The following is a 72,089-nucleotide window of genomic DNA, read 5'->3' as shown; positions in this document are numbered from 1 at the left end:
AGTCTATTCAAAAAAATTTTTTTCAGAAAGTGCTGTGTCAACTCTGTGCCACAACACCAATGCTCATGCTGCCAAGGCAACTGCAAAGGGCTCCAAATATAAATGGACAGATATCAGCATCAGTGAGATGTACCGCTACATTGGGTTGCTGTTCTACATGGCCATGGTGAAGGTCAGCTCCATCAGGGACTACTGGCGGCAAAGCAGTGTTTTCTCCGTACCCTTTCCAGCTACAGTTATGTCCCGGGACAGATACCACACCATATGAGTCACCCATGCAAATATGTACATCCATTTTGCTCACATATTATTGTAGCAGAGTTTGTGCTGAATACAGCAAAATTACATGTTGGCCAATGGTGTGTTGTACGTAGCTGAAATAAGCACAAATGTCAGGGCATGTCAAAACATCTCAAGGGCCCCAAAAACACCTCAGACCCCAGAGGGTTAAATATGAATCACATTTCTATGTATGAATGAATGAATGCACAGATGCGCGCTGTTATGTAGCTACAGCTGGCAAAAATACTGTTTAAAAATGAATCGCGTTTCTGTGTGTGAATGAATGAACAGCTTTTACCAAACTCTATTGCTATACTGAGATGAGTAAAAATTGGATAGATTATAAAGTTTTTACTGTAAAATACTGCCACATCAAATAAGCTTATAATGTTGCCAATTTCTGCTCATATGAATTGAATTACGTATGATAAAATGTATACTTTAGTTTTTACAAAGAAAGATTACACTGGAAATATTGTTACAATTTTAATTGTTGTTGTAATTGTATAACCTTTTTAATAAAATAGCAAAAAAAAACAAAAAAACAGAAGTGTTAATTTAACTCCTATAGAGTTGAATTTGACTCTGTTTCAGATAACATTTGGTCCCACTCGAAATCAGTGTAAAATTTACTCTTTGGTAAGTGTCAAGTTTTTAGAGTTAATTCTACTCAATATTGTGTAAAAAATAACAATGAAATGTGTAAAAGTATTTAACACTGTAGTTTAATCACACTGTTAAGAGTAATATGATTACACTGTATAGAGTTAATTTAACTACAATTTTACTTTAAAAAAATGACACTTAAAGTGTAATATTTACTTTTCATTTCTCTACAGTGTTTTAAAAAAATATATAAATCATAAGATGCAGTTACTGAATTATAGAACTATCAACTACTATCAAATGAAAACAAGCACAATAACACTAGATCACAGCACTCACCATTTATTGTAAAAAAATAGAGCGTGTCAGTCAATTTACATTGCCAACCCATTGCCTTCTCTGACAGAAACATATATCATCATAAAAATGTTTACCAGAGAAAGCAATATGGCACGACAAGGAGAGTTGTGTCATTCCCTCCATATGACATTTGTACTACAGTGCCACGAACATAACCACTGTATAATGGAATCTCAATACCATCACTCTCTAACACTTTAATGTCTCGAACAATGGGAGCAAAAATTTCACTAAAACCATACCATTTAACATCTTGAGTATGAAATAAGGCGCACAGGTGTATGTTAGCCAAAAAAGAATTCGATTTTGGAGAGAAGTTTCTTAAAGTAAAATATACTCCACCCAATTTATGAATACCTCGCTTAGGACCCAGAGGGTTGGCGACCTCAAAGTCATCATAGAACATCTGGATCTGTATTGTCTGCTTCTCAGTTGAGAACAGGGGGTGACTTTTAAAAAAAGATCCATCACAAATATCTCTCAGTCTAGAGTCGCTGGTAGCTGAGCTTTGCAACATTTCTGCAACATACTGACTTTTAAATATTGACTGCAGTGTAGATAAAATTGGAATATACATGAATTTATCTTGAACTACTACCTGATCATATGTTCCAGTCTTTTTATTTCGTCTTGTGTCAAATCTTGAACCAATCACACATTCAACTGGTTCTACTATTTCCCACTTGTCAGTCATAAATTTTGATCGCTTGTATTCCGAATTTAGAATTGTGAAAGGATTCTCTAACCCCTCAAAACACGCCTCAACTTTCTTGCACATTTCCGTTTCTCTTTCATTACTAAATACATGCTTTATCACTGTCTCTTTAGCATGCTGATGGATATCTTGAACGATCTCTTCCATGGAAATCACTACAGAATTCAGTGTACTTTGACCAACACCTGCTGCCTTTAGATCAGAAATTACAGCTGAACAACTATTTACAATGTATGGCGAAGATAATTGTGACTCGGCCTCTAAATATTCAGTCAACTCTTCAACATGAGAAACATTACCTGTATTGATGGTACTTTGAGGATATGAACGATCATATTCTACAGAATCAACTAAACTGCTTCCATGGCACTTATTAAGATGCTTTCTTAAACCAGAAAAACTACCAAAAGAACGTGAGCATCCTTCTTGACCACACTTCAGAAAAAGAGTCCTGCCTGTACATAGCCCATGAATTACCTTAAAGTGTTTAACAAGGTTGTTTGGACTTCCATGGTCACTTTTGCAAAGAAAACACTTCATCGTTTTATCTCAACTAGCGCACCATTCTTGCTCGCAACTCTGCAACTCTAGGAGTCTCCTTTGTTTCCCCCATGTCGCTGTTATAGATGGTTGTTTGCACAAAAGTGAAAAAGCTGCTCAGGGAAAAACTGTATGACGTACCAAAGACGTAATGGGCTTTAAAGAGTTCGTCAAAAGCTCCAACTGAACCTGTTGCCTTGCATGGAAGTGCATGCTTGTCAACCACAATGAAGTAGGAGTGAATGGTGCTCTGTGTGGATCCCTGGGCGAGAAGGTAGGGCTGACTGCTTTGGGTGATGTTGTCTAGATGTTGCTGCACACTGGTTCCAACCTACATCAAAACACATTCAACAGAATTGTTTTGGTGACTAACTTCTGACAATAGATCAGATCACCTCAAACTGTGCACAAGATTAAGGTGATGGAATATATATTTTAAACAACTGTTAAAGGATTAGTTCACTTTGAAAATTTTTTTTGCTGATAATTTACTCACCCCCATGTCATCCAAGATGTTCATGTCTTTCTTTCTTCAGTCGAAAAGAAATTAAGGTTTTTGAGGAAAACATTCCAGGATTTGTCTCCATATAATGGACTTCCATGGTGACCAACGGTTTGAGGGTTCAAATGAGGGGTCAAATGTCCAAAAGTATATAATTTTTTTATTTATTTTGAAAACGACAGATTGTTGTGCTAGATAAGAACCTTATTTCTCTGATGGAATTGTGTCGAGTCTTTGAAGCAGTATTGAGACAGACTTTGAACCCTCATTTGAACCCTCAAACCGTTGGTCACCATGGAAGTCCATTATATGGAGACAAATCCTGGAATGTTTTCCGCAAAAACCTTAATTTCTTTTCGACTGAAGAAAGAAAGACATGGACCTCTTGGATGACATGGGGGTTAGTAAATAATCAGCAAAACAATTTTTATAAGTGAACTAATCCTTTAAGCATACCTTTTGAAATCTGATGAGCTGATCTACAGCTTGATATGCAGACAGCTTTCCCGGCCTCTTTCTACCTTGTGCAGATGGTGGTAGCAAATGTAGCAGCAGCAAGATGGCAGACATGTCACTGTCCCAGCCTACAAATAAGTAAATTAAAACCTGCCATAGCATAGCATTCAAATTGACAACTTGCACCATAACGAAAATTTACACTACACACCTACATTAAAAAGTAAAACGGTTCCATTCATACCATTCTCAACTTCAGCAGCTGACTCAGCATTGCGCATCAAATCCAAGAGTTCTGTGGTGGGTACAAGTCCATGGCTTTCCTTTATTACTTTTGCTTTGAAAGTTGGCCACTTCTCCAATAATTTTTTGTCCGTGGCCTCACCAAACAGAAGTCTGAAATCTTGTTCTATCTGCAATGTAACACACATAGACAGAAGTGATGAGTGATGCCTAATGCTACATTGGATATTTTGGTGATGCAGTGAATTAAGATGTCATACCAGTCCTGGTGTGTCCAGAAATCGTGGGAAGACCAAGAAGACATCTGATGATTTGGCTTCATCGTTGACCATTGCTTGCCGATATATGAAGGTCATTTCCATCTTCTCACGCACAGTCTTTTCATCAGCAGAGTGTCTCAAAACAGAAATAGCTGCTTCCACATCCTCATCAGATGGCTGAAGGGCTGACGGGCTGACGACCACGGCCTGGCCCACCAACTTAAGAAAAAATACAATGTTAAGAACTAATTTCTGTACAATTTACAGGTCACCACTATAATCACATGTCACTGATCAGTAAACATACCTTTAGGAGATTTGCTGACTGAGGCACCTCTCTCCTCTGCTGTTTTTCTTTGTATGGTCTTCAATCGCCATGCAAGGTATCCCGAACCACTCTCCGGATCGTAGTAATGTTCCTATGTGATTATAAATAAATTATAAAGGAGTACTATTAACATTTCAAAGAGTGAATATGTGCATAATGTTGCAATAACCCATTTACTTACATATCCATGCTGTGAGTATGGGTCTTCTAGATAGGGAAACAAAGCTACTATCCCCTGTGCATACATCACTCTGACACTTTGGGGGGGGGGGGGGGGGATGTCCTAGCATATGAATTCAGATTTAAGAGGTTTAAGATTGAGAAGAGTGTTTGATCAGAAAATGTCTCCTAAATCCTGATTAGAAGGCACACGGTATGCTTGCTTTTATCTTGGTTATCATTTGTTTATAATTTAAGATACTGTGTGTATCGATGTCAGTTTATTAAGCTATGGGCTTATGCAAAGAAACAAGCGTGGATGTCACTGACTAAAACAATCTTTTGAATTAAATTATTTTGTTTAATTTATTAAATGTTTGCAAGGCTAACTTATGATGCTTTTGAAACTTAAGTATTAAAACACAACTATTAAAATATAGCGGCAAGCAGCGTTGACCGGCCCAAGCTCCGGCGCCAACGCCACCCCAGTGTTTTAGGAAACCTGTGCATGGCATCATTCTAAACAAATTGTAAATCAGATGCTATATTTATATGAATCACATATTTGAGTTCTAAATAACTACATTCTTGCCGGAAAAAAAAAACTACATTTCGTGACACAACAACAGTAGTATTTGTAAAAAAATATGGTGAATTTGCTCGTCTGCATTTGAAGCAGGTAAATGTAACATAACTAAGTCAAAATAGTTTGAATATGCCACATTTACTGCAGCAGCTGGTGCCATTATGACCATGCACCACAACAGCCACATCCATGAGATCATTTAAATTTAGATGAATTTCATGTCATAGGATGTTATAGGAGGCAGATTTGTCTCAGATATTATTCACGCAAAAAACATGATTCATACATCATGCGTAGACAGTTTCACATGCATGAAACCTAATTCACGTACACACAAAAAAATTCACGTGCGTGAAAAAAAAATATATTCACAAAAAGCAATTCACATTCGCAAAATAAAATTATATATTCGTAAAATATATTTCACAAATGCAAAACACAATTCGTAGATATACAACTGTGCACAAAAACCTTTGAATGTTTAAAATGTACTAGTTTATCCTTGAATGTGAATGTGCAAATTGTCATTCATGTGTGTGAATCGCCTTGGATGTGTGTGTGTGTTTTTGAGACTTTCTTTTTTTTTTTTTTTATTGCTCAAACGTAAACATCAGTATACAGAGTATACAAAGCATACAACTTAATATTACCCTTGCCAGGGGGATAGACATCACATACATTCAAACAAATTGTAAGTTATACAAATATTTCTAGTTTTCATAGCCTTTTTGTTCAATGAACCACTAATTAATTTTATATATACGATAACATATCACAATAAAAATGTTTAAAGGCCGGTTTTTGTTTTATATATTTGCATTTGTGGATATAGAATTTAGCTTGCACAATTAATACATTTATAATAAAGAACATATCTTCTTTACTTTGTTTTCTAAAAAAACAAAACACAACATTTTCCCACTTCAAAGTAAAGTCCTTGTAAAGTTATTTCATAATAAAGCTGCAGAAGTCCTTCCAGAAGGTTGTGGAGTGTGTGCAGATCCAAAAAAGGTGCTGGGTGGTCTCAGGGTGATTTCCGCAAAAAGAACAGTTCACATCAATGTCCCTTTTGAATTTCGTCATATAGTGGTTAGCAGGGTAGTACTTATGAATAATTTTAAAGAAATTTCTTTGACCTTGTTTGTAACAAAAAACTTATTGGGAATTGTCCATACTTTTTTCCAATTAATATCATTTACAAAAGAATTCCAGTATGAAACAACATGTGGAACAGATATCACTTCTTTCTGAAACAAAGACCGTACAGCATTTATTGTTATTTCTAGAAGAGGTCAGACAAATTTTTACCTAAATCTGAATCAATTGGATTGTAGAAAGGAACAGAAGAGAAATTAAAATCAACACTTCTAAATAGTATTTTGACACCAGAAGGTATAGCATCATATACTATTGCATATTCTTTCGGTGTGGCTGGAAACTTATAGGTGTTTAAGAATTCTGTATAAGACATAAGTTGTCCATCACTATTGAACAGTTTTTGAGACTTTCCTGGCAGCACAATCCTACACAGATGAGTCATACTCTTTAGCCAGTCAGATTTAAGCTTATCAATCGACCAATCAATTTCACGTGAGGGCGGGCCTGCATGTTACATCATCAGCTTTCGACCTCATGGCTGAGTAGAGGTATGTGCAGTTTATCGTTTATTTCTGTGTTAACTGAAGTTAAAGAAGTTTGAGATCAGTAGTTTATGAACTACTGTTTAGTCCACATGTGAACATAAACATTTATTGTTAATATTGATGGTTCCCTTTCGTAAAGGGAACTCCCGCTGCATCGATACTCGATACTTTGGGGAATGCCCTCGGCATGACGCGTCTGAAGTCTACTATACAACTATTCCAATCTTGATTGGTGCAACGTCATTATGTCACGCGTGACGTCGCATGTGACGGTGATCCGGAAGCTATAAAACGGTCACAGGAACCAGGAAGTGTTAGCTTCTGGTCTTCAGCAAGCGCTCTATGTACAACTTGTCTGTCTTATTTGGTGTTGTTTGTCACGTTATATTGGAAAGAGTTTATTAAAAGTGGTATGAGTATGGCCGAGAAAAAACAGTTCAGACAATGTGCGTCCCCTTGCCCACGTTTTCTCGCCGAGGGTGACACACATTCGCTGTGTGTAGTTTGTTTGGGAGTGGAGCATGCACAGGCAGCGCTCGAGGGCGCTGTCTGTGCTAACTGTGAAATCATGCCCCTGAGAACGCTCCGCTCCCGGCGAGCTATGTTCAATGAGTCCGGCCAGCCCCGCGATCCTCGTGGATCAGGTCCCGCGTCTGTTGAGGCAGCGCGGCGTCTGCATTCATGGGGATCGCAGCGGGATCTAGTGGATAATGCTGAGACGGCTTCGGCCCTTTCTCAGCATTCTGAAGCTAGTTCCCGTAGTTCCGCTCAGGGTGCGGAAGCCCGCGCTGCGGCTTCTTCCGCCCCGGTAGCGGGACCGATGCTCGAACTCTCTGGTTCTGAGGAATTGGAGAGTATGAGCATCGACGCGGGGGAATGTGAAAATCAAACATCAATCCATTCCCCCGCATTTGAGGAGCTGCTAGAGGTTGTGACCAGAGCAGTTGATAAATTAAAAATTGACTGGCCACCTGAGGTGCAGGAAGCGACAGTAAAAAGTAAACTCGATGAGCGCTTCCTGCAGCCTCGGTCACAGCCTCTACGTCGGAGCCTGCCATTTTTTCCCGATCTCCACACTGAGGTGTCGAGATCGTGGAATAAGCCCTTCTCCTCACGTATATCTGGCCCCAATGTTCATTTATATTCTAATATATTGGGTGCTAGGGAGGAGGGCTATGGGATGATGCCCAGGGTTGAAGAGTCGTTTGCGTCGCACCTCTCCCCTGACGCTGCATCATCCCTGCGGGCTCCGACGCTTCCCACCAAGCCCTGCCGTACAACATCGGCCTTGGTGGGAAAGGCATATATGGCGGCAGGTCGGGCTGGTAGTTGTCTGCATACGATGGGGCTGTTGCAGGCATACCAGGCCGACCTCCTTAAAGAGGTGGACGACAGCGGGGAGGTCGCCTTCGACGACATCAGGGAGATGCGTCGAGTGGTTGACTTGTCTCTCCGTGCTACTAAGGAGACGGCCCGCGCCATCGGCCGCTCCATGGCAGCATTGGTAGCTACGGAGAGACACCTGTGGCTGAACCTGTCGGGCATCGGGGACAAGGACAGGGCTTGTCTCCTCGATGCCCCGGTTTCGCCTTCTGGCCTTTTCGGCGACGGAGTCAACCAGGTCGTCGAGAGGTTTCAGGAGGCGAAACGACAGTCAGCCGCATTCAAAGAGCTTATCCCCCGCCGTCGTTCCAGGTCTCGTGGGTCTGCTGCCAGGGGGCAGTCCCACGAGGCCACCGCCAGCTCCTCACACCTGCTGAGGCAGAAGGAGAGTGTTGCTTCTCGTGCTCCCCCCCAAGGGGCCTGGAGGCAGAAGCAACACCCTCAGTCGAGGTCTTCTAAGCCGAAAACAGATCTGAGGACTGTTATTCAGGCGAAGAAGGCCTCGGCTAAGAGGCCATGATGGGACACCCAGGCCTCTGAGGGCATCCCCCTCCGCGTGGGCTTTTTAAAACTTCGCTCCGCGGAGCCCTCAGGAAATCGATGTTGCTTCCCGCCGCCGAGTGCGCCTCGGGACGCATCGAGTTCCAGCAAATGTATCACACAGAATATTTTTATAACATCTAGTGGGCTAAAACATTCGCTACCTCTCACGAGGCCTGTAGAAAAAATGATTCGGTTAGCTCCTGCCAGAAAACTGCTTCAGGTCACCGATAATAAAAATAAATACAAAAATAAGGAAAGAAATACAGATGTGAATATAGCACCTGAGGTCAGTCCTGAGAGACTGATTCCCTTAGTAGATTATTTAGACACCTGGAAAGGTCTTCAAAATATATCTCAGTGGGTCCTGAATACAGTTGAGAAGGGATACAGAATCCAGTTCCAGTTTAGACCACCTAAGTTTAGTGGCGTCATTCACACATTGGTATCTCCTGATCAGGCTCAGGTGATGGAAGATGAAGTTCAGACTCTCTTAGCTAAGGAGGCTATAGAATATGTGCCCTTAGAGCAGAGGGATTCCGGGTTCTACAGCCGGTACTTCATAGTTCCAAAAAAGGATGGTGGGTTGCGTCCCATTATAGATCTTAGGGTATTGAATAAATCTTTGAGGAGATTTAAATTCAAAATGTTAACTATACCTATGATCGTTCAACAAATCAGATCTGAGGACTGGTTTGTTACGATAGATCTTAAGGATGCGTATTTTCATGTTTCCATCATCCCACATCATAGGAAGTTTCTTAGATTTGCTTTTGGGGGTAAAGCTTATCAATACAGAGTTCTTCCGTTCGGCCTAGCCTTATCCCCTCGCACCTTCACTAAATGTATGGATGCTTCCCTTGCTCCTTTGAGACTTCAGGGGATTCGTATCCTGAATTATATAGATGACTGGCTTATTTTAGCTCAGTCGGAAGAACTGGCAATTCAACATCGAGATGTTGTTTTGAACCATTTGAGGTGCTTGGGGCTGAGACTCAATGTAAAGAAGAGTTCATTGACTCCTCTTCAGAGGACTACGTTCCTGGGAGTAGAGTGGGACTCAGTGACGATGCGGGCACAGTTGTCTCCCGCTCGTATTGAAACCATTTTAAACACAATGAAGAGTATCAGGTTAGGCCAGGCTATCACTGTAAAACATTTTCAGAGAATTTTGGGTCTTATGGCTGCAGCTTCCACGGTAATTCCCTTTGGTCTGCTTCATATGAGGGCCCTGCAGTGGTGGCTCAGGAACAAGGGGTTTTCTCCTCTGGGAAACCCTTTTTGCACGATCAGAGTTACGCACAGATGTCTTCGTTCTCTGGTCATGTGGAAGAAACCTGGGTTCCTGTCTCAAGGTCCGGTTTTGGGAGCACCATGTGAGAGAAGGACTCTTACCACGGATGCGTCCCTCACGGGCTGGGGTGCGGTTATGGAGGGCCGTTACACCCGAGGTGCTTGGAAGGACCATCATCTCTCTTTGCATATTAATTGTTTGGAGATGTTGGCTGTATTCTTTGCCTTGAGGCACTTCCTTGTATACCTCAGAGGCCATCATGTTCTCGTTAGGACAGACAATATGTCGGTGGTCTCGTATATCAACCGCCAAGGAGGTTTGAGATCTCGCCCTCTTTGTAGACTGGCGCATCAAATCCTTCTTTGGTCCCAGGGCAAATTTCTCTCTGTGAGATCCATTTATATTCCTGGGGTTGAAAATATGGGAGCAGACATCCTGTCGAGGCAGGGGCTGAGGCCCGGGGAATGGCGGCTCCACCCTGAAGTGGTTGAGCTTATATGGAGAAAGTTTGGCCGGGCGGAGGTTGACCTGTTCGCTTCTCATGAAAACTCTCATTGCCCACTCTGGTACTCTCTCTCACATCCAGCTCCTTTGGGTTTGGATGCCATGGTACAGAGGTGGCCGAGGTCACTTCTGTATGCTTTTCCCCCGATCGCTCTGCTCCCTGGGGTTCTAGAAAGGGTCAGGAGGTACGGAGTGAGACTACTCCTTGTAGCTCCGTACTGGCCGGACCGAATTTGGTTTTCGGACCTTAATAGTCTCCTTGAGAGTCCTCCATGGAAAATTCCTGTTAGGAGAGATCTTCTGTCCCAGGCTGATGGTACAATATTTCATCCCAGACCAGAGTTATGGAGACTATGGGTCTGGCCCCTGAGGGGGTCCCATCCATAATCAGGTTGCCTTTCCACTGAGGTGGTTAGGACAACCATTCTAGAACCTCATTCTACTAGGAACTAAACATTTAGGTTAGGGAGGGCATCGAACCCAGTGTTATTACTGCCCACTGGCTTCAGTTCTGGTGTTCCATCCTACTCTCTAACGGGATCTCCCGTTCATGCTTAGGGCCTCTGTGGCGGCCTTAGTGCCCTCCGCAAGCCTCTAAGGGTGTATATGTAGGGACATTCCCACCCAAACTCCATGTTCCTGTAGATTGGAGGATAAATCCTTTCGTCCAGCTTATTGGCATCAGGCTGATGGGGTATCCCTGGCACCCATCATGTCCTGTGGATGCATATATTATATATATGAGTATATATGAATATATATAGAAGAATCTAATGAGTCGGTTTCCTGTTTATCTTACTCCCTGTAAGAGTGGTGATGCTGCCCCCTCTCACTTATTACTGGAGGAGCCACTCTGCATCATTTTTGCTCCGGTACTAAGGTGCCGGTAGGTAATAATTATGATTCTTCAAGGTATTTTATCCTCCATCGCATGTGTCGGATGGTCAAGGTCATAGCCTTGGAGGGTTCTATATAGGCCTCAGGCTGAAAGGAGTTAGTCCATCTAGCGAGGTCAAGGTTAGGAGCTATTTCCCTTTATTATTAAGAGAGCAGCTGGCTATCTATAAACCAATAGACTTATCTGAAGTATAAGGTGCGCTTTTGCCTTCACCTCTTTTCCAATGCTTTCTATTTGTATGGGGCTCCCATCCAGGAGGTCAGTCGAGCCTCTAGTTCCAGACCTCCTCTTTTCTACACCAAATCTTATGACAAGCTAGTTTGGATCTGTACTCTACTTATTCTATCGTCCGTGAGATGTACCAGATGCTTTGTACCAGGGCGTTTTTCTCTCAGTATGGCGGCGTGGGTATTCGTTCCCCAAAGTATCGAGTATCGATGCAGCGGGAGTTCCCTTTACGAAAGGGAACGTCTCGGGTTACGTATGTAACCCTCGTTCCCTGAGTAGGGAACGAGACGCTGCATCACTCGGCCATACTTTTCGCGCCCTGAGAACGACTTGCTTTGACCAATTAGAAGCTAACACTTCCTGGTTCCTGTGACCGTTTTATAGCTTCCGGATCACCGTCACATGCGACGTCACGCGTGACGTAATGACGTTGCACCAATCAAGATTGGAATAGTTGTATAGTAGACTTCAGACGCGTCATGCCGAGGGCATTCCCCAAAGTATCGAGTATCGATGCAGCGTCTCGTTCCCTACTCAGGGAACGAGGGTTACATACGTAACCCGAGACGATTTTCATGTCCTGTGCTGTCCACTACACATTCTACTAATGATAATGTATGTACTGACGTGCATATATAGGAGACATGTTTTGTTTTAAGCTGCATATATTATGTAGTTTTATTGTTTCAGATTTCCGAGACAGATGATGTATGAAGATGCAGACAACCAGTACTGTGATCTTACCATTCCTACTGTAATTCTTTCAAAACAGTCATGTTGCAAGCCATCCATTTTGACAGTTGTTTCAACAAGAGGTTGAAAGTGATGCATTGTTACTGTATTCATTTGTTTCCTGCTGACTGTATATACACATTTTAGGAATAAAGCCCTGCTATTCATGCATTATTAAATGTTCTTGTCAGAATTAAAAGATTCAAAGACATAGTTGCATTTGATGTACACATTTTATTAATTTGAAAGTTTCCGAATCCTTTGGGAATAAATATATATAAAATGACTTGATCATGATTAATGTTCCTGTTACATATGAATATCATGAACTGACAATCTTAAGTATGAAGAACAACACTCAGTACAGAGAAATATACTTCTCTTCCAGAGTTGTGAGATCCAGTCAGAGTCTTCTTTGCTTTTAAAGTATATATAATATAATATAAGTGCAATACATCAAGTGAAAAGTTAACAAATTAATTGTGTTCAATCCAGTCATTAGTAGACCTCCGTTAGGACATATCAGATATTGGTCTGATATTTAAAATAGTAAAAACCTATAGTACAAGAGGACGTGGAAGATTAAGTAATGGTATTTGAATAGAGTTTACTACGGTGACCGGGAGGGGACATGTTCGGTTCACTTATTTTTGTCGTGGCCACAACATATAAACTTGTGGGAACGTGATATTAAGTCGTGGGAACGTCATAATATCTTGTGGGAACGTCATATTAAGTCGTGGGAACGTGATTATAAGTTGTGGCCACGAGATCATTTTGTTGAGGTAATGACATCATTATGTCGTGGCCACGCGATGCAAAGTCGTAGCCTCGAGATCATATGTTGAGTGAACGATATATTTTTCTTGTGGCCACGACTTCATATTTTGAGAGAACGACATCATTTGTCGTGGCCACGAGTTGAGGGAGCCACAGCGGCCAATACTGTAACCGTACCATAGCATAGACTGGGCTACAGCAGAGATGGAGATGACAGAAGAAATAACATTTTACTTTAAATTAGGAATGTCATATAAAGATATAGTGTGGTCTTTGGCATTAAGACATGGGTACGTTATAAGTGAAAGACACATGAAGGCGCATCCTTAGACTTTTTTGTCACACGCATATTTAGGGACCGTCTCAAAATTACATGCAACATTGGCATAAACGTTTCTAACTTCAATAGCATTTGAAGACAATGACTTACAGTCATAAAACCAACTGTACATTGTTCACCCAGGTCTCATGTATGATGCACACCTTTTAGATTTTTGATATTTATGACAATAAACTGCTAAATCATATGCAAATATTGCTATGTATTTCACTACTGTATGGGATCATATAAAGAATATGACTATTTAAAGCTCAATAGCATTTGAAGACAATGACTTACAGTGATAAAACCAACTGTACATTGTTCATCTAGGTGTCAGGTATGTGACAGTAATGAAATACATAGCAATATTTGCATATGATTTAGCAGTTTGTCATAAATATCAAAAATCTAAAAGGTGTGCATCATACATGAGACCTGGGTGAACAATGTACAGTTGGTTTTATGACTGTAAATCATTGTCTTCAAATGCTATTGAAGTTAGAAACGTTTATGCCAATGTCGCATGTAATTTTGAGACGGTCCCTAAATATGCGTGTGACAAAAAAGTCTAAGAATTCGCTTCATGTGTCTTTCACTTATAACGTACCCATGTCTTAATGCCAAAGACCGCACTATATCTTTATATGACATTCCTAATTTAAAGTAAAATGCTATTTCTTCTGTCATCTCCATCTCTGCTGTAGCCCAGTCTATGCTATGGTACGGTTACAGTATTGGCCGCTGTGGCTCCCTCAACTCGTGGCCACGTCAAATAGATGTCGTTCTCTCAAAATATGAAGTCGTGGCCACGAGAAAAAATATATCGTTCCCTCAACATATGATCTCGAGGCTACGACTTTGCATCGCGTGGCCACGACATGATGTCGTTACCTCAACAAAATGATCTCGTGGCCACGACTTAATATGACGTTCCCACAAGATATTATGACGTTCCCACGACTTAATATCACGTTCCCACGAGTTTATATGTTGTGGCCACGACAAAAATAAGTGAACCGAACATGTCCCCTCCCGGTCACCTAGTTTACTGATTAATCTTAGTTGCATAATCTTAATTGCCTCTCTATGATAAGTATACCTTTGTCTGATCATCATAAAATCAGATTTGCCTATTTTACTAGGCAAAGTAAAATTAATGCTTCACAACATTGTCCTGTGACACTAAAATCTTGAGATGACTATACAGCACAAAACATAAGGAATTGAATGTTGAATATATTGGTAACACTTTACAATAAGGTTCATTAGTTAATGTATTAACTAACCACGAGCAATACATTTGCTGCTGTGTTTGTTAATGTTAGTTAAAAATACAGCCGTTCATTGTTAGTTCACAGTGCATTAACCAATGTTAACAAGATGTGGATGAAGTATTAGTAAATGTTGAAATTAACATTAACAAAAAATAATAAATACTGTACATGCATTTCATTATTTGTTCATGTTAACTAATGTTAACTGATGTTAACTGATGAAACGTTATTGTAAAGTGTTACCAAGACATTAATACAAAAAAATAAAGTCTAAAAGAGAATAAAGAAACAACATGAATTAAGATGTTTGTGACTGCTATCCAGATGTCATGCCAAAGGTGAGTAATCCTGAAAAATGCAGGGAAACAACAAGTGCTTAATAATTTAACAACATATACAAATGGCAAATTAACACTGGGTGCTCATTAAAATAGGTCTATATACTATTTAAAGAACAATCTCGATGAGGCCAGTGCTAAGAGAGCTAGGGTGGGTATTGGCCACAGATGATTGTTTTGCAGTCATTAGCGTGATTGTTGAAGCTGTGAGAGCTGTCTGTACCTGCAGCTAAAATACAACAAAACAAGCGTCATTCTTCTTCATTTTTGACACGATATGGGACATCTGATTACCACAGCACTTGCTTACATCAGTTAATAGTTCTAAATAGTAGTTTCTAGTTTTTAATATCTCTACAGCAGACATCTCAAGTCTCCCGGAAGTTCCGGGAGTCTCCCGCATATTGATAGCGGCTCCCTGATGCCCGCAAATTAGCTAAAATCTCCCGGAATCTAGAGCGAGCGAGCAAGAGCGCGCAGCTCCAAACCATGTAGAGCACATGGCAGAAAGGGTGAGGGAGCGAGAGACCTTGCTTGTGTGCCTGAAAATGTTTTAGACATAAAGAAAAATATTATGGATTCTCAATTTGTGATGCGGCTGCGAGCTATAACGCACGTATATGTGCTCTTTTTATGTGTTTATTAGAGGTTGAATTGAAAGTCAAATACTGCCAAACCACCCATACTACCTCTGAATAGGATGTCTACTTCATAAATTGTATGAAAATTATGGAAATACATGGTTCAGATCACTCAAAACATATATGAAAATAGAGGCGCCCTTATATGGTCAGTAAGGAAGCTTGGCTGTCCATTCAGTGAAAAAGTTTGGTACTACGCCCAAATAAAATCTTACTGAAAGCTCATTTTTTGAGATATCAACCTAAAATGTGGAACACAACTTGATCAGATTTTTTGCTTTCGTTTTCTTGCAGTTATAGAGTAAAATATATTTTGTAATATATATATTTTATATAAAATATAAATACAGTGAGGAAAATAAGTATTTGAACACCCTGCTATTTTGCAAGTTCTCCCACTTGGAAATCATGGAGGGGTCTGAAATTGTCATCGTAGGTGCATGTCCACTGTGAGAGACATAATCTAAAAAAAAAAAAAATCCAGAAATCACAATATATGATTTTTTTACTATTTATTTGTATGATACAGTTGCAAATAAGTATTTGAACACCTGTCTATCAGCTAGAATTCTGACCCTCAAAGACCTGTTAGTCTGCCTTTAAAATGTCCACCTCCACTCCATTTATTATCCTAAATTAGATGCACCTGTTTGAGGTCGTTAGCTGCATAAAGACACCTGTCCACCCCATACAATCAGTAAGAATCCAACTACTAACATGGCCAAGACCAAAGAGCTGTCCAAAGACACTAGAGACAAAATTGTACACCTCCACAAGGCTGGAAAGGGCTACGGGGAAATTGCCAAGCAGCTTGGTGAAAAAAGTTCCACTGTTGGAGCAATCATTAGAAAATGGAAGAAGCTAAACATGACTGTCAATCTCCCTCGGACTGGGGCTCCATGCAAGATCTCACCTCGTGGGGTCTGAATGATCCTAAGAAAGGTGAGAAATCAGCCCAGAACTACACGGGAGGAGCTGGTCAATGACCTGAAAAGAGCTGGGACCACCGTTTCCAAGGTTACTGTTGGTAATACACTAAGACGTCATGGTTTGAAATCATGCATTTAATTTCTCAGGCACGGAAGGTTCCCCTGCTTAAACCAGCACATGTCAAGGCCCGTCTTAAGTTTGCCAATGACCATTTGGATGATCCAGAGGAGTCATGGGAGAAAGTCATGTGGTCAGATGAGACCAAAATAGAACTTTTTGGTCATAATTCCACTAAATATGTTTGGAGGAAGAAGAATGATGAGTACCATCCCAAGAACACCATCCCTACTGTGAAGCATGGGGGTGGTAGCATCATGCTTTGGGGGTGTTTTTCTGCACATGGGACAGGGCGACTGTACTGTATTAAGGAGAGGATGACCGGGGCCATGTATTGCGAGATTTTGGGGAACAACCTCCTTCCCTCAGTTAGAGCATTGAAGATGGGTCGAGGCTGGGTCTTCCAACATGACAATGACCCGAAGCACACAGCCAGGATAACCAAGGAGTGGCTCTGTAAGAAGCATATCAAGGTTCTGGCGTGGCCTAGCCAGTCTCCAGACCTAAACCCAATAGAGAATCTTTGGAGGGAGCTCAAACTCCGTGTTTCTCAGCGACAGCCCAGAAACCTGACTGATCTAGAGAAGATCTGTGTGGAGGAGTGGGCCAAAATCCCTCCTGCAGTGTGTGCAAAGCTGGTGAAAAACTACAGGAAACGTTTGACCTCTGTAATTGCAAACAAAGGCTACTGTACCAAATATTAACATTGATTTTCTCAGGTGTTCAAATACTTATTTGCAGCTGCATCATACAAATAAATAGTTAAACATACATACATTGTGATTTCTGGATTTTTTTTTTTATGTCTCTCACAGTGGACATGCACCTACGATGAGAATTTCAGACCCCTCCATGATTTCTAAGTGGGAGAACTTGCAAAATAGCAGGGTGTTCAAATACTTATTTTCCTCACTGTAATTATATTTTTAAATTTGTACATTTTAATAAACTCAAACTTATATAACTGGCAAATGTCTTCTTTAAAACAAGACCAACCATAGGTCTATATTCCAAAGCATTCTTGAATTACAACCATTTAAGTTTGGATAGTGATTTTCATGTTTATGCGAAAAAACAGTTAAAGGGTTAATTTAGTGATAACAATGAATTAATAAAGCGGTCATTTGCCAGGTTAGGTGCTCATATATCTCTGAAAATATGTGATTTAAAAAGCCCATTTCGAGTTTTGACTCAATTTCGACCCTTGACCAGAGCCCGTCTACGGAGAGCCTTGGCACTTCCTATTAGCCCCATTGTATCGATCTTGGTTGCAGTTCCATTAGAATTCCACTGGAGGTGATCGCGGGCGAGTGCAGACTGAATGGGAGTCTATGGGGCTAGACGGCTAAATGTGTCTCTTTCACCCGATTGCCGTTGAGAAATCTCAGATTTTATTGTAGGTTTTGCAAGTTCAACATGGGTTATAGGTCGAAAGTTGAATGAACGAGTACTTATGTCCTTTCGATTTCTTACAGGTTGAGTTGTTGTTGCCCATAACACGCTAGCATTCTGCTAATGAACGCTGATTGGTCAGTGAAGGACTGATTACGACCAGAGATACCGCTTGATGGCATCGTGGCATCCGAAGCCGGACCAGAAACAAACAAAACTCTTCTAGCACGTGTGTTTACCTGTGTCAGCTGTGTTGTCAATGCCTCGAGAGAAAAGAAAGTGCAGAGCGCGAAAGCACCAAAGCGACTGAAGGATTGCCGTAAAGCAGTATCTCTGGTCGTACGATGTGTATGACGTCATTGACATTTTAAAATACTTTTTAAAGCAAATAAGTGACTTGTGAAAAAGTGAAAAATCTAAGTGAAAAATCTAACACCCAGCAATGTGTAATTTCTTTGCATCTCCTTTCGAATACAACATTCAAATTACTAGACAAAAAATTATATCCTGAGAAAAGTGGATTTTGATGGGTATTTCGCCATAGACCTCCATTCATTCTGCACTCGCCTGCGAGCGCCCCCGCATGGACAGAGACGTGTTACTGCAGCCAGTCCAGAAACCGGAAGTAAGCAGAGAGTGCCAATTCTCTTCCTATTAGACATTCTCTGCCTTGACTCAATTTTGGCCAAATACATAACGTTAGCAAACTGTTACTGCGGTTATGGGATAGCTTACATTAACGTTACAGCACCTGTTATCGTTGACGTTAGCTCACTTTAACGTTAATAAAAACCTTTTCTACTTTACCTCTCTGGATCTTTGGGGAATCTATGAAATGCTAGTTGATTGGTTGTACACTGGTAGTTGTTGCAGTTGATGGCAGAACACTGTTTTATTTGTTTCCAATTATTTCCAGACATAATGTTAATGCTGTATACGGTAGTTGTGCTAACGGTAAAGCCGTTGGTTCAGTCCAAACAGCGTGACAGCAGCGCCATCTAGCGATTGTTGTCAAAACTGCAACAGAGTTTCGCCTCTTGGTACTTCTATACTCTTCGATTCATTCACACACGTGAATGACGATTTGCACATTCACATTCAAGGATAAACTTGTACAATTTAAACATTCAAAGGTTTTTGTGCACAGTTGTATATCTACAAATTGTGTTTTGCATTTGTGAAATATATTTTACGAATATATAATTTTATTTTGCGCATGTAAATTGCTTTTTGTGAATATATATATTTTTTTTTGTGTGTGTACGTGAATTAGGTTTCATGCATGTGAAACTGTCTACGCATGTATGAATCATGTTTTTTTGCGTGAATAATATTTGAGACAAATCTGCCTCCATAGCTATAGGTCACTGAGTGAGAAGTTGTCATTTGCAGCTCAAACTTTTGTAATTCCATCAATATGTGTCTTAGGTTTTTTTATATATATTTATTAACATGATTAAGATATTTATATAAAAATATCAGTGCACTACAATTAAACTGGTTCTTGCCTGTATTTTTTAATTGAAACTCAGAAAAAGACAAGGCCTTGGAGATTTCTTATTCTTTAATGCAGACAAAAGCTCACAGCAATGAAAGGGTTAAACTAAACCATTAAGAGTGTAACTGACACACACACACAGAGAGAGAGAGAGAGAGAGAGAGAGAGAGAGAGAGATAGAGAGAGAGAGATGAAAGACAGACAGAGAGAGACAGAGTGAGATTCAGATGATTTAACAACATTTTAAACAAAACATAAAATGTACACTGTGACATTTGATAATGTCTACATATACATGCTATTGCCGTGTGGAATACATGCAAGTTATTTTACTTTAAAACACTGTTCACATGAACTAGGATTTATCCAACCCTGTTTGAAAATAAGCATATGCTGCCATCTTGTGGTTATACTATTACATTAGTCTTCATTTCTTGTCTTCATCAGACAGCACTAATCAGAAAGTGGTCCGTGTACTTTTTCGTTCATTCATTATTCTATTTCGGAATGAAAGATTAAATTTAAAAAAGGGTGCAGCTTGGTTTTTTGTTTAAAAGAAAAAAAAGCAGAAATGGCTGTATTTTGTTTTCCAAATGTATTGTTGTCATCAAATAATAGTATTATAAAATTGGACGACATTTCCGATCGTTTTTTAATTTGTAATATTTATTTGTACGTTGATTGTATTTCATTTGACTGATCCTATCTTTACCCGGAAGTAAATTACACCGTCATGCGAAGTCATAGATATATACACTAGATGTCGCCTTGGCTACGGCAGTTCATTGGAACGAATGCGTCAATAGAGCTGCCATCTTGGAACAGGAGAGCCCCTCCTCTTTAATGCATCAGCGTCAATGTAGGCAAAGGTATAACGGAAATAAAATCGGGGTCCCATCATCTGGGGTGGGAGAAATGCGCCTTTCATACGGATTACATAATCAGACGGTATTTGCTTTCGATTCGATTTTGTTCGTTTAAAAGTAGAAATTTCAAGCTTTATATAGGTAGGCTATATTTTGTTTCAGTTCATTTTTGAGACGCACTCCAGTTCACAGAGATCATGAAAGCGTCTGATTGTTTTCTTTTATTTTACAAAAGCATAACATTTTCTTGTTATTGTGAGTTTACTCAAATAAAAGTAGTTGCGAATGATGTATTATTCTTTTCTGTATGACCAGAAATGATAGAGTATTTTAAGTTGTTTCCAGTGTTGATAGGTTGATACGGAGGCGTGATGTTGATAACGCCTCCGTGCCATGCAGTGCCCGCTCCACTTCTCTGCACAAACCCTTGGATATGTCAAAATCTTGTGTTTATTTGTGATAATCTTAGCCCTGTATTATTATTGTCTAACCTGTATTATGACTGAAGTAGCAGAAGAGCTGTACTAGTGACGACATCAGTGATTCCAGAGGGAGGGCTCTGATGACATCCCTAAATTGGCTGTTTCATTGTAGGGGGCATAACAGGTAGTTGGGGCGTAATTTGTAGGTGGTTTGTAGCACTGCAGGACACAGTTGGACAAACTTGGATTTCTTATAAAAGTCATTTGCCTTTTTTGACACATGTGGGTTGCTGTAAACTGTTACATTAAACCCTAAATTTCTGTGAAGATTCAAGTTGGACTTTTCTGTAAAAACACTTTCTGGGTCGCTAATCATTCTCCTAGGCCCTGATGATTGCCGCTTGTGGCTATATTATGTTTAGTATATATGTAGTATAGATTATATAGTATAGATTGAGTATAGATAATTGAATGCTTGTTTGATTTGGTGTTGCTACCCCTCACAGTCCTCATGCCACCCTACAAATAATTTTCTAGATCTGCCCACAGTGTGAGCCGTACACATTTCGCATTTCAAGTTGAAGTGTTTTGCTCTCGGCTCACCTTCTTTATGAGGAAATATTAAAGATTGGTTATGGTCTGTAACTCTGTTTCTGAGGTTGTCAAAGCTTGTGATGAGCTATGTCTCACTGCGGAAGCAAACGCTGTGGCCTCTTTTGGGTTTGAGAACACTCTTTCTACCACCACATCAAAATTTGAGTTATGCTGTGGTTTGTCCAATGCTATCCCCCCTAGTGGTCAGGAGACACTGATATGTCTTGCTTTTAAAGAGCTCGCTGAGGTAGTTTCACATGCTGTAGGCAGACTAAATCTAGACTGGCCAGGTGCAGCCCAGCTGGAAAGCAGTCCAAATTGGATGAGTGCTTTCTGGCTGGTCATAATTTGCCTCCAACGCATACACATCTCTCACCATATTGAAGTTGCAGATTACTTTGCCATCCAAGTCCTGCAGGATGATGTCAGTCCTGATCAGCAAGTCCTATTTGTCTGCAAGTCAGGATGGTGCAAAGCTGCATACCATGGTGGTTTTGTTAGCATACATCCTGAAGGATATGGACAAGATAACTACTTACCTTACATCTTTCTTGTCTTCATATCGCGTTCTTCTTCTTCTGAGGTAAATCCAATGTAAGCTCACGGCGCGTCTTTCAAACTCGACGAAAAGCAGAGACTTGTGAAGTTTTTTCGTGCTTTGTTTTTGAGGTAACGAGCGCGTTCGCGTTCCATGTGGAGATTTGCATGTGAATCTCTTTTGCGCGTGTGGGCGTGGTCAAATTAAAAATAATGAGCAAGCGTTTGAGATACTGGACATCTTGTTGGTTTTATACAAATTACTTAAACAGAGAATATTTGTTTTCAGTTTGAATCCGATACACATTTAAATGTTTATAAAGATATATGGCTCATAAATGTGTGACAAGTATTCGCTGAGTTTGGTTTCAGTTTATAGACGTGCTCAAGAAAAAAAAGTTCACCGCGACGGGGAGGCAGAAAGCACACCCTGTTTATTTTCTTTATTTTACAAAAGCACAATGTTTTGATTTGATTGTAAGTGGACACATACAAAAGTAGAAATATCACAGATTCTTTTTTTATATTTCTTTTTTCTGTATGACCATAAATGACGGAGTAATTTAAGTTTATTGTGCTACAATTTAACGGAAATCCAGCAAAACGCGCGGGCGCGTTTGTCGACCCCAGAGGGTTAAACCACCACTTGGCCAATCTGTCCATCTGGCAGTGTGGACAGATGGACGAATTGGCCATCTGTCAATTTTCATCAGAGTGCTCCCTACCAGTGGGGAACCTGAACTATTGTGAACGTCTCCGGTTACTTAACTGTAACCTTGTTCCCTGAGAAAGCGGAATGAGATGCTGCGCTGCTCAGCGCATTGGGAACATATTTTATCGTGACCAGCTGTGAATATTGTGTATAACACGTCGATGGAATTGACCCGGAGGTAATATAGCCTCGGTCGGTGACGTCATCGGCACACCCCCGCGACACGAGGCTATAAGTAGATGAGCCACAGGTGCATCGTCAGGATATTTTGTCTGAAGAGCAGTCCTGGGACATCTTCAGCACGGCAAAGTAGCACAGCATCTCGTTCCGCTTTCTCAGGGAACAAGGTTACAATTAAGTAACCGGAGACGTTCCCTTTCGAAAGCTACAATCGATGCTGCGCTGCTCAGTGCATTGGGAACGAGAATACCCACGCCGCCATGCTTGAACATGTCTGGACCCCCACGGTTATGCAGGTGTGTTTAACAAGAACGCAAGAAGGCCTAGACATTAGTTTGTGATGTCAACTCAAGGACATGAGAGCCCAGAGTGGCATGAACATCCAAACTATAAAATCTTATGAATGTGTGCGGAGAGGACCAACCTGCCGCATCACAAACATGCTGTAAAGGGGCCCCCCTTGCCAAAGCACTAGAAGAGGCGACCCCCCTGGTGGAGTGAGCCCTAAGACCTATAGGCGAAGCTTGGCCGCGCACCTCATAAGCAAGAGCGATAGATTCCCTGACCCAATGAGACATAGTCTGCTTGGTAGCAGCTCCTCCTCTGTTGCTGCCCCCATAACAGACGAACAGTTGCTCCGACTTACGCCACTGGCTAGTGCGGTGGACGTAGGCCTGACGGACTGGACACAGCCTATGAGATCTCTCCTGCTCCGGCGTTGAGAACGGCGGGGAGCAGAAAGCCTCAAGAGTGACAGGATGTACAGCTGAAAATGGAACCTTAGGCAGGTAATCAGGATGTGGATGCAAAATCACTTTCACCATTCCTGGTGCAAAGTCTAAGCAGGATGGCGAGATAGACAGAGCCTGCATATCCCCAATTCTTTTCAAGGAAGTTATTGCCATTAGAAAGACCATTTTTAGAGTCAGAAATTTATCAGACACTGACTCTATAGGTTCAAAGGGGGTGTCAACCAGACCCTCGAGAACTATAGCTAAGTCCCATGAAGGGATCTTGGTTCTTACTGGAGGCCTCAGTCGCCTGGCTCCCCGAAGGAAGCGAGAGAGCAGAGGGTGTCTCCCAAGTGGCGCCCCGTCAACTAAGGCGTGGCAAGCCGAAAGAGCGGCCACGTAAACCTTAAGAGTGGCAGGACATGTGCCTGTTGATAATTTCTCTTGCATGAAGTCCAGCACTGAAGCAATCTGGCAGTTAACTGGATCTACATTGTGTTCAACACACCACCTTTCAAAAACACCCCATTTACCGGCATAACTTTTTCTAGTGGAGGAAGCCCTAGCACTCAGAATGGTCTCAATAACATCCGGCGAAAGCCCAGTGTCTCTTAATTGGTACCCATCAGGGGCCAAACGTGAAGATTCCACAGGCCGGGCCTGGGATGGAATATCGTGCCCTCCGCCTGAGACAGGAGACAGGCACATTCAAATGCCCTGGGATGTAAACTGCCCTGAGTGACAGGAACTTGCCCTGGGCCCAGAGAAAAATCTGCCTCGCTATTCTGTTCAGGTTGCGTGAGCGCAGACCTCCCTGGTGATTTATATAAGAGACTGCTGCTGTGTTGTCCACCCGCACTAGGACATGACAGCCCCTCAATTGATGGAGAAAATATTTCAGAGCCAGAAATATGGCCATCAGCTCGAGGCAATTGATGTGCCAATCGAGCTGATGACCCTCCCATTCCCCTTGAGCTGGACGGCCATCTAAGACCGCTCCCCAGCCCATCAGGAAGGCGTCTGTCGTTAGCAGTCTGCGACGACACGGCCCCCCTAAAGTGGGACCCAAGGCGAGGAACCGGGGTCTGAGCCACAGAGATAGTGGACGAAGCCCGCGGCGCGTCACTTTTATTTGCCTTTGAGGATTGGCTCTTGGATGAAATCCTCTGGCTTTTAGCCACAACTGAAACGGTCTCATGTGCAACAGCCCCAGAGGAATCACCGTGGATGCTGAAGCCATGAGACCCAACATTCTTTGATACTGACGAACAGTGCGAACTTGGCCTAGCTTGACTTTGGTCATGGTCTGCCGAATGGTCTCGATTTGAGCGGGAGACATTTGTGCCTGCATCGTAATCGAATCCCAAACGATCCCGAGATAATTCGTTCTCTGAGCAGGAGAAAGAACACTTTTCTTGGTGTTGAGTTTCAGCCCTAGAGAAACTAGATGAGCTAACACGATGTCTCTGTGTTGGAGCGCCATCTCTCGTGATTGTGCTAGAATTAACCAATCGTCGATGTAATTCAAAATGCGAATGCCCAGGAGTCGCATTGGAGCCAGAGCTGCATCCATGCATTTTGTGTATGTGCGGGGTGACAGTGCTAGACCGATTGGAAGAACCCGAAATTGGTACGCTTCGCCCCCGAAAGCGAACCTCAGGAATTTCCTGTGTTGTGGCAATATTTCTATGTGAAAATATGCGTCCTTCAGATCGATTGCGTGACGAACGCGATGTTGAATTTGTGACACGACCGTCTTGACGGTTAACATCTTGAACTTGAGCGCTTTGACTGTACGGTTTAACCCTCTGGGGACCACAAACGCGCCCGCGCGTTTTGCTTGTTTTTTTTTTTTAGCAATGAAAATAAACACTAAATGCTCTGTTAATTTTGATCTTTCATTTTCGTGTAATACATCAATCGATCCTGTTCAGTTTCTATTTTTTTTCTGTATACTCACAATAAAAATAAAGTGTTTTGCTTTTTGACAAATAAAGAAAAATTAACATGATGCGATTTCTGCCTTCTCTCTGTCAGTAAACTCCCATTTGAAACGCGTTCGAAAATGATCTATAACTCCGCGAAAATTCAGTCAAACAGGCAAACAGACCCACGGGCATAAAGCTTGAGATCGCATCTTTTAAATGAAGTCATTTATATAAAAAACAAATATTGTCAGCTTCTGTAATCTGTATAAAAAGAGAGCGACTCCTGTCGAGCTCATTACGAGCTAATTCACAGTAATGTGACCACTCCCCGGAGAGCGCGTGCTATTCAAACGCAAATTCTGAGAACTATTTCAGAGCTGTGAAACGCCCACATCAGCTGTAAACAAAGCGCGTCGCGACTCCTCGCGAGTGAGACATTATAGCCTACCTTATGGAGAAAAGATTCCTCAGAACAGTGCTGATGAGGAGCAATATCTCCTGAAATGAGGAGCAGATTCCGCTGAGGAGTGAGGTAGGCTGTTTTATTTTCTCACGTGTGGAATAACGTTATGGAATAACGTTAGTGTAGGCCTATGTAAACCGCAAAAAGATGAATCGCATTTCTATAATATGACTCGCCTTTCTGTGAGATGAATGAAGGGGACATATTTGTAAAGACTGTTTAGCCTAAATATGAATCGCGCGTCTGTGTGTGAAAGAATAAACTGCTTTGCTATAGCCTACTGAGATGAGTAAAAATCGACTGGAATATGTTGAAATAAAATGTATTTGTATAAGCAACGTATTAAACTGCAAAAAAAAAATACTATTTTTGTCAAAAATAAATTCATAGACTAAGATGTTAGATGTTCCAATGTTGGCTATATTCAAACTAATGAATACATATGATAAAATGTAGGCCTATAATCTTTTTTTTTTTTTTTTTTTTACAAAGAAAGAGTACACTTGAAATATTGTTGAAATTGTAATTATTGTTGTAATTGTAACATTTTTAATAAAATAGCAAAACATATTTACAAGAGAGATGTAAGCGAAATCTTAAATGGTCAATATAAGTCTTCTTCTAAATACATCTTTTGTCCTTGCATTGTGGCTCAGTCAGTGTCACACCTGATGAATGGCTAATTATGCAGAGTGGGTGGGACATTGTAATCTAAGGTGTAAACTACTCCTCCCCCTCGCATATTGGCTTTCCAAGCAAAACCTGTTTTACACCATTTAAATCAATGTATTTTTTTTTTTGTGAACGATAAAGCAAGACTATTTTTACATCATTTTGAAGCTAGAACTCAAAGGGACAACATCCATTAGTCAAAAGTCTTGTGGACACATATTTAATATGTGTTTTGTGGTCTTAATTCAGCAACTTTCATTTTAATTTTTTCCAATAACCACGCATAAACATTATTCTCTTAAAAATACAAACATCTACATACACGTTGCTCGCATATTATGGTAGCCCTGTTTGTGCTATATAGAGTGAATTTACACCTTTTCCATTAACATGTTTATAAATAACTGAAAAAAGCACAAATGTCAAGGCATGTCAGAACATCTCAAGGACCCCAAAAACAGCTTGGTCCCCAGAGGGTTAAGCTTCGAAGATCTAAGATTGGACGCAACCCCCCATCCTTTTTGGGAACTAGGAAGTATCTGCTGTAATAACCTGACTCCCTCTCTGGAAGAGGAACATGTTCTATGGCCTCTTTGCTCAGAAGAGTTTGCAGCTCTTGCGACAGTACATGCATCAGCTCCGGTTTCACGGAAGTGAAAATCAAACCGTTGAAATGCGGAGGACGACGAATAAATTGGATTCTGTATCCTAACTGTACTGTGCTTAATACCCACGCAGAAACGCCTGGCAGAAGTTTCCATGCTGCCAGACTTTCTGAGAGTGGTATTCATTTTAATACTTCCTTTTGAGGGGATGTTAGATGTTCCGTGTCCGGAATGACAGCCGGAAACAATGGAACATCTAACATTTCGCTGGAAGCTTGGTCGCACGGAGAGAAAGATCTGTGGCACGACGAAGCTCAGTGAATGATTCCTCGTCAATCGTACTGTCCGCACTCAAATCCTTCAACAGGTCAGCCTGGTACGCCTGTAACACTGCCATAGTGTGCAGCGCAGCACCAGCCTGACCTGCAGCTTGATAAGCTTTTCCCACTAAAGATGATGTTATACGACAGGGTTTAGTGGGGAGGGTAGGTTTCTTAATTGAAGATGCTGATTCGGGTGAGAGATAGCTCGCGAGCGTCTCTTCAACCCGAGGCATCTCCGTATACCCCCGCGCTTTCGCACCCACGATAGTCGAAAAAGTCGACGTCGAGGGCACAAAAACGCGAGAAGTATAAGGTTTACTCCATGACTTAGACAGCTCATCATGGAGGTCCTCGAAAAAGGGGAGAGACTGATGTAATGTTCTCTCCCCCCTGCCACCGGACAGAAACCTATCCTCAAGCTTACTGCGTTTGGGGGTCTCTTGTTCGCGTGGCCAGTCAAGCTGTAACCTGGCCACCGCGCAAGTAACCACCTCTAGCAATTCCTCGACAGATTTCTTTTCGCGAGAGGAATGCTCAGAGGCTGGCTGCTCGTTATGATCTGAAGAACCAAGAGATATATCATCCCCCTCGTGAACCGAAGAAGCACCGGAGCGCGCTTCGGGATCACGAGAAGGGATGTTAGGATCTGGTGACACAGCAAGCGACCGTCCCTTTCGCTTGCTGTGTCACCAGATCCTAACATCCCTTCTCGTGATCCCGAAGCGCGCTCCGGTGCTTCTCCGGTGCTTCTACCCGTCTCTTGCTCGTCATGCAGATCCATATGAGAGCCCCACGTTGGTAATGCGGGTGCGGACTGGAAATAGTTCAGACGGAAGCGAAGCATTTTAACTGTGAGCTGGTCACAATGCTCACACCCGCCTTTCTCTATAGCCAGTACCGCGTGCTCTTCCCCCAAACACACAAAGCAATAATCGTGTGTATGCAGCTCAGACATGGGACGGGAGCATGGAGGAACACAGCGCTTATTGCTTTGTTGGCTCATTTCACTTTTTTTTTTACTTTTAAACTCTATATTGTAGCGAGAGAGAAAAAGATTTTGGAAATGAGAAATTCTGCACACTGCCTGAGTAAACTAACTCCTAACAACAGATCTTTATCAGAATGAAGGTAGAGAGAGAGTTCTTTGATGCACACACTGCACAGTAATGGTCTGAAGACAAAAGACCTGACGATGCACCTGTGGCTCATCTACTTATAGCCTCGTGTTGCGGGGGTGTGCCGATGACGTCACCGACCGAGGCTATATTACCTCCGGGTCAATTCCATCGACGTGTTATACACAATATTCACAGCTGGTCACGATAAAATATATGTTCCCAATGCGCTGAGCAGCGCAGCATCGATTGTAGCTTTCGAAAGGGAACATAATATTTACAAACGTTTAGATAATAGTTTAAAAAGTAGAAAACTTTTTTCAATGAAAAGTAATCAGTGCTAATATTATTTTAGTTCTGTCATGACAACTCTTGGGAGATTGGTATGTTAATAGAGATTGGCATGGCCCTGGCGGAATAGATCTGCTATGGTGCTGCAGAACAAGTCCTGAGTCTTGCTATTGCCAATACATTCACATACATTGCTGTGAGCATGCTTAGTAGTTTTCTCCATATTAATCCGTTTTCTCTTTAAGACGTGGTTTTCCTGCTAAGACAAAAGCTGAGATCAAAACACCCTGCAATAAAACAATAAAACACACCCCTGGAGAGAAGATCTCAAAGAAAGATCACAGGACACCCCCTTGCATAGATGGGTGAGAAGATAAGTTTGGGCATCTCCCTACTCCCTTCCCTCTGATTCAAGTCACTGAAAGTTATACAGTGAGGAAAATAAGTATTTGAACACCCTGCTATTTTGCAAGTTCTCCCACTTAGAAATTATGGAGGGGTCTGAAATTGTCATCGTAGGTGCATGTCCACTGTGAGAGACATAATCTAAAAAAAAAAATCCAGAAATCACAATGTATGATTTTTTTAACTATTTATTTGTATGATACAGCTGCAAATAAGTATTTGAACACCTGAGAAAATCAATGTTAATATTTGGTACAGTAGCCTTTGTTTGCAATTACAGAGGTCAGACGTTTCCTGTAGTTTTTCACCAGGTTTGCACACACTGCAGGAGGGATTTTGGCCCACTCCTCCACACAGATCTTCTCTAGATCAGTCAGGTTTTTGGGCTGTCGCTGAGAAACACGGAGTTTGAGCTCCCTCCAAAGATTCTCTATTGGGTTTAGGTCTGGAGACTGGCTAGGCCACGCCAGAACCTTGATATGCTTCTTACAGAGCCACTCCTTGGTTATCCTGGCTGTGTGCTTCGGGTCATTGTCATGTTGGAAGACCCAGCCTCGACCCATCTTCAATGCTCTAACTGAGGGAAGGAGGTTGTTCCCCAAAATCTCGCAATACATGGCCCCGGTCATCCTCTCCTTAATACAGTGCAGTCGCCCTGTCCCATGTGCAGAAAAACACCCCCAAAGCATGATGCTACCACCCCCATGCTTAACAGTAGGGATGGTGTTCTTGGGATGGTACTCATCATTCTTCTTCCTCCAAACACGTTTAGTGGAATTATGACCAAAAAGTTCTATTTTGGTCTCATCTGACCACATGACTTTCTCCCATGACTCCTCTGGATCATCCAAATGGTCATTGGCAAACTTAAGACGGGCCTTGACATGTGCTGGTTTAAGCAGGGGAACCTTCCGTGCCATGCATGATTTCAAACCATGACGTCTTAGTGTATTACCAACAGTAACCTTGGAAACGGTGGTCCCAGCTCTTTTCAGGTCATTGACCAGCTCCTCCCGTGTAGTTCTGGGCTGATTTCTCACCTTTCTTAGGATCATTGAGACCCCACGAGGTGAGATCTTGCATGGAGCCCCAGTCCGAGGGAGATTGACAGTCATGTTTAGCTTCTTCCATTTTCTAATGATTGCTCCAACAGTGGACCTTTTTTCACCAAGCTGCTTGGCAATTTCCCCATAGCCCTTTCCAGCCTTGTGGAGGTGTACAATTTTGTCTCTAGTGTCTTTGGACAGCTCTTTGGTCTTGGCCATGTTAGTAGTTGGATTCTTACTGATTGTATGGGGTGGACAGGTGTCTTTATGCAGCTAACGACCTCAAACAGGTGCATCTAATTTAGGATAATAAATGGAGTGGAGGTGGACATTTTAAAGGCAGACTAACAGGTCTTTGAGGGTCAGAATTCTAGCTGATAGACAGGTGTTCAAATACGTATTTGCAGCTGTATCATACAAATAAATAGTTAAAAAATCATACATTGTGATTTCTGGATTTTTTTTATTTAGATTATGTCTCTCACAGTGGACATGCACCTACGATGACAATTTCAGACCCCTCCATGATTTCCAAGTGGGAGAACTTGCAAAATAGCAGGGTGTTCAAATACTTATTTTCCTCACTGTATGTATCCTGTGAATCTTTTGTTTTTCCCTTTCATGTTTGGTATAATTTTAAATGTCTATAAATGTGATTGGTAAAATAGTCTCAATTTCACTGCAATCACTGGTATTATGAGAAAGATTAAAAACTTAGGAGAATGCTGTTCTCCTTTTTGGGTGGTGTCTCTTCAGGATCTCTGAGAATCCTCTCCTCTCCCCCGAAACCAGGTGTTTGTGTAGTAAAAATGTACAACCCTTTTGTTCTGGTCTGGGTATTTAAGGAAAAGTGGTAGAGCAGCCATTTGGGAAAATTCTGTAGCCAGAAGACCCCCATGCAGTGCTGTGTGAGTGTCTTAACACTCACACGCCACTGTGTGTCCTGTGTCAGGTATGCATTTCTTAATTTTAAATACAATCTTTGAGCAATTGATGTTATGTATTTATTATTTCTGAATTGGCTTTTAGTATTTAATGAAGCATTGTATAATTAGTGAGGTGTAGATATTCTAAACTGATCAAGAGAAAACAGTACTGGTATAAGATTGGCATTGGTATCGTCAGATACTCAAGATTGTGATATTTGTATCAGGCATTAAAAAAAGTGGTATAGACCCATCCCTAGCTTCCATCCCTAGAGAAAAGAAAGAATCAGTTCATTGGGCATTTCAAAACTCATTTATGTGGACAAATCAGCAGAAGTTTACAGCAGACTGAAAAAAATCAATATACAGAAAAAAAAGTGCCAGGGATAGGTATAAATTATTTGTTAAAGGTATAAAATCAAGAAACTCAAATTAAGCCTTCAATGTTATATTTCAGCATTTGAACTACCTAGACAAGACAAATAATAATAATAATAATAATTTCTGATGGGTTTTTTTTTTTTTTTTTTTTTCAGACTCCATGGTCAGTCTTTACCTAGATATCCAGATGATACACTGAATTATAAATTATGGGCTTCTCCTACTTATTAATGCTGAGATTCAAGCAGCATTGTGGAGTTACTGCAGTGCTGGCATTTGATAGTGTTAGTGGCAGTAAGCGCAGCATTGTTTGGCTAAGATTGGTTGAATTGAAGAAGCAGTGAATCAGCTCTTTGACCCAACTTGCTCAAGTCTGTCTGAATCTCTGGCCAGGATAGGGCTGATGCCCCTAAAACTTGTGTAAGGCCGCTTTGGAGTCCCACTAAGGACTGGTGGGGTTCCTGTTTCCATGGGGCAGATGTAATCTGCAGATTCATCCATCCTGAGCTTTCTCAGTTGTCTGAAGTGAGTAAAGCCAAGCTTCTTTGGCTAAGACAGAAATTTTTTTGTCAAAAAACATGAACATGATTAACTTACAACTGCATATACATTGCATATAATGGATGACTTAAATGATTGTGTTTGTAATATCATACCCTGACTTTGGCAGTGGTGTTTAGGGCTGTGTGCCCACTGGCGTTGGCAAACTCTTGCTTCTCCTGTTGGGCCTGGAGCCCCACCAGTGTGCTGAAGTTGGTGGTAAGGTGGCGTCTGAGGAGGGTCTTCTGAGGAGGGATGTTGAGCAGCATAGCCATGGTCTCAGAGTAAAAGCGAGGCTCTAGGATCTGATAAGCAGAAACAGACAACTTAAAGGGGTCATGAATTGAGAAATCAAATTGTCCTTGAGCTTTTCATATATAGCTCTAAATATAGAATGTATAGAATCTATTTTTAGCCTAAACGCGATACATCCTCTGGACTAATCAGAATTCTCTCTCGCTCTCTCACCCTCAATTCACTCGCGCGTATCGCGCCAGATGCTCAATTCGCCTCATTCGCGCGTCCACGCCGCGCTAAACGCCTCATTCGCGCCGCAGGACCTCCAGATGCGCGTAAACGCGTCTTTACATTGACTTACAGTGAGGAAAATAAGTATTTGAACACCCTGCTATTTTGCAAGTTCTCCCACTTAGAAATCATGGAGGGGTCTGAAATTGTCATCGTAGATGCATGTCCACTGTGAGAGACATAATCAAAACAAAAAAATCCAGAAATCACAATGTATGATTTTTTAACTATTTATTTGTATGATACAGCTGCAAATAAGTATTTGAACACCTGAGAAAATCAATGTTAATATTTGGTACAGTAGCCTTTGTTTGCAATTACAGAGGTCAAACGTTTCCTGTAGTTTTTCACCAGGTTTGCACAAACTGCAGGAGGGATTTTGGCCCACTCCTCCACACAGATCTTCTCTAGATCAGTCAGGTTTCTGGGCTGTCACTGAGAAACACGGAGTTTGAGCTCCCTCCAAAGATTCTCTATTGGGTTTAGGTCTGGAGACTGGCTAGGCCACGCCAGAACCTTGATATGCTTCTTACAGAGCCACTCCTTGGTTATCCTGGCTGTGTGCTTCGGGTCATTGTCATGTTGGAAGACCCAGCCTCGACCCATCTTCAATGCTCTAACTGAGGGAAGGAGGTTGTTCCCCAAAATCTCGCAATACATGGCCCCGGTCATCCTCTCCTTAATACAGTGCAGTCGCCCTGTCCCATGTGCAGAAAAACACCCCCAAAGCATGATGCTACCACCCCCATGCTTCACAGTAGGGATGGTGTTCTTGGGATGGTACTCATCATTCTTCTTCCTCCAAACACGTTTAGTGGAATTATGACCAAAAAGTTCTATTTTGGTCTCATCTGACCACATGACTTTCTCCCATGACTCCTCTGGATCATCCAAATGGTCATTGGCAAACTTAAGACGGGCCTTGACATGTGCTGGTTTAAGCAGGGGAACCTTCCGTGCCATGCATGATTTCAAACCATGACGTCTTAGTGTATTACCAACAGTAACCTTGGAAACGGTGGTCCCAGCTCTTTTCAGGTCATTGACCAGCTCCTCCCGTGTAGTTCTGGGATGATTTCTCACCTTTCTTAGGATCATTGAGACCCCACGAGGTGAGATCTTGCATGGAGCCCCAGTCCGAGGGAGATTGACAGACATGTTTAGCTTCTTCCATTTTCTAATGATTGCTCCAACAGTGGACCTTTTTTCACCAAGCTGCTTGGCAATTTCCCCGTAGCCCTTTCCAGCCTTGTGAAGGTGTACAATTTTGTCTCTAGTGTCTTTGGACAGCTCTTTGGTCTTGGCCATGTTAGTAGTTGGATTCTTACTGATTGTATGGGGTGGACAGGTGTCTTTATGCAGCTAACGACCTCAAACAGGTGCATCAAATTTAGGATAATAAATGGAGTGGTGGTGGACTTTTTAAAGGCAGACTAACAGGTCTTTGAGGGTCAGAATTCTAGCTGATAGACAGGTGTTCAAATACTTATTTGCAGCTGTATCATACAAATAAATAGTTATGGATTTTTTTTTTAGATTATGTCTCTCACAGTGGACATGCACCTACGATGACAATTTCAGACCCCTCCAAGATTTCCAAGAGGGAGAACTTGCAAAATAGCAGGGTGTTCAAATACTTATTTTCCTCACTGTAACATGAAAATCACTTGCACCAGATGCTCTATTCGCGTTTGGTGTGAATGCCACTCACTCACTCTCTCACTCACACAAGGTCATGTCGTGATTTGTTTTATGTAAAATGGACAATGGTTCTACTTTTTATGGGTTCGACACTTTACTGAATGCCAATGTATTTATTACTGACTGACTTGCCTTTTTTTTTTTTTTTGACAAACCATCAATTTTTGAAAAAAAAATGGATGGATTTATAGCGTTTAAAAAAAAAAATTTGAATTTATCATCAACAATTTTGTTGTTTGATTTAATAATCATTGTTCAACATGTTCAGACTGAGCCAAAAAAAACAACATTTTAACAGGATAAATTGAATATTCACAAAATGTGTGGGTCTAGGTAAAAAAATGTAATTTTCCTGAAAAATATTTACATGGATTTATAGCGTTTTGGAAAAGAGCTCCTCATATCCTTTAAGTTTCAGAACTGAATACTTCCTTGTTAGTCCAAAAACATATTTTATTGAAACCAAGGTCTGAAAATGACTCGTTTTGGAATGTGCTTAGTAATGACGTCATAGATATTTGAAAGAATGCCTCTGCAGAAGAGAAGAGTGATACAGAATCACAGGACTAAAAATAATGTTACCTTCCAAATAGGGGTGTAACGATACACGTATTCGTATTGAACCGTTCGGTACGAGGCTTTTGGTTCGGTACACATTACAAACCGAACGGTTCGTTGGACCATTTTTCCTGCCGAACAACATTTTGTTATTTCAAATGTAGGCTCATAATCGACCACAACATTGCCCAACATCAAATGACAAACGTAATGAAAGCGGAACGAAACTGCGCTACTCCTTATTTTGTGCTTCACGGACCGCTTATCAGTTTGGACCAATGCAGCGCGAGCCGATGTTGATCAAGCAACACTGTTATTACACAGCGCTAAGAGATCCAGTAAAGAAAGCATTTGAATTTGCCACTGAAGTAATAACATCGCTGCGAGATCTAGTGAGAAGCATTCACATTTCTCAGTTATTAACGGATCAAACAGCGTTGACGTGGAAACCAGGAAGAAACATTGTGCTTTCAAGTAACGTTACGTCGGTTTTATTTCGACATTATGAATAAAATTGCTGCCCTCAAATGTTAATCTGAAATAAAATAAACCTTTGTTTATTACTACTACAATATTACATTTAATTTTTTTATAAGGAGCTGTTTTTGTTTTATATGCTCCTAAGAAGAGTCTAGCTCCATCATTGCTCAAAGTAAAAAATGACCATACTTTATGATGTTAGTTTAAGCTAAAAAAAAAATTAAAACATGGAAATTTCTCTGGCATTTCTTTCTTTTTGCTGTATCGAAAACGTACCGAACCGTGACACCAGTGTATCGTATCGAACCGAACCGTGAATTTTGTGAACCGTTACACCCCTACTTCCAAAAGATCCTAATGCTAGGAATGTGGTTATTTATTTTCAATAATGTGAATGTCTCAGTTGAGCACTATTTATTTGTATTAGGTACATTTCACTGTGGATTCTTTGGTAAATCAGTTGCAATTTCGGCGCAGGCTTTGCAAACAGACTTTTACGATATGGACTCAACAGTAATGCAACAACTTGTAAGTAACCATACTCATTCTAATGCCTGATCTGTGACCAGTCATTTCTAACATGTAATGATTCATGTACAGTCAGATGTTCTTTGTCTCAAAATCATTTCTTGATGTCTATGTGTCAGTAAATCAAAACAGTGACTAAGGTTTTTTGTTGTTTTTGTGCCCTGGAGTTTAGATTCATACTTATTAGAATAAGGTTTAACAAAATCATCCTGAGATTTGAATACACATCTTTGAGGGAAAACCATTTTCTATTCAGTTGAAAACTACCCTCAAATTGTAGTATTTTAAAGCAGATTTTGAGCTGTCTCGTGAAGTTTCATCTTAAGTTTCACTTTTCTTTTCTGCAATACAGTGCCAAATAAACATAGCCTGGTGAGACAATGACTTTCCTTTACAGTAGGCCTAACTTTATCGAGGTAAACGTTTCCCCCCTGACGCCAGACGTACGTCTAGGAGTGGAGAGGAGTGACAAAATTACGGTAGGACTGTGCAAACAAAGTATCTGTCTAGCATTGCCATGTCAGTGTATTGATTAATTGTCCCTTCATAGTTTGCAAGAGACATTTAATAAACTGAGCGTATTTAATAAACTGAGCGTAGCCTATTCATCTGTCAATATGAAACACGACTTGGCCATTCTAATTAATGATCGGAAGAACGCGTATCGACCACCGTTACTGTAAAATATGCACGTATGTCCATTTAAACTTGATTTTGGTCAAATGTGGATTATATCATTACACTGGCAAGAATATGGTTACATTTAAAGATGCCGTACCAAGTATGACAACGCTACGTTCAACTGCTTTTGAAATTACGGTGTTTTTTTCACTTCCTGAAAAGTAACCGTTTGGGACATACGTGAGTTTCATCGGGCAGCGACGATATATAAATATAAATATATATATATATATATATATATATATTAATACAATCATGGTTGAGCCAAGTTTATCAGTCTCTTATTTACTGGGAAGGACAATTCTGCTATCCATAAGATACATATGGCCTATCTCATGTACTGGCATATTTAAATGGTTGTAATTAAAGAATGCTTTGGAGTATAGACAAACAATTGGTCTTGTTTTAAAGAAGACATTTGGAAGAATTTTGGAGAAGTGAAATAAATTAAGAAAGTGAAACAGAAAAAAAGTTATAGAAGTTTGAGTTTATGGAAATATACAACGTAAAAAATTTAATTATTCATATTTTATATAAAATATATATTTTTTAAACCTGGGCGACTCTAAATCTGCAAAAAAATCAAAGTAAAAAATCTGAACAAGTTGTGTTTCAAAATTTAGGTTGATATCTCAAAAAATGAGCTTTCAGTAAGATTTTGTTTGGGCGCAGTACAAAACTTTTTCACTAGGTGACAACCAGACTCCATTACTGCCCATATAAGGGCGCCTCCATTTCCATATGTGGTTTGAGTGATCTGAACCATGATTTCCACAATTTTCATGCAATTTATGAAGTAGACATTCTATTCAGAAGTAATATGGGAAGTTTGGCAGATTTTGATATGAATTCAACCTCTAAGAAACACATAAAAAGAACACGTATGTGCGCTATAGCTCGCTGCCACATCACAAATGGTGAATCTATTATTTTTTTCTTTATATTTAAAACATTTTCAGACCCTTTTTTCTAAAGTAATTGAATGGATGGTATCTTTTGAACTCTTGGCATGAAAACAAACTGAGGTTTCTATATTCTTTCATGATTTTTCATGTTCATTGCTATTTCAAAATAAAGGTCTGAACACGCCTTAGGAATATGAAAATATTCTTGTTGCAAATTGATAAATTATGGCTCCTCTGTAATTTATTTTGAAAATCAGTCACCAAATATGAAAACTAGAGATTGTAAGCTTTCAAATGATATATAGTTTGTCAAGATTAATTTAGGTTTAGTATAGGATATTACTGTTTTAAATATGTAATGGATTTGGGCCCACCGGTGGGCCCGTGACACTTAACGGTTAAGTTCGAAATGTGCATTTTCATGTCTACTCAAAAAAAGGGGGGTGACAGTTAACAGGTTAAGCATTGTTAGCAGTAGTGCTTTAGCAGCCAGTGCCAACTCACAATTAGGCCTCCATGAACGCCGCTGCCTCTTAGGTTTGGAGCATATTCAGCCAAATCCACTGACCTCAACCACTCCATCACTCTATGGTTAGACCACTGCACCACCTCAGAGGGCGATGTCTTATTCTGTATGTATAAAAAACAAACAAACACACTCTTTCAGTGTTAGAGCACAAATAATTAACTGAAGCTTTGACTCTATCCATGCTTGCATGCATTTTTAATCTGCGATTTGTCTTACCTCATCCCCTGGCCTGCGTCTCAAGCAGTTTGGGTTAAACTTGTTGACGTGCAGGACATGGATGGCACATTTAATGCTCAGATGATGGAGTTGACTGGTGACTTTCAGGAACAAGAGATCGTTCTGAGAAAAAAAAACATCAGTTTCAGTTAAAATATGTGCATCTGGAAAAGCACTGTTCCATGGCATTTTTGACAGAGGGATAGAGGGAACGTTTGGTCTTACCACTGTTAGATACTGTAGCATGCGGCCATCAACCTTGCTTTCGTAGAACTGATCTTTGTACTGTGGTAAACCAATGTCATCAAGCCAACCTACAGAAAATTAGGAAGTGGAGACACATTGGCAGAATGGACATATTTAAACCGGCATACAGAAAACTCATGAAACTCGATAAACGCTGGATCTAATCATAAGCATGTCATCATATTTGATGAAAACAAACTCAAACACTTCTCAGGATACAAAAACTCAGCAAACCACTGAAAAACGTAAAAATCAAGCACAGACCGAACGTGACAGTATTTAATTCAAAATATTAATTATAAATAAATAATTTTAAAATGCAGCTTTTACATTGGATTATAAAAATGATAGTTCCAGTCCTTGGTTATGTATGGTTTCTTTCTAACTTATCTTTCTTTCTTTATTTCTAACAAATCTTTCTTTCTTTCTAACTAATCTTTCTTTCTTACTAATCTTTCTTTCTTTCTAACTAATCTTTCTTTCTTTCTAACTAATCTTTCTTTCTTTAGAATCTTTCTTTCTTTTTTCTTTCTAACTAATCTTCCTTTCTAACTAATATTTCTTTCTTTCTTTCTTTCTTTCTTTCTTTCGTACTAATCTTCCTTTCTTTCTAACTAATCTTTCTTTAAACTTCAAACTACTTTAAACTTCTTCAAACTCTCTGGTCTGGCTTTCTCAAGACAACTTAAAGTTTGTCTCAACAAACTTTTTTTCTAGTTTTATTTTTTTGTTTATCTAAAACTAAAATAATCAGGGCCCTGTGTTTCAGTAAATGTAGAAAAAATATATTTTATATACCTTTAAAGAACAGAATGTTTTTTCAACTTTAGTTAGTGTGAAATATACGTCATTGTTGAAAACCTTTTTTCTCACTTCCACAGTTCCCAGCAATCCCCCTGAGATGGAATGTGGAGGGTGGGAGGGGAGCTGATGCTGATGCTTGCATGTGGCACACAACCTGATATCTGATGATTTCCATTATATCGTATCAAAGTTCAAATATTAATCAATGGATGCCTTATACTCACAAGGTCATAGACATATTATCCAATTATTCCTATTATTCAATTATCCAGTTATTCCAATTACACACAAGGTCAAAGGCGAAACCGGCATGGAGAGGTCAAGGTCATTGCTAGGTCAAGGTCAGGTCAAGGTAATCGCTAGGGCAGGGGATGTGGCAAGGTCAAGAGGTCAACCCATCAATCATCATTAATTATAGGGCCATCGATCATTTTTGACACATGCCAAACCATAATCACTACTCATGCCTAACGCCCCTGATTTATTTTAAAATGACATTTACCATTTCTTAATAATTTTAATCATGTTCTTAAAGTATTTGTACAAATCTAGCTAATTTATTAATATTAGTACATACGTGTAACCCAGATGTGATCCAGTTGTGACGATTTCTCCATTGTCTTGTTACTAAAAGCTCTTAGAGCGAGTTGCAGCTTCTTTCTGTGCAGAGGATGTTTAATACAAATCTCCTGTTTAAAAAGAGCACAAGAGTCATCATGACTGTTGTACTGTTTCACTGAGTCTTGTACACCAGTCTATCTTTGTGGTTGATAATATAATTTATTGTGATGTAAGAAACAAACTGTGGTTGGTTATTTTACATCATGTTCCATCAAGCTGTTGACATTTTTGTTATGACCGCTTTGCTGATAATATTGGGAGCATTTGAAATTTGTTAATTGTCACTTGCTTGCAAACATTCAACAACATCATCTGCATATTACTGTTACTAATATAATCCACAGTGACATGCCTACATAGAATAGGCAACAGCTAAATTACACACAATAATAATAATAATAATAATAATAGCATAAAAATAAACCTTCTCAAGCTCCTGTGGGGTGGCAGAGAGGAGGGTTTGTCCACTATCAACCCACTGACGGGCCAAACTGACATACTGACCCAAACCACAGTCTTCCAGCCAACCACACACCTGCTCTGTCGACCACTTAGAGAAGGGTGTGTGGGAACTGATGAAGACAAGATAATAACATGATAAGAGCAATAACAGTTCAGTGTATGTTATGTAAAGGAGATCATGTCCCTCCAATGTCTATTGCAGCTCTGGCCTGCCTTTTCATTAAGGGAACTTTACCGAGATGAGTGTCCAGAATCAGGAGTCCGTGTTAGCCGTGGCCCAGCTGTAGCCCTGAAGCCTCCTCTCCTGAACTGAGTGGGCTCCAAGTCATCTGACAGAACACCTGTCCTCTTCATCCTCAGTACAAACACATATTCTCAGATGCATGGATGATCTCAGATTTTTTGTCTCAGATTTCTTTATATTTTGTGTGCTACAATTGCTCCTGGTCATAATCAACTTACTTTCCCCAAAGTTTGCGAATGCTAGTATTTTTGATGTTTTCCTGTAACACAGGAGTCTGCTGGCCAGAGTCGGCTCTACAACACACTGAAGAAAGATCAGATGTGGTTGTGTCCTTCATTTTCTCTGTAATTCCTGAGGGGGACAAAATTAAATGAAATAAATAAATAAATAATTGTACTTATTAGCTGGGTGGCAATAACAATAAAGCAGCAACAGAATGCTATTTTGGTGCTATTAACCCTTAAACTCATATCTCGGGTCTTTAGTGACCTGGGACGTCATTCACAACCCTCCTCCTAATTCATTTTTTTTAAAAGTTAGACATCAACCTTCTTAGTATTCCTCAATAAATGAATTGTACACAATGTAAAAAAAAAAAAATAAATAAATAAAAAAAAAAAATAAAAAAAAAAAATATATATATATATATATATATATATATATATATATATATATATATATATATGTATATGTATATATATATATATATATAAAAGATAAAATAATTCCTGTTTTCCCATTTATTTTTTTGTACAAATTGTATAGGATCGCTAACGACTCGAGATGTGTAACAGTGCAAGTATACTTTTTCTGCACAGCAATAAATCTTTGATGACTGAATAAGTACAATTCACCTTTATTCCACTAGGTGGCAATGTCTGATACACAATGATAAAGTGACGTTTCTCTAATAGTTATGGCAGGCAGAAAACAAAAGAATGGGAAGTATCATCAGCAAAAACTAAAATTAGTGTCACTGTCACCTGATGGTGGATCAGGTGAAGAAGCAATCAGCAATCAAAATATTGATTTTGAAGATGAAAATAATATTTTTAATGTATGTTTCAGATTGCAAATATGTGCCAGATGCTGAAAGTAGGCTACTGGTAAACGAGATCTGATGAGGACAGTGATGATGGCATAAAACATATACTCAAACGGAACCATTCCAAGATCCAAAAGGTAATAAAATATGCTTTATTTTATTCTTCTGTAATTGTTACTCTAATATCTGGAGAGTTTTAGATCCGGGTTGCTAAAGACCCGAAAATGTAATAATGATTGGCAAAACATTCATGTATTTAAATGTTAAGTAATTATCATGAGGAAGTCAACATATCAGATAAACACAGCCTCATAAGATCTTCAAGAAATGTTCAAAAATATTATTCTGCCAATATTATTCTTATTCTGATTTTCTTTGTATTAGGGTCTTAGTTTCTGAGTTTTAGTTGCTTTGTGTTGTTTTGTATTTTCTTATAAATCATCATCTGCACTTGGATCCAGCTCTCCCTCAACTCTAAATTTACCCTTATTACAAATGGCATGTTGTTGTTTACCACATATTATTTTGACTTGTCCCTCAGTTTGAATTTAAAAAAAATAAAAAAATAAAAATGTTCACAAAAATAGACCTACAATGCAAATAAATAGGGGAAAATATTCAGGGGGGAGAGCAGAAATGTTGATCTTGTGTTTTTGTAAAAGTATTTTGTTTAGTCTCAAGAGAAGCCAGGTTATCCTGGTATATTTTTCACGATTATATGAATAATTGTGTGCATTTAGCAATATAGTGGGTGAATTATATGTATATTACGATGTTATGATGAACAATATGCCTTTCTCCACTGATGTTCTAAGTTGTTCAAAGTGCTTCTAAGGATACTGATTTTTAGAAGGCAGACTGAGATGGCGAACGGCAACGGGAACATGGTTTGTGTAACATTAGCAACACATTACTTAGCTGTTTGATAACATAGTCACGCAAAAGGCTCATATTAATTACCGTTGTGTGTCCAACGTTGTAAAGAGCGATACCATTGTCGAGGAGTCGAGGGTTTACCTCAGTAAAGTTGACCGACCAAGTGGATCTCTGAGCTTGTGTGAGTGAGTGGAGGCGGGGCTAATTTGCCTATTCATGGTTCCGTGTATACAAAATGAAGCAATGGTGTAGAGTTACATTGAAGCTATTTTAAGGAATGAATACATTTTTTAATAAAATTAAATAAGAATAATAATAAAACATTTTTCACTGGAAAATATTTAAATATGTCACTTTTGTGATCAAAGATGAGTTTTAAGAGATAAAATGATTGACTACGGGGGACTTTAAAGTATATCAGTGTCATTGTGTTTGACCCAAGATGTTCACCAGCAGTATTTTTTATTTTTTTTTAAAGGCAGATTTATAAAAGCTACTTAAATATCCTAATTAAAATAAGGCCAAATCCTGGCTTAATTAAGCCCTGTCTGTGATGTTTTAGTGTTATTGTTTTCTTTTGGAACAGTGTAATAATATAATATTTTAAATGTTTAATTGAAGTACTGCCTGCTAGGCTTTCATCTAAAGAACATTATAGTCAAAAAATTTTTTTTTTCTGTCTTCAGTTAGAGATTTGTATGAATGAAATGAAAGCAGCTGTGCTAATGGAGCAGGAGAGACTAACTGAGCAGGTTTACATGGGCCAGTTTCCAGTCTTCCTGCCTGTCAAAACATGTTTGGGCATCTGGCAGTGATTTGCCTTCAGTCAAGCTTCAGTCGCAGGGTGGGTCCTGAACAGGTGGGGCCCATATGATAGTTGCTCTGGCCTCTGGTAGAGACCCTTTCATTACAGCCCATCAAAGGCACAGGGCTTTAAGGATGGTAGAAGTGGTTTTGCTCCAGAATAGGGGTGGAGGAGAGGCTAGAAATATACAGTACATTTGAGTCACAAAAAAGTACTTTACCAAAAACGAGAGGGCGGCTATACCTAAAATTGGCGTCAAGACATGATCAAACACACACATACACAAAAATATTAAATTATATTATAAATATTAAGGTTTGTGTATGTATATACCTGCTCTGATACGTTGGGTAAAAAGTTAATAAACTGGTTGGTCACTTTACATGTCAGTCATATGGACTTAACTTTTATCTAATAACATATGTGTGTGTTATTTTATCTAATAACACACACATACACAAAAATATTAAATTATATTGTAAATATTAAGGTTTGTGTATGTATATACCTGCTCTGATACGTTGGGTAAAAAGTTAATAAACTGGTTGGTCACTTTACATGTCAGTCATATGGACTTAACTTTTATCTAATAATCACTGTCATCTTCAACAGGAAAGTACTAAGTTATTACATGATAAATCCCCCTAGGCATAAAAGCATTAGCAGTTACTTTTTTACATTAGCAGTACTTTTAAAGTGTCTCATACTAAGGTTGATGTCTTCATTTTTGTTCTCTGGAGTCCTCTGGTCGGATGTGTCACTCGTCTCGCTGTCTCTATTCTCTGGGTGACTCAAAACTGCTGGGAGTGTCGGATGTCTTTTATCAGCTGGTCGAATCTATAAAAATGGTTAAGAAGTGAAGTGAAGGTTAATACTGTCTGCTGCAGGCAGGTTTAATCCATCTTCAGAAGCAATATCATGAAATTATGCCCATGTTACATTGGTAGTGGTAAAATGCTGATATATAATGATGATAGATTAATAACTCTATACCTCCTCTGATAAAACAGGCTCTACCAGTTTCCCATCCACAGCCTAAAAAATAGAGTGACTCATTGGAAACTTTGGCATGTCAGCATCATACACGTACACACAAACACAAACACACACACACACACACACACACACACACACACACACACACACAAAAAAAAAAAAAAAACCCAAACAAAAATAAATCTGTGTCAACAGCAAACAACTGTAAATAATTTAAAGTGATTCGGTCAAACCTTTTGTGCTGAGCTGCCTTTAAAGTCCTCCATACTGATGGACCTATATGAAAGCAACATTATTTATATGTGACATGTCATTTTTTTCTGTTTGAAATTAGAATATTTGGATGCACAGACTCATTTACCTGGAGTTTGCATCTTTCTGAGAAGAAAATGAAGACAGCAGTAGAGGAGATGAGCTACAGAAGGTCAACTTTACCAGAGGCAAAGAAAAAAAAAAATCAGAAACTGTTCAGGAAGTGATTTATCACAGAGTCAACAGCCACCAATACTCATTAACCTACACACACACACACACACACACACACACACACACACACCTCAGTGTGAGCTGTATGTGTTAAAGTCTTCATCTTTACAGTCTCATTCTGCTTTTCAACTTTGCTGCTGTTCTGTACTGATTTGTCTCCGGGTCCTATGGAAGATATCAGTAATATGTCATAAGTTTGTTAAACTCCTGATATTATCATGACTCACTATGTTTATGATACACTTTTAATCTCATTGCCATGTCCAACTTACAAACAAATCATTCTTCATTTAATGCTTTGTTCAAATCTTGTCAGCAAAATGTCACTTGATTTTGACAGAAAAATTAGCTAATCAGTAAAACTCTGTTATGCAGATTTTCTATCACTTTAATTATGCAATGCCATTTTTGTCTTATAAATATTTTCTGGAAAATCTATCTCAAAATTATTTTGGTGGGTATGACCTCTAACTGTCTGATAAAACAAGGCAGAACATGTCTGAAGAATTTACCTTGAACTAAAGTAATGATTTCATTCATCTCTCTAAACCGGCTGAGGAGGAGAGAGAGCTCTTCTATTCGACGATCCTGGAACAAATTTGAACAATATATTAATAACCCATAAAAGACATATTTAGTAAATAGTAATAATAAAAAATACATTACTTCTAAGCATCACATTATTGAGGGTATAAAGCCTGTGACGAGCAGAAATTTAATTATAAATTTTGAGTTCAAATGGCACACAAGGCAATTTCTGCCACAGGTATCCTGTAAGTCCAAGTATTTGGTACGTCTGGGGGAGCTGGTTCTGGCTTCAGTTTCACAGACATTCTACATACTTAAGTCCATAAACACAGGGCAGTGTGACGAACAAAGGACCCAGTGTGCTCAAACTGAGTCTTGCTCACCCTGTGAACATGGTGAGATGGTGAGGAAAGTGTGTTGACAAAGTGAGCTATATTTTGGAATTTCTGTTAGTGGCCATAACAGTTATGAACTTTTAAAAAAAAAATAGTTTTTAAATAATAAAAATAGTGTTTAAATAATAAAAAGTAATAATAATAATAAAAAACTGTTATGTGTTTTTTTTTCTTTGAACATTTCAAAATCAAAAATGATAAATAAAAACAACTCTATATACCTTTTCATTATTGGCAGTAATAAGTGACTCCATTCCTGTCTTTAACCTTTGTAGCTCCTGATCTGTTGACAGAGAAAAACAATGAAAGAGACCAACATTTTAAAACAATGCAATAACAGTTAAATATGGTACAGTCCTGCACAATGCTATATGTGTAAGTTCCCTTTCGGTCGGTCAGTCAACGCCACGTCGAGACCGACGAATAGGAATCTCGCTAGAGAGGCCAATCTACTTCGAGTGAAACTAAAACAAGCCAATACACAATGGTGTACAATCATTTGCATCAGCTGTGCAGCCTCGCAGCGCAGATATAATAAGAAGCTGGTGTGATTGCACTTCAGCTTTTTGCTTTAGAGCCAAGCACTTCGATGCTCTCTACTAATTACAGAGTGACTTTACAAGCCTTTCTGGACCTCTCCATCTTCGGTGCGGGCGTGACAGCACAGCAGCGCGAGCGGTCTTTTCTCTCTCTCTCTCTCTCTCTCTCTCTCTCTCTCACACTCTCTCTTTCTTTTTTGTTTTGTCAAATTGAGCAAAAACAAAAAGCTGTTATCACAGCTGGTAAGGTGTGCCTGAGAGCGCTCAATGGCCGTTTTCACGGCTGGTAAGACCAGCAACAGAGAAACAGCGCACAGACAGGTGCACATTCCTGTCTGTGTTCGTGGTGGCCGTTCCCCTGCGTGCTTCAGCACCAGTGAGAGCAGTCCCTAAAAGAGCTTACACAGATAGAACGCGCCTTTTTTAAAGATGACATTCTATCTGTGTGTTTCTGGATGTGGTCGTTACCTGGGATCACGGGACACAATCGCTGCCTCGTGTGTCTGGGCATTGAACACGCTGAGGTAGCTTTTGTGGGTGAGTCATGTACCCATTGTGGGAAGATGACCATCGCGGAGCTGCGGTCGAGACTCTTGTTCCTGCAAAGGAGCGGAGTCCCCATGCCTCTACCTCGATCCAATCCCCCTCAGAGGGTTGCTTCGGGCAGATTACGGTGAGTGCCTTTCTTCCCGGAAGTGCATGAGGAGCTTACGGGGACGTGGACGGCACCTTTTACTGCCAGAAACCGTTCCGGTGGCTCCTCCCTCACCACCCTTGATGGCGGGGCAGCTAAGGGATACACGCGTATCCCACCAGTGGAACGGGCCGTTGCTTTGCAGCTGTGCCCTAACTCCACTTGGCGTGGAGAACCGTGTCTTCCTTCCCGGGCCTGTAAGTACTCGTCGGATTTAACTGGCAAGGCTTACAAGGCCTGTGGGGAAGCTGCCTCTGCCGTGCATGCCATGGCATTGCTGCAGGTCCATCAGGCCAAGGCACTTAATGTCCTGCATGAGGGTGGTCATGATCCCCAAGTTCTCCAGGAACTTCATATCACGACAGACCTCGTGCTTCGTGCGATGAAGGTGACCGCGCGGTCGGTGGGTCGTGCGATGTCCACCTTGGTGGTCCAGGAACGCCATCTCTGGCTGTGTCTGGCCGACATGAGGGAGACCGACAAGCTCCAGTTCCTTAAAAAAGTGTCCCAGACCGGTCTCTTTGGCGAGGCAGTCGAGAACTTTACCCAGCAGTTCTCGGCTATACAAAAGCAGACTGAGGCCATCAGACACATCCTGCCGCGGCGGCCAGCTGCTGCCTCCACCCCACCGCCTGCGGCCCCTCAGTCTGCTCGTCGCCGGGGGCGGCCTCCTGCATCTGCCCCTGCTCCCGCGCCACAGCAGCAGCCTCCATCTAAACGGCGCCGTGGAGCCAGTCGCAGGCAGGCCGCCCCGTCCGTCCAGGCCCCCGCCAAGAAGGGCAGCAAAGCCAGAAGCAAGCGGCCCTAGGACGGGCGACCCAGAGATGGAAAGGACTGCTCTCCAGGAGACGATAACCGCATCGCTCCATCCCCCGGAAGAGGGCCGGGTGGAAAAACCAGTGGTACCCAAATTTTCAATAAAAGAGCAGTTTCTTCCATCTCTGGATCCGAAGAGGGCCCGGAGAGCAGTGGGGTGAGAGAATCGTCACCACTCTCATCCGCCTCTTCTATCGCCAGCAGGCAGCAGTATGCAGTTTGAGAACACAACCAAGCCGCCTCCTGCACCTCCTGCCTCGTGGAACCAGGTAAGTGTTGCACAGCACACTCAGACTCCTTTGGTCCCGCTTGCACGGTCTCTGCGAGCCTGGTTAGTGCTCCCCAGTCCGTCTTGCTGGCTCATTCGGACCATCAGGCTCAGCTATGCGATTCAGTTTGCCCGGCATCCCCCCAAGTTTCGGGCCATCCACTCCACTACAGTGAGAGCAGCCGATGCCCATGTCTTGCGCATGGAGATCGCAGTCCTACTGGCGAAGGACGCGATAGAGCCGGTCCCTCCAGCCGATATGAGGTCAGGGCACTACAGTACCTACTTCATTGTACCCAAGAAAGGTGGTGGGTTACGACCGATCTTCAACCTGCGAGTTTTAAATCGGAGCCTCCACAAGCTACCATTCAAAATGCTCACGCAGAAACGCATTTTTGAATGCATCCGTTCCCAAGATTGGTTTGCAGCGGTCGACCTGAAGGACGCGTACTTTCATGTCTCGATTCTTCCCCGACACAGGCCATTTCTGCGCTTTGCGTTCGAGGGTCGAGCATATCAGTACAAGGTCCTGCCCTTCGGGTTGTCCCTGTCTCCCCGTGTCTTCACGAAAGTCACAGAGGGGGGCCTTGTTCCCATGAGAGAACAGGGTGTTCGCATTCTCAACTATCTCGACGACTGGCTCATACTAGCACACTCTCGAGATCAGTTATGCAAACACAGGTACCTCAACTCGCCCCCGTGCAGAGGTTCTCTTTTCTCGGTATGGAGTTGGATTCGGTCGCACAGACAGCGCGCCTCACAGAGCAACGTGCTCAGTCGGTGCTGATTTGCTTGAACACGTTCAAAGGCAAGATGGCGGTCCCACTGAAATTCTTTCAGAAGCTCCTAGGGCATATGGCAGCGGCAGCAGCGGTAACTCTGCTCGGGCTGCTCCATATGAGACCGCTTCAGCACTGGCTTCACAGCCTAGTCCCGAGATGGGCGTGGCATCACGCCACTCACCGGGTGACAATCACACCGGCGTGCCGCCAGACCTTCAGCCCGTGGTTAGACCCCTCGTTCCTTCGGGCAGGAGTCCCCTTGGAACAGGTGTCCAGGCATGCTGTGGTATTCACAGATGCCTCTGCCACCGGCTGGGGTGCCACGTACAACGAGCGTGCAGTGTCAGGGGTGTGGACGGGCCCCCAACTGCATTGGCACATCAACTTCCTGGAGTTGCTAGCAGTATGTCTCGCCCTGAGCCGCTTAAAGAGGCCGCTACAGGGCAGAGACGTGCTGGTCCGTATGGACAACACTGCGACCGTTGCGTACATCAACCGTCAAGGTGGTATACACTCCCGTCGCATGTCGCAACTCGCCCGCCATCTCCTCCTCTGGAGTCAGAAGCATCTGAGGTCACTTCGAGCCATGTATGTCCCCGGTGTGCTCAACCGTGTGGCCGACAAGCTGTCACGAGCTGTGCTCCCAGGAGAATGGTGACCAGGTGGTTCAGCTGATTTGGAGAGAGTTCAGGGAGGCTCAGGTAGACCTGTTTGCCTCCTCAGAGACCTCCCACTGCCAGCTGTTTTACTCCCTGACCGAGGGAACACTCGGCACGGACGCACTGGCACACAGCTAGCCCCGGAGCCTCTGCAAATATGCATTTCCTGTTTGCACAGACCCTGTGCAAATTCAGGGAGGATGAGGAGCAGGTCCTTCTGGTGGCTCCCTATTGGCCCACCCGGACTTGGTTCCCAGAACTCATGCTCCTCGTGACAGTCTTTCCCTGGCCCATTCCTCTGAGGAAGGATCTTCTAACTCAGAGACGGGGCACCCGAGACCTCTGGAAACTCCATGTCTGGTCCCTGGATGGGACGCGGAGGTTCTAGGTGACTTACCCCCAGAGGTACTTAACACCATCACTTCTGCGCGAACGCCGTCTACGAGACGTGTGTACGCCTTGACGTGGAACCTGTTTGTCAAATGGTGTTCCTCTCGCAGAGCCCTGGCTTTGCTCTGTCCCGTTCACGCTCTGCTTATGTACGTGGACAGAACTCAAAGCGTCAGGAACTCAGACCAGCTCTTTGTCTGTTACGGAGGCCAGCAGAAGGGAAAGGCTGTCTCCAAGCAGAGGATGGCCCACATTATAGTGGATGCCATCGCCTTGGCTTATCAAGCTCAAGGCGTGCCCTGCCCGCTCAGGTTGCATGCACACTCCACGAGAGGCGTTGCATCCTCCTAGGCGCTGGCACGTGGCTCCTCGCTAACAGATATCTGTAGAGCTGTGGGCTGGGCGACACCTAACACATTCGCTAGATACTATAGCCTACGTGTAGAGCCCGTGTCCTCCCGTGTTCTCACCCAAAACGGGTAGAAGCACTGTGAGTACCGGCTCTGTCGGCTTGCTGCACCCTACTGTGCATCCTTATTGCTCCAGAGTCAAACCTTTTGAGTCCTCCAACACCCTCGGCCCGGACATGGTGGAGCGTCCGGTGCCAGGCCTTTATCCGCTGAATCCTTGAGAACCGGGTCTAGGCTGGGTCCCATATGTGTGACCCTACGGGGATCCCATGTGTGTATATTATCCACGGCTGCTCAAAAACGGAAGCCCGGGTCTTTCCCTTGGGCTAAGTCACCCTCTATTCATATGCAGTACAACCCTCGGGTTAGTTCATATGTGTATTCCCACATAACTCTCTTTAAGAATGAGGCTCCCGCAGCGTTCCCCTCCCTCAGATCGTGAACGCTTTCTCAGTGTTATCCAGTAATCTCACTGTATGGGTTATCACGGAACAACAGTGACAGATACACTCGGTGTAAGCCCTCTCCTATCGTCCTTCCAGGCAAGAAGGTGTGGAGGCTTACACAGGGCACTGGATGGGGTGCAGCAGCTGTGGCCCTTTAGTAGGGATTCCTATTCGTCGGTCTCGACATGGCATTGACTGACCGACCGAAAGGGAACGTCTCAGTTACATATAGTAGCCCTCGTTCCCTGAGGGAGGGAATGGAGATGCCACATCCCGTTGCCACATCTGCTGCTGCCCGCCGGGGCGACCAGCTTTTCAGGCTTGACTCCTCAGCAAAAAACTGAAGTGCAATCACACCAGCTGCTTATTATACCCGAGCTGCAAGGCTGCACAGCTGATGCAAAAGATTGCACGCCAATGTGTATTGGCTTGTTTTAGTTTCACTCGAAGTAGATTGGCCTCTCTAGCGAGATTCCTATTTGTCGTCTCGACGTGGCGTCTCCGTTCCCTCCCTCAGGGAACGAGGGTTACCATATGTAACCAAGATGATCTAAAATATTGAAGATCTACTACCCTGGAAATAATTAAAGTTTACAGACATGGAAAACAGGAATAACACTGGTCTTAAACTTTTCCAAGGAAAGCTGTAAAAAAAGTAGAGTAATAAATGGTTATGACTTTGTTTTAGAGTCACCAGCTTACAAGACACTCACACAGCCATGAGTTTAGGGTCACATAAAACAATAAGACAAGTGAGAACTCACACAATCAAATCCAGAAATTAGCTGTATGTGCACAGATGAATTCTGCATTTATCTTTCTAGCATTTTGTGTGAGGTTGTGTAATAGAAAGCATGCTTACGTTTGGTATTGAGTCTCCTTCTGTATATCTCCTCTAATGGTGAGCGAATGGTGGTAAGAAAAAAAATAATAATAATTTAGCTATGACAACACACAGCAAACACAAATGGCAATTATTAAAACTGGCTGTTATTATTAGTTATTGACTGATAGGTATTTTTTAAAGGTCAAAATCTAAAGAGCAGGGCAGCCAATGGCCAGTGTAATGCAGATTAATTAAAGGTTAAGGGTGTAATTTATGTGCCACTATAATAACACCAAATGGAATTGAAAGAATAATGACTAGCTGTGCCCAAAATTGTGTACTTTCAGGGTATGTACCGCATTTGATGAAGACCTTACTTCTTGACCATACATAAAGTATGGGTCCCACTTTATATTAGGTGTCTTGAATTACTATGTACTAACATTTAAATTAATAATTTGATACAATCCACTTAATGCGTACATACATGTTTTTACATAGTTACGGTTATACTTTATTTTAAGGTGTCATTGTTACAGTGTAATTATTTATGTATTGAGTAATATTAATTAACTACATGTACTTACTATAGGGTTAGGGTAGGATTAGGGTTTGGTTGAGGGTTAGTTGCATGTAATTATGCCTAATTTACTGTTATTACTAAGTACATGTAACAATGTAACAAGGACACTGCAAAATAAAGGGTTACCCAAAGTACTTATAGTTTTAAAATATCTTAATGTAATTACTTATGCAATTAATTTCTGTAATTACATCTATAATTACACTGTTGACTATTGCCTTACCTCTTAACCCACCCTTAAACCTACCACTAAACCTGTACCTAACCTTACCCTTATCCTACCTTAATTGCAGCAAAAGTGTTTACAGTACAACATGAACACAATAAGTACATTTAAATTTTTTAATGCAAGTATATAGTAGTTAAAGGGTTAGTTCACCCAAAAATGAAAATTCTGTCAGTAATTACTCACCCTCATGTTGTTCCAACCATGTAAGTCTTTCGTTCATCTTCGGAACACAAATTAAGATATTTTTGATGAAATCTGACAGAATTTTGACTCCTCCATAGGCTTCCAGTGTGACCGAAACTCACCGGCCCAGAATAGTTATTAAAACATCGTTAAAATAGTCCAAGTAACTACAGTGGCACTACATTAAGTTTATCATGCGACGACAATACTTTTTGTGCGGAAAAACAACAAAAATAACGACTTTATCCAACTATTAGTGTTCCTCAATGTGGGCCTCTGACGAGAGTTCACGGGAGCGCCAGGACGCATGCGTGAGAACTGAGCTTACGGCGTTCTTCTTCTACTACTACTTGTTACTGACTGCTCACTCCTTGGGAGTATTACCGCCATCTACTGTACAGGATGACTTCAGTCGAACTTCATGTTCTTAACGACTTTATGCGGTAAATTAACATCCCGCTGAACTGCCAGCAGCCATAGCTTCAGTCGCTCATGATCATTTAATGGGAATTTGTGAAAGGTAATCTGTTTATTTTGCAGAATTGGTAAAGCACCTTTACGTTTTTTCGTTGCTTTCTCAAGATTCCAACATCCAGGAAATGCACATTTTCTACCCATTGTAAAAACTACATCTAGACCTAAATCACAATAAGTGTCGAATTCAATCGCTTACATACAGTGCGCGTCTTCCTCGGCTTATGAAGAGACCGTTTTGCGCACCCGGCAATGTCGGGACGTCATCCTGTACAGTAGATGGCGGTAATACTCCCAAGGAGTGAGCAGTCAGTAACAAGTAGTAGTAGAAGAAGAACGCCGTAAGCTCAGTTCTCGCGCATGCGTCCTGGCGCTCCCGTGAACTCTCGTCAGAGGCCCACATTGAGGAATACTAATAGTTGGATAAAGTCGTTATTTTTGTTGTTTTTCCGCACAAAAAGTATTGTCGTCGCATGATAAACTTAATGTAGTGCCACTGTAGTTACTTGGACTATTTTAACGATGTTTTAATAACTATTCTGGGCCGGTGAGTTTCGGTCACACTGGAAGCCTATGGAGGAGTCAAAATTCTGTCAGATTTCATCAAAAATATCTTAATTTGTGTTCCGAAGATGAACGAAAGACTTACATGGTTGGAACAACATGAGGGTGAGTAATTACTGACAGAATTTTCATTTTTGGGTGAACTAACCCTTTAAAGAGACACATAATATATAGTGTGACCAAAGTTTGTTCTATAAAGTGTGAATTTGTACATACTACTTCCGTCATTGTCATGTGACCTACAACATCAGGCTCACACTCGGCAGAAGAGTGTGTTTACTCTTTTATAAATACTGCTTTTCAGCCATACCTTATATCCTGCTATTCAAACATAGTACAGTAACTACATTTGGATACTGAAACTGCATGCAAAACAGGTTTCCCCGGAAACCTTTACTGCCTGCCATTGGTCAGACAAACATCTGATTTAGAACAACTTTTATTTCTGTTAATTAGCCAATTGCACACACTTGTGAGACAGATATCTCAAATGGACAAATATCGGCTAATATATCGGTCTACATTTACATTAGTCTATCACTAATTAACATGCACAGAGGTTTTAGACAGCTGTGAAAAATGTAAAGAGCTAAATTGCCCTTAACATTAGTCTTGACTGCATCAGGACAGGTGTTTAGTGAGATCTGAGGGAGAAAGCAGTACCTCTATCTGCACTGTCCACAGACACTGGAGTGCTGGAGAGCAGCTGAGCCTGTAGATTCTCTATTTCAGAGTTCTTACAGCTTAACAGCTTCTGTAAACTCATGATCTCTGCCTGAGAGAGGAGAATGATTTCTGTTATTATAATATTGGTAAAAATGTGCAAAATGAATTCATTAAAATTGTTTACATGATTAGCATGTCATAGTAAATGTTTAGGAGAGTACTGAAAGGATATCCATTATGGAAGGCAGGATTTTTCTTTTTTCATAAAGGATTTTGATGTACTATGTGTCACCATTATGCTCAGTTTAGTTTTGTTTTCATGGACTTTCAGATTGTTGTCATGTGTCATGTGTCTTTGGTCAGATTCCCAGCACTCATCTGTCTCCTTGGCAATGACGTGCACAGGGGGGTTACTCAGGTTGCCCGGGCAACTGCCCATATGCCCTTCTCGACTCACGTTGCCCTTCCGAGGGGGAAAATAAATAAATAAATAAATCGTACAATGGATGCAGAATTTCACGTAGGCCTAGATAAAAAAAAGCCATCGCAAAGCCTCATTCACTTCCATTCGGGCACCGAAAGTGAAAGTCAGTAGGGGAAGGGCAAACTCTGTTTACGTGGCTGCAGCGCTGCATGCGACCGGCACCTGAGCTGAGCCTGCATGAGCGGCCCTAGAAGGAGATTGTCGCGGTTGTCGGGTGAGACGACTCAACGTTGTCGGAAAAGGTGAGTTTGTGATGTATAACAAACGAACGATCATCATCATCATCAAGTTTTATGAAATGAATTAAAATCTTCATAAATCCAGGCTGAGTTTGCCACGTTTAGCCTAAATAATCAGACAGATAGCTTGCAGACAAGCAGCCTAGGCTACAATTTTTTTGGTAGGCATTAGGCAAGCTACATGTCTGCTGATAGTTAGTTTCTCACATTTCGTTTTAGCAAGAAGAATGAATGATGGAAGTAATGCATCACATTAATTATTTTATTCAAAATGGTTAAATGCCTAAATCCTATCACTATTTTGGGTACTGTTTGAAGCCAAGATGCCCACTGAAAAGAGGCGGATTCAGGAGAGGGGGAGACAATTCAGGGAGGCAGCAAAGGGCAGCACATCACTGCATCACTGCAGGATCACCAAATATGAGATGAGAGGACCATGCTAGAAAGTACAGGGTTAAAGAGCTGCATGCTAAATAATTGTAATCTAAAAAAACATAGGCTATTTTAGAGGTCATTTCATATAGCCCGTGAGTTTTTTTCATTTCATATAGCCGTGGGGGGGGGGCCTTTTTCAGGTCAGAGCAACTGCCCCTCAAAATTCCTGTGCACGTCCCTGCTCCTTGGTTACAGTCATTATTAGTTCATCCGTGTTATCTGTGTTCTATTAATTATCCTCGTTTGTGTTTGCTTTAGAGGTTCATCCCTCACATTCATTCTCAGTTAGGTTTACGTTACCTTTAGTATGTGTTGCCCAGCCTGTCGTTGTGTTATTTGTATTATCCTTATTAAACTTAATATTGGAACTTTATTCATCATCTCCATCTGCCTTCTTGCAATCACCCATGACACTATGTGATATATATATATATCACACATGTACAGTGAGGAAAATAAGTATTTGAACACCCTGCTATTTTGCAAGTTCTCCCACTTGGAAATCATGGAGGGGTCTGAAATTGCCATCGTAGGTGCATGTCCAGTGTGAGAGACATAATCTAAAAAAGAAAATCCGGAAATCACAATATATGATTTTTTAACTATTTATTTGTATGATACAGCTGCAAATAAGTATTTGAACACCTGTCTATCAGCTAGAATTCTGACCCTCAAAGACCTGTTAGTCTGCCTTTAAAATGTCCACCTCCACTCCATTTATTATCCTAAATTAGATGCACCTGTTTGAGGTCGTTAGCTGCATAAAGACACCTGTCCACCCCATACAATCAGTAAGAATCCAACTACTAACATGGCCAAGACCAAAGAGCTGTCCAAAGACTCTAGAGACAAAATTGTACACCTCCACAAGGCTGGAAAGGGCTACGGGGAAATTGCCAAGCAGCTTGGTGAAAAAAGGTCCACTGTTAAAGCAATCATTAGAAAATGGAAGAAGCTAAACATGACTGTCAATCTCCCTCGGACTGGGGCTCCATGCAAGATCTCACCTCGTGGGGTCTCAGTGATCCTAAGAAAGGTGAGAAATCAGCCCAGAACTACACGGGAGGAGCTGGTCAATGACCTGAAAAGAGCTGGGACCACCGTTTCCAAGGTTACTGTTGGTAATACACTAAGACGTCATGGTTTGAAATCATGCATGGCACGGAAGGTTCCCCTGCTTAAACCAGCACATGTCAAGGCCCGTCTTAAGTTTGCCAATGACCATTTGGATGATCCAGAGGAGTCATGGGAGAAAGTCATGTGGTCAGATGAGACCAAAATAGAACTTTTTGGTCATAATTCCACTAAACGTGTTTGGAGGAAGAAGAATGATGAGTACCATCCCAAGAACACCATCCCTTCTGTGAAGCATGGGGGTGGTAGCATCATGCTTTGGGGGTGTTTTTCTGCACATGGGACAGGGCGACTGCACTGTATTAAGGAGAGGATGACTGGGGCCATGTATTGCGAGATTTTGGGGAACAACCTCCTTCCCTCAGTTAGAGCATTGAAGATGGGTCGAGGCTGGGTCTTCCAACATGACAATGACCCGAAGCACACAGCCAGGATAACCAAGGAGTGGCTCTGTAAGAAGCATATCAAGGTTCTGGCGTGGCCTAGCCAGTCTCCAGACCTAAACCCAATAGAGAATCTTTGGAGGGAGCTCAAACTCCGTGTTTCTCAGTGACAGCCCAGAAACCTGACTGATCTAGAGAAGATCTGTGTGGAGGAGTGGGCCAAAATCCCTCCTGCAGTGTGTGCAAACCTGGTGAAAAACTACAGGAAACGTTTGACCTCTGTAATTGCAAACAAAGGCTACTGTACCAAATATTAACATTGATTTTCTCAGGTGTTCAAATACTTATTTGCAGCTGTATCATACAAATAAATAGTTAAAAAAATCATACATTGTGATTTCTGGATTTTTTTTTTAGATTATGTCTCTCACAGTGGACATGCACCTACGATGACAATTTCAGACCCCTCCATGATTTCTAAGTGGGATAACTTGCAAAATAGCAGGGTGTTCAAATACTTATTTTCCTCACTGTATAATATATATATATATACAAAACACATTCACAATACAGATAATTTACTGAAACTGCAATGTTGCATGTGTCATTTACAACTATCAGCACATTAAAGGAACACGTCGACTTTTTGGGACTTTAGCTTATTCACCGTATCCCCCAGAGTTAGATAAGTCCATACATACCCTTTTCATCTCCGTGCGTGGCATAACTCTGTCTGACACACCCACCGCTAGCCTAGCTTAGCACAAAGACTGGAGGTAAACGGCTCCAGCTATCATACTGCTCCCAATAAGTCACAAAATAACGCCACAATGTATGATTTTTTAACTATTTATTTGTATGATACAGCTGCAAATAAGTATTTAAACACCTGAGAAAATCAATGTTAATATTTGGTACAGTAGCCTTTGTTTGCAATTACAGAGGTCAAACGTTTCCTGTAGTTTTTCACCAGGTTTGCACACACTGCAGAAGGGATTTTGGCCCACTCCTCCACACAGATCTTCTCTAGATCAGTCAGGTTTCTGGGCTGTCGCTGAGAAACACGGAGTTTGAGCTCCCTCCAAATATTCTCTATTGGGTTTAGGTCTGGAGACTGGCTAGGCCACGCCAGAACCTTGATATGCTTCTTACAGAGCCACTCCTTGGTTATCCTGGCTGTGTGCTTCGGGTCATTGTCATGTTGGAAGACCCAGCCTCGACCCATCTTCAATGCTCTAACTGAGGGAAGGAGGTTGTTCCCCAAAATCTCGCAATACATGGCCCCGGTCATCCTCTCCTTAATACAGTGCAGTCGCCCTGTCCCATGTGCAGAAAAACACCCCCAAAGCATGATGCTACCACCCCCATGCTTCACAGTAGGGATGGTGTTCTTGGGATGGTACTCATCATTCTTCTTCCTCCAAACACGTTTAGTGGAATTATGACCAAAAAGTTCTATTTTGGTCTCATCTGACCACATGACTTTCTCCCATGACTCCTCTGGATCATCCAAATGGTCATTGGCAAACTTAAGACGGGCCTTGACATGTGCTGGTTTAAGCAGGGGAACCTTCCGTGCCTGAGAAATTAAATGCATGATTTCAAACCATGACGTCTTAGTGTATTACCAACAGTAACCTTGGAAACGGTGGTCCCAGCTCTTTTCAGGTCATTGACCAGCTCCTCCCGTGTAGTTCTGGGCTGATTTCTCACCTGTCTTAGGATCATTCAGACCCCACGAGGTGAGATCTTGCATGGAGCCCCAGTCCGAGGGAGATTGACAGTCATGTTTAGCTTCTTCCATTTTCTAATGATTGCTCCAACAGTGGAACTTTTTTCACCAAGCTGCTTGGCAATTTCCCCGTAGCCCTTTCCAGCCTTGTGGAGGTGTACAATTTTGTCTCTAGTGTCTTTGGACAGCTCTTTGGTCTTGGCCATGTTAGTAGTTGGATTCTTAGTGATTGTATGGGGTGGACAGGTGTCTTTATGCAGCTAACGACCTCAAACAGGTGCATCTAATTTAGGATAATAAATGGAGTGGAGGTGGACATTTTAAAGGCAGACTAACAGGTCTTTGAGGGTCAGAATTCTAGCTGATAGACAGGTGTTCAAATACTTATTTGCAGCTGTATCATACAAATAAATAGTTAAAAAATCATATATTGTGATTTCTGGATTTTTTTTTTTAGATTATGTCTCTCACAGTGGACATGCACCTACGATGACAATTTCAGACCCTGTATTTTCTTCACTGTATATACTCAGAAGGCGAATGGTATGTGTCCGGAGAGGCAAACGGGTCTACCTGAGCGGCTCCAAAGCGCCGCCAAATCAGCTGGCCCACCTGGGGGTGGAGTCTCCACTCTCCCAGGAGTGTGATCTGTCATGAGAGCGTGTCGGCTACACGATTGAGCTCGTCTGGAATATGTAAGGCATGAAGCGACCTGAGTATGCCTGGGGATTAGCCCAGCGGGAAAGCCCCCACTGTGATCTTCAGATCACCCTGCATATCAACCAAAGTAGTCTTCTGCTGAGCAGAATAACTAGATTAGAGGGGATAGCGGAGGGGACACCACCTCTTATGAGGTATTGGAGTCTCAATCTCAGCATTGAGATGGAAATCTTCCCGCAGTGGGTACATGACTCATCCACGAATACTACCTCAGCGTGCTTACAACCCAGACATGAAAGGCAGTGATTGTGATTGTCAACCGAGGCTAAGAAACAACTGCATCCAGAAACGCACGGGTGGAATGACATCTTGAAAAAGACGCAAAAAACACACTCGTGTTACTCTTTCAGAGGAAAAGCTATTTTGTGCTGAAGTGCACAGGGGAAGATCACCTGCACAACATGCAGAGATTCTCTCGAATGTGATTACCGCTGATGCCCCATCACACCAACACAGGAAACTCTTCCGGGTTCCGAAGACCACTCATAGATGAAAGCAGAGCTGAATCAGTGCAGAAATGCTTGACTCTGAAGCAAAAGCTATACCCATAGCATGGGGCGTGGTTCGCGATGCAAATCTTACTCACCAATGTCCATTGATTGTGTCTGTTAAAAATCGAAGGTGATAGGGCTCTCAGGCGCGAACCTAATTCGTTAGTCACTGAATTAACTCTTAGGGCCCTATCTTGCACCCAGCGCAATTGACTTTGTACAACAATGTATCATTGTATCATTGTGAAAATGTATCATTCCTATTTTGCATCCGACGCACAGCAGACTTTTGCTATTTTTGCAAACCATACGTAATTACAAGGAAAAATATTCCACATGAGGGAAATCATCGTGGTGTCCATAAAGATGTGAAAAAATAGCCATTAATCTAGCTTACACATTTACCAAAATTATTATACGCCTGTTTAACCAAAGCTAATTTGGGTGGGTTTCTCCCATCCCCATACAATGTCACTTCTCTGTCTTTTACGGCCCTGACGAGACGTCGGTCTTCTCGGCTGTGAACCGCTCCTGGCAAATCTGCTGTTATAATTCAATCCGCCATGGAACAAGCGCGGCTGCTCTTAAAGGGAATGTGAGATGATGCTTTGATTGGTTTATTTCACGTTACACCCAAACCACACCTATGAGTAATGCAGCTACTTCAGACCAACCCATTTTAGATTTGTGTCGGGCACAAGAGTAATTTTAAAGAGCAACAGCGCCAGAGATCCGCCCACAAAGTTACTTGCGTTTCGCGTTTGATACTTGCGTTTCAGATCGTTAAAATAGGGCCCGTAGTGACTGACTGGGAACTCAGGGAAAACAGCAAAGGGAACAGAATGAAAATTAAACCAAAATAGAACGAAGTTGTTACAATATCAACATCCATTCAGTATTTAGCAACCATCAATATGACAGGTTTATGTGATACTGTTAATAAAACAAAATTTAAGTCATTATTAATTGACAATCTGCTGCAGCTCATTTGTCTTTTGATCACAAGTTTGAATATATGGAAGTACAAATTAGATTTCAGAGCTACATTGGAAGATTGTCAGTGAATACCAACTTAAATTTGGGCCTGTTCCTCAAACAGGACACAAAACTTATGAGTCATATTTGTGTGGCAGTACCTGTGTCACCTTGAGTTTCTGTTCATACTGCATCTTCTCTTGTTCCAGCTCATCAACTCGATGTTTGAGCATCTTGAGTTCCTGGAGCAAGTTCTTATTGCAAAAAATAATATATATATATATATATATATATATATATATATATATATATATATATATATGTATATATGTATATATATATTAGAAAAATAACATTTCAGCAAATATTACAATGTATTTCATTTCAAAATCCCCCCACTGAATGGTCTAATTATTCTGACAAAAATCTGCCATGGTAAAAATGCTTTCTACAGAAATACCATTGATACCAGAGTTGTGATACATTATTGTAATGCATTGTGGTTGCCAAGGTAAATTTAGGCAGAAATCCTGTTCTCGGAGAGCTACCTTTCTGCAGATTTGTGGTTCAACCCTGCTCTAATACACCTGTCTTAACTAGCTGGTTCAGGTGTGTTTGATTACAGGAGTGTTGGAGGAAGCTGAACATTTCAGGAAGGTACATCTCCAGAAAAAGGACTGGGCTCCCTTCTGTAAGGGTTAAACAATATAAAATATTTTTTTCTAGCAATTTAAACATAACTACAGCCCCAAAACTACAACTGTCAGGTCAAAAGTCACATTCTAACAACCATCCCAGTCCTGCCAGAACTTCTTAAGTAATGTTATATGCTGCTGTAGAAGTCACCATTTCCATGGCAACGGGAACGGCAGCCAGCAGGATAGTTTTTGCAGGCTAGCTAGATTATATTAGCTACCACTAATGTTATAGGTGGCATGGTATTTTTTAGGGTTAGAACATAAAACACAAAGAAGTTTAAGTGCAACAAAATGCAGCATTTGAAAAACATTGCATTCTAAATATTATATACAAACCTAAGATGCCTAAAGAGAAAATAAATGGAAAAACACAAGGCCTAGTAAAAGTGTGTGGTCAATGATGAGCATAATTAAAGCTCATACTAAAATAAACATTGTTAATCAATAACAATACATAATTAAAAAAAAATGGCATCCCTTTTATACAATACATTTCTAACTCTAATTCATAAGCACACACAATATATTGGCAGCAATCATGAGATACAAGGGGTGCCTACACTTATTCCACAGTTCCACGGTGTTTGAGTTTGTCTAAATGTCCAGATCTCAGACCTACCACTGGCTTTGGCTCAGTCAGAAAGGCTTGCACTGGGTCACTGCCACAACCTTCCTCTGGGACCATCTCTGCTGGCTTCTCTGGGATCTTACTAGAGATCTCTTGCCGAATCCTACACATCTGCTCCTGAAGCTCGCTAATCAGATTCACTACGCTCTGTCAGAGAGGGGTTGGGATAGTAAAGAGAGGAAGAACCAAATGAAATAAGGTAAGAGAGAGTGGAAAGAATGGATTATGGGAAGCAGACATGCAGTGGTTTCCTTCCTATCTGTGCTCTGCAGGTTACTTGATCAACTAGATCTTAAAATCTCCCGTCATCTTAGCTTGATGTAAGTCCTAATATATCCTTTCCTAGAGTCCTTGTTTTTTCCAAGCCATTAGCAATCATGCATAGCAACATAAGATTATGTGATTATCTACCATTCAGTGTCATTACACTTAGACACAGTTCAGTAGTATTACAAACACTAGGTCTAGTCCAAATATGAGATTATTTAAGATAATAGATGTGTCTATGTACACCATGTAATTCTACGGCATCTATTTTTTTATATATTTTTTTATTATTATTATTATTATTATTATTATTTTTAGCAAGGTGAGTACCTTACCAAAAAGTTAAGTGTAATCACAAGACCATGTCAGCTTTTTACAAATTGTTGTTTGTTTCTTTCTGCGTTTCCAAGTCACTCGCATGGTTAGGGTGGAACATTTCAGGACATTCGAGAACATTATTCAACAGCACATCTACTATTCAAACAAACCACAATGAGAAAACATGCTGTCTGCTCCCATCAGCCTGGGCTTTCTGAAATCAACTTCTTTAGACGAGTAAATTTCTCACCCACCCATTTCACACAAGCCAAGGTCTCAAATATAAGAGCCTTTGTTAAAGAGCCAAGTGACTAAATGTGTTTTCCAGGATATACTGTGTCGGTAATCATGATCTGAACACAAACCAGCTTCTAATGTAGCGTTTGAAATAACTTCATCGTCTGGGTACTAATCTTTAAAAACATATCAAGTTAACTCATAATTTAATTCATAAAGCTGTCATTAGCTGAGGAACTTGGCTTTCCTGTGTGAACCATAATAGCTTAATGACCTAAAAAAATAAAGTTTAGTATGTCAGGCACCAAAAGCAGTGACAAAAATAACTGTAAATTTCAAAAGCAAAGACCGCAATAAAGTTTATCAAATTCAAGAATTTCAATTGTCAAACATAGCTTCCTGTAACATATTTCACACCAAAGGGAGCTGTGTTCTAATAAAAGTTAATAGTCGTCATAGTCGTAGTTTATAGTTAATGTGTCCAGCACGTGGATGAAAGAACTTTCATGTGAGACGCCATTGGACACCAACAGTGTGATAAACTAGATGGTAAACTGGCCTATCTATAGCAGGTAGAAGACCGAGACCTCGTGTGAGAGAGAGAAAGAGAGAGAGAGAATGGCATGCTACTGGAATGATCACGGGCGGATTGGTGCCATTCTTTCACTGTATGAAGCCAAGCAGTTGTCAGACGTCACATTGAGGTCATTCCTAACACTCTACCCATGCTAACATTCTGGCTATTTGTCAGTTAGACTCAGCTTCGATACCTCTCTAGTTAATTACACAGAAATTTGTTCTGCTTGTGATGAATACAGCCCATTATGTTTAAATGAAAGGTACACAACCGCACAAACACATACAGCTCATGCCAGCACATCGTAATGCCAGAGGGAAGGTACATTTTAAATCAACCAGTTATATACCACAGTAGTAACTATAAACATAGTAATTACATGAAAATAGCACACAGTAAATTAAAAGACACATTTGTTGACATAAGCCCAAACACTATCTTACAAGCGGTGCCAGCAGTTTTTTGTTTAACACTTTTAATTTTTCCCTGAACAACTCACAGTACAGTTTATAAGACTTTGTTTGCAATATTCTGATTCAAAACACTTCGCAGTTGTAATACAAACAGTGTTGTCTAGATGGATTCACTTTGCTTTTTCACATATTTTTACACACCTACAATTCTTACAGTATAAGTATTGATAGACTAAATGTATTTTCCAGGATATACTGTGTGGGTAAACACAATTTGAACACAAACCAGCTTCCAATGTAGCGTTTGAAATAACTTACACCTACAGTTCTTATAAGGATTGATAGACTAAAATTTGGCTCTTTTGAGATTATTGGTCAACAACTATCCCCACCTTAACAGTAGTGGTATTGTTCTTATGCATGAAATTAGGTCACATCATTTCATTATAGCAATTTTAAATAAGAAAATATCATCATTACCGCTCATTACCCCCTGATCTCTAGATCAGTATCAGCACTGAGCATTGAAATACCCATTTCGGTGGCAGAAATTCTGCAGAATTTGAGTTCTATATAGCACAGATGCATGGTTTTTAGTCTGAATAAGAAGGCTTGGGTCCATGAGACCATGAGTCTTACTTCAGTGACTGAAAATTGCTGTGAAATGGCAATGATAATGTCTACATTATAACCAGACTATGTTTAGTCTTTAATCTGCATCTTTTAATCTACTTTGTGTGCAATCTGAATATTATATGGTTCTTCTTAAATTTCATCAGAGTTGTACCTCAGCTTTATGTTGTCTCTCAGCAATGCTGATGTGTTTGTCCTCCATGTTCCCCAGTTTTAGTTTTAGATAGGACACTTCCTCCATCAACCCCAGCTTCTGTGACTCTAGAGAACTCCTGCCCAGAAGTTCCTATTAGAGTCCACACACAAACATACTTGTAAATATACATATATAACTTACACACAAATAAGTGAACTGAAGACTGAAGAATGCCGTCCACTGAAGAAGGCATAAAGTCCGTTCAAAATCTCTGTACTTTGCTGTTCCACAATGGCTAAATATACACAGGTTATGAGGGCTAAATTTATCTACTTCTCTTGCAGGGACTGACACATGAGTGAGTGAGAGAGAGAGAGAGAGAGAGAGAGAGAGAGAGAGAGAGAGAGAGAGAGAGAGAGAGAGCGAGAGAGAGAGAGAGAGAGAGAGTGAGTGAGAGTGAGAGAGAGAGAGAGAGAGAGAGAGAGAGAGAGAGTTGAAGTGCTCTGAACGTGGCGGGAAAAGTACATTACATTTGAGCATAGTAAACAGAAAAGGTGTTAAAATGAAGTGATTGAACAGACTGTTGTCTCAAACACTGAATTATAGACAAAATGAAAAAAATATTTTACAGATATTTTGATAAAATATTTCAACATCAGAAAGTGTGCATTTCACATGAAAGGCTGAACATGTGAAATTGGGTAAATTAACTGTGAAAACGTATTTCCCATATTAAGACAATCAAATCCAAATTCAGGTCAATCCTAACTGATGATTCACCTGAATGCCTGCATTGCCACCAGCAGCTACAGCCCTGATTTCTCCCTGAACTCTTGGCATAAAAGTTTGAGCACCCCTGGTGTAAAACATAAAAGCAGCATCTTGCCTTCTTTGATCTCGATGGTTAAACTCAGACACTGAACAGGAATATATTTTACAATACAGAAGCCCAAAAAACCTGTTTAAAATGTCGGTAGCTTGTGCTGAGGGGTTTTACGTGAGCTTTGAGACTTTCAAAGACAGCATATGGAAAATATTAGGCCCGTGTCATTGGAATTGGATTTGCCTTTGAAGGCCAAAACCTCAATGACCACAGGCACATGCCCTAAAAAACTTCCAATCTGAAGGCTGGAGATTTAATCAGCAATAGAGCTTTCAAAGCAAAGGCGAGTTAAACAGAAATATGCAATTAGCTTGCAAGTAAAATTAGATTTAGAAGCAGAGGAATGTGAATTTAGTCTTTGAAAATGGTATGGATAAGTACAGAAGTCTTACCATGCCTTGAAAGAGTTTATCTTTATAAATGGTCCTAATGGCTCTAGCAGGAACGGCTCTAGCAGGTCTACTAAAACGGCAAAGCTTTAAGACCACTCTTTGCTTTTTCTATTCTACTCTTTGCTATTTTCACACTACACTCTTCATAATACTACAGTTGTTGTTTTTTACTTTTTTCTGCTGGACACATTAATATTTATTTTCCCTTCCCCTCCTCTTTCCCTGACTGGCTGATTACAGAAGAAAAAGCAGGTTACCTGCTGTCAACTAATTCCCAAGCTAATTAAAATGCCCAAATCAACCCAGGCCTTGGAATACTGCCACCACTTTAATATTTGGGTTGCCAAGGTGATATGGTAACCAGACTCCTGGAATCCCACCCAAGAATTTCCTAACAGATGCCAAAGTTCCTTTTCGGGCACATCAGGTGAAGATTATTCTATTAATGTAAGCTGGTGCCTTAGAAAAGATATTAGAATATATTAATATAAAAGCAGTTTAAAGGGAAAATCTAGAGCAACTATATTTTTATATTTTCTGAATCACAAATCTAGGAAGAATCCTTAGTCTAAGTCTTAATGCTATTTTGATCTCTAGATATGGCTCGGGTCCCTGCAAATAGAATAAAAAAAGTGACAAATCAACTAAGAAACCAGAGCACCCAATCTGATTAATGCATGAGTGACTATGTTTACAAGCTGTCAAATAATGGGTTATGGTCAGGTTAAGTTCACTATTTGGGAATTCAATATATCGGAATAACCCGTTTACATGCGTGAGCAGAGAGAGTTACTCCTGTATACATGGAATTTGTAATCAATTGGCAATATCCCGATGTAAACGGCGACGCACGGTTAGCGTCTGGACGTACGGACAAACTTAAGACGCAATATGCGTCATTTCCGATTCTTCTTCATGTATCCAAAGACAACAACAGCAGCAGCACGCGGATAATGAATAGTTCAGGGCAGATAGCGATCGCCTTTGTTTGTGCTTTCCTCCTCGCTCCAAAAGTGTGGTGCTGTGCTGCGTCTCGCCATGTTTACCTCTACTTCTTGTTTACTTCCGGTATACTGCACGCGGGTTTTTATATGCGCCGTCTCTACTCAAAAGACCAAGATTCCTTGCGAATAGAACATGCGCAGAACACAAATGAATGTTCCTTTTGATGGGGAAATGCCGATACGCGTTTACATGACCAAATATTCGGGTTAGAAAAGGGGTACCCCAGGGATCATATCCGGGTTTTTAAAAACCGGGATATGAGCATATTCGGGTTTTTGCCGGTGTTTACATGGCCGTGCGTGACCGGGTTATTGCTAATATCCCAGTTTTGAACGGGTTATTGGCTGCATGTAAACGTAGTCACTGTTCATTTGAACATCCACCAAGCCTATTAAGAAACTTGGCCTGCCCAGTCAGGGTGAAGCAATGTAAGCAGGGTTAGTCATAAACAGCAGAACTAATGATGTGGAGTAAATGTGTAAAGGGTGATCTTCGCATTTTGCACAGTGTATATCAGTATTGTTAGCTTTGTAAATCTGACACAGTTAAATGCAGACTTGGCAAAGAGGCTGTTATAAAAGTATGGGCCAGTTAAAATTTTTAATTTAAATATAGTAAAAGTGCTGGTGGAAAGTGCTAATGACTAATGAATCTATTACTATATAGACCTATATACTGTATGTATATAGGTCTATAACCAATAAAATATTATTTGACATCATTACATTACAAAACAGTATTATCACTTATTAAATTGAATTATATATATATATATATATATATATATATATATATATATATATATATGTAGACAATAAAATCTCTCTGAGAGCTTGTGATGGATTCACAACAATTCTTAAGTGTTTGAAATTATTTCTAATAAAAATATGCAAATAATTAAAATAATCTTCTATTTTAATAAAAATGACCAATACCTGTTGAAGCATCTGCTCAGTGGAGTTGAGTTTGTGCTGATATTCCCCAAGAGAATTTTCTAGGTCTCTGATCTTCTGTCCCTGAGACTCCACCTGATCCGTCAAAACACTCACCTGAGAAACAAGTTTAAAAGTTTGTTCATTTGAGGTACATCATCTTTGTCCATTGTCCTACTAAAGTTGTTTTCAGGTCTATGAGAAAAACATCAATTTCAGTCTACTCATTACTGTTTTCAGAGTCAGACTAAATCAAAAATATTATATCATACAGATTTTCAAACAAATTAAAGCAATTTAGCGTATTCTCGTCAACCCAGTTGATCAGGAATATGCAGTGCAAGCACCTACTCTGCACTACTATCAAAAACCCAACAAGCCAGAACAGGACTAATCCGTAAAGCCTTGTCTGTTCCCATGAAACACCACGAGTGTACTGGCTTTTTTCCCCAAGTGTTTTTTGTACACTTGTAGTACAATGGCTTCACTTATTTTATCCAACAACTAAACAGGTTTTGCTGAATGTATTTATAAAACGGATATTTAGTATTGAAACAGAACACTTTCAAGTTTACTTTTAGTACATTGATATTAGTATACTTACTACATAAAATATACTTAAAAATATACTTGAACTTTACTAAAGTAGCCAACACTTAATAAAATGAACTTGAAGTATACTTATTTTTTTCGTAAGGGTGGTCATCAAATGATTCACAATATGTCTAAAAGATTTACCTTTTTCTCTCAGTGTTGATTATGTACAGTATTTGTATCGAAACATACAAAAATGTTTTAGGAATAATATTCTTTTTTTAATTTCATTGGATTTCATTGAATTTCATACAATACTCATATCTAAACTATTTGTTGCAACATACTGTCTAGATGGACATCAGTACATTATTTGTAACAGACTGCCCTATGTTTTACCTGTAAAACAAGAGACTCTTTATCCCCTTCTAGACGAGACAGACGCTCCTGGTAGCTCTCATCATTGCCTGGGCCTTGCACATTGACCTGGAGTTCACAGGTGTTTAGAGTTATGTTTACAATCAATAGAGAAGAAAGCGAAACCCTATAAACTATGCCAACACTATCTCATGACCAATTTGTATGAATTCATACGAGTGAGTAAAATGTCACTGATTCGTACGAATTCGTACGACTTTTTCGTACGAATTTGTAAGATTTGTCTAAACCCCAGTGACGGTTAGGTTTAGGGGCGGGGTCAGAGGTAGGTCATTCATACGAATTCATACGAATTGGGCAACTTTTATCAAAAACGAGTGAGGTCGTCTGAATTTGTATGAATTAGCCACCTCGTAAAATTCGTACGAATTGTCGTGAGATCGGGTTGACTATGCAGCATAAAGGCCACAGCTACCTTTACAGATGTGAACAGTAAATGGCTTTTATAGTTTTTCACAATCCTGATTCAGTTTCTATTGAATATGTCACAGCAAGTTTGCAAAACTTCACATTACCCAACCCACCTACGGTTTAAAAAAAGGAATTTCTTAAGAGGTTTATTTGTTCTGATCAGGTTTATGTACTCAAGCTCCATGCAGTAATGTTGTGGGACTTGGAATATGTCAATGATGTGTGAAATACTGTCTAAAAAGATTTAAGTTTGAATTTCTGATCTATGTTACAATGTGAAACACAGTGAATGGTCTGCATTATGCGAGAGAAAACTTGAATAGTTGTTCTGATGTTTTATTAAATGTGTGTTGTATGCATGTTCACAAAATGTAATGAAATAAAGTGCATGTTTGCAATTTAGGAGTATAAAGGCAAAAAAAGCTGTAAAAAATATAATGCATTATACAGGGCAGAAAAGTGACTTAGTTTAAGCAATTATACTACTGTATTCTAATCTGATTCTGTTACAAGATTCCTGATATTTAACAACACTGGTAAAAGTCACTGTTTATGTCACTCCACTTGTCTGTAGTGTGAAGTTAAAGCAGAGTAGGTAGTTCTGTGATTTTACCTTGAGTACCTGGAGTTTTTTTCTGAAAGTCTGAGGATCTTGGTTCCTTTTCGGAGTGGAACAAGACACTGCGTCTTGGATTGACGCTATGGGACACACCATCAGCGAGACGTAAGCATTTGTGCAAACATAACAATTTTAATTGGCCGACGACAGTCTATGATGTCATTAACTGAACACCTGTGAGTATAAGAGGGTGTCTGCAATGTACGTCATCTGCTTTTTTTGTCTTCAGTGGCCGTTTGTATTAAGGTGTGGTGAAGACGATATCACAGCATCAGCATTAGCATCAGTTAGCCGAAAGAAAGTTTGGTTCAGAGACGGTGCTATCACGCATGCTCAGTATCTCCAGCTCATCGTTCTCCGTATTGAACGTGTCCAAAAGAAACAGTTCTCGGTTCTGTAGGCTACTGATGATTCGAGAACTGCTGTATCTGTATGTGTAAGTGCGCTGAGCTGAGAACTGCAATCTGAATACACAGTCGACGAAACTAAAAAGTCGAAGCATTTCTGTTTTGATTAAAAACATTATAAACAATTTATTTTGCACCATAAAACGTTAACAAAAGTTTACGTTCAGAAATGAAATAAGCTGTTCCAGACAATGTTTTAGTATAATAATGTTTAGTTTGGAGTAATACTCTGGGATATTGGTGTCGGAGGGACTGTCAGGCATGTCCGAAAGTGAGTAACTTTAGAAAACTGTGGATCAGCACTGATGTAAGATGCGAACTGTTTAGAACTATTCAGACGAGTATGGAGCTTATAATATGACAAAATGATTTGAATTTGAATTGTGTAAATTTGAATTATTGACAAGTGTAATCTAACAAAATGTAATATTATGTAGAATTTTAAATAGTTCTAAATTTGATTTCTTTAAACGAACATTGAACATTTGAAATTTAACGAATTGAAATGTTTTTATGGCTGAATTTTATAGAAATGTATTTTCAAACAGCTAGTTTTTTGTTCTGTATTTTTTAAAACTGGATATTTGCAGTCTAATAATTCAGATTCAAGTTTTCAAGATGAAGAAGAAATTCAGAACTTCAAATTCAGTTTTCTAAAATTCAAAACGCAGAAAATTCAGATCGTACAGAAAGTAGGTCACAGAGGTCATCCACAGGGAAGAGTAGAGGATCTCAAAAAAGTCAAACGGAGCATTTTGGCTGCACTGCAGTAGTTTTCTGCCGCAAAACGTGGTTCAAGAGAATCCGTGTAGGTCTGTGTACTTTTGCGTCCATTCCTTTTTCCTTTTTTAACTCGTAATTGAAAAACGAAAAACATCCTTAGGCTATATACAATGCTTATTTAATTGAAAATCAAATAATTGACATACAACTTTTTTTTCCGTTTTACAACAATGCAAAATGTTATTTCTGCATTTTATTTGCGCATTTCATGGTATGGTCGATGTATTGTCCGGAGGGCTCGTCCAACCAGACTTTCTGCGGCTCGAATTCCCTTCGCCAATTAACCGGTCATCAACTTACGAGGTTGGTCCTGCCTGTAGAGTGGTGAAACAAATTAACTGGAACACAATGGCCTGGTTTCACAGACAGGGCTTAGAATAAGCCAAGATTAGGCCTTAGTTCAATTAGGACATGTAAGTAGCTTTTTTAAACGTGCCTTTGAGAAAGAAAGAAAAAGAAAAAAAGGTGTGCATCTTGAGACAAAATATCTCAAGTCACTATCTGACTTAATTTAAGATATCTCAGTGCAAGTTGCTTTCAGTTAAAACATGCATTTTAATCTAGGACTAACTTAAGCCTTATCTGTGAAACCGGGGGTATATGGACTACAACAGACAAGCCTAGTTCTCAGCGGAGTTGGTTCAATCAGTGTTCTCTTACGAGAGGCTCTCTCGTATTGCGTAAGTTGCTTACGCTACGGGTAAAGTCATCTTTTCTCGAGATATGAAGCCAAA

At 40.6% G+C, this 72,089-nt stretch overlaps 1 protein-coding gene across 4 annotated transcripts; it reads right to left on the bottom strand.

The window, feature by feature from the left end:
- Positions 1-31,663: 31,663 nt before the first annotated feature.
- Positions 31,664-70,239, bottom strand: ppfibp2a (PPFIA binding protein 2a). Of its 4 annotated transcripts, XM_084124754.1 has the most exons (24): positions 70,160-70,239; positions 69,097-69,183; positions 68,167-68,280; positions 64,970-65,101; positions 62,362-62,517; positions 61,206-61,298; positions 54,449-54,560; positions 51,789-51,821; positions 46,144-46,205; positions 45,512-45,587; positions 45,070-45,164; positions 44,875-44,942; positions 44,747-44,789; positions 44,511-44,552; positions 44,225-44,354; positions 41,010-41,142; positions 40,783-40,902; positions 40,510-40,657; positions 40,042-40,153; positions 38,640-38,728; positions 38,415-38,537; positions 38,174-38,299; positions 32,405-32,593; positions 31,664-32,297 (listed from the first exon to the last, which is right to left on the bottom strand). In XM_084124754.1, the coding sequence occupies exons 3-24, from the start codon at positions 68,176-68,178 to the stop codon at positions 32,094-32,096; spliced, it is 2,298 nt and encodes a 765-aa protein (XP_083980880.1). In that variant the 5' UTR covers positions 68,179-68,280; positions 69,097-69,183; positions 70,160-70,239; the 3' UTR covers positions 31,664-32,093. The 4 variants fall into 4 exon arrangements, with proteins under 4 accessions (XP_083980880.1, XP_083980879.1, XP_083980881.1 ...); XM_084124753.1 differs by lacking the exons at positions 69,097-69,183; positions 70,160-70,239 and adding an exon at positions 68,515-68,601; XM_084124755.1 differs by lacking the exons at positions 69,097-69,183; positions 70,160-70,239 and having other exon boundaries at positions 61,215-61,298; positions 68,167-68,522.
- Positions 70,240-72,089: the final 1,850 nt, after the last annotated feature.

Source organism: Abramis brama, assembly GCF_963993115.1.
Source record: "Abramis brama genome assembly, chromosome: 9".
Taxonomy (NCBI): domain Eukaryota; kingdom Metazoa; phylum Chordata; class Actinopteri; order Cypriniformes; family Leuciscidae; genus Abramis; species Abramis brama.
The sequence above is the reverse complement of the archived record's forward strand: the minus strand, read 5'-3'. Positions and strand labels throughout refer to the sequence as shown.

What these genes read in the sequence shown, in the direction of transcription:
- ppfibp2a (XM_084124754.1), bottom strand. An exon ending in TTACTGCCAATAATGAAAAG is followed by an intron (nt 45,588 to 46,143) that starts GTATATAGAGTT and finishes AATTTGTTCCAG; the next exon opens with GATCGTCGAATAGAAGAGCT. An exon ending in CACATACAGCTCACACTGAG is followed by an intron (nt 44,943 to 45,069) that starts GTGTGTGTGTGT and finishes CCTCTGGTAAAG; the next exon opens with TTGACCTTCTGTAGCTCATC.